At 36.2% G+C, this 72,089-nt stretch overlaps 1 protein-coding gene across 1 annotated transcript; it reads right to left on the reverse strand.

Annotated features, from left to right (window-relative positions):
- Nucleotides 1-47,938: 47,938 nt before the first annotated feature.
- On the reverse strand, nt 47,939-48,535 carry LOC113782391 (uncharacterized protein K02A2.6-like). The gene has a single exon (XM_027328284.1). The coding sequence runs from the start codon at nt 48,533-48,535 to the stop codon at nt 47,939-47,941; it is 597 nt and encodes a 198-aa protein (XP_027184085.1).
- Between the last annotated feature and the right edge of the window lie 23,554 nt (nt 48,536-72,089).

A 72,089-nucleotide genomic window follows, 5' to 3' on the forward strand; every position in this document is an offset into this window, starting at 1 on the left:
CTTTCATATTTATCACCAAATTCACTTCTTTTGCTCTTCATTTCTGCCATCCCAGCCGAGACTTAAGGAAAGAAAACAAGAGAGAAAGCTCACTTCATTCCATCTTGATTCCTAGCTTAGTGGAGAGAAAACCGAAAATCTAAACCGATTAACTTCTAAATTGGGAGCTTAGGAAGCTTGGGGTGCTAAAGTTTGGAAAGGAAAGGTGAAGGATTTCTTTTGCAAGCATCTTAGAGAGGTACATGGTTGCCTTTCCTTTATCTCTTCCTTAAACTTGATTAAGTTTGGATAACAACTCATACTTGTGGTAAATGATAGTTCTTTTGGTAGTTTTGATGGATACAGTGGATTTTGAGTTAGGGTTTGAGTTGTTCAGTTGTATTCCTTGTTGTTTAGAGAGCATATGATGTCTTTAATCTTGTATAGGAAGTTGAAGTAGTGGTTCAAGCTAGAAATGTGAAGTTTATACCTTGAATGCATTAAATTCCAGATTTAAGGATTGAAACTGCTCTGTTCTGAACAGCTTTATTCGTGTATGTTAGAGGCTGAATTAGGCTCAGGTTAAAACATGAAAGTTGTAAAAGATGATGTTATATAGTTTCCTGTAAACTTTCAGCTCGATCAAAGTACTGTAGCATGTGAAATAATTGAAATACCCCTGACTGCCAAAAGCCTCATTTTGTGGACAGTTTTGAGATTTCACAAGTTTGGCTTCGTTTTTCACCTTGATCCGTATCAAATCAGCCTTTTCCCAAAACACAAAATGTTTAGCCCTATGTTTCATTTTTCCAACGCATCTGGAAATGCCTCAAACAGAATTGTGTATCTTGAGTTATTGCCGTTTCAATTCAGTACTAACAACCAGACTGACCATGAACTTCTGGTTCTGTAATTTGCAAATTCGACCTAGATCAGCTATGAACTGGGTTAAGTTATCTTCATGAAAGTTACAACCCTTGGTCTTAGTGTCGAAACGGTATAAGGTGCACCACAATCTGATAAACGTAACTCTAGTTGTGACCAAAATGCTATAAGATGCCAAATATGTTGTTTAGCTTTTTGTCTTCAAAACTGATTTCTGATTGTATTATTAGACTTGTGTTGTAATTGGATGATTTTGGAGCATAATTGAAGGGCTATGTTAGTAACATTAATTGTTTGTGATTGTGGGGCTGAATTGAGAAAAATAATGAAGCCATAAATGGCTAGAAATAGGTAAACCCAAAGGGCGTGCTGCCCAAATTTTCGCTTGAGGGCTAGGTAGAGATACTCGCGACTTAAGTAAGGATTTGAGGATGAATCTAACTTGAATTGTCTAGGTTATTCGAGTCCCCTTTTGTGGAGGTATATAAGTTAGAATTCGACCGAAACTTGTACCCCTGGAAAAATGAAATTTACGACTAATAGAAATACGTTTTCCTCGTTTCTTCGACTCAAATGGTATTTCAAAATATAATTGCTTCAAAGTTTCACCATTTGAAGAGCGAGCAAGAGTTTTACAAATATTTTCTAAATGAGTTTCAATTACTTGATTCTCGTTAAACGAAACGTTTAAGGTTCGAACCTTAGTTACTTTTTAAAGCTCTTAAACATTGTTTTATCGCAGATTTGGACTCCAAATACGGAGTAATACCCGAACGTGACTCGTAAAGGCACTGCATCTTTTGGTGAGTGCTTCCAAATACTTGATTGCACTTGACACGTGTTTAATACTTGAATAATGTGATTACATGATATATGAGTGGATTAATAGGGCAAGCGTGTACTTTATCGCACTTGCCTTAATGTGATTTGTTCTTGGTCATTGATTTCAGTTGAATTGATATACATGAATATGAATTATATCTTGTCTGGAATTCCAGAAACCCTGTGGCTAGTTAATTGAGTCGAGCCGGCAAGGGCCTGGTCGATTAGATAACGAACCCTGGGTAGTTAGTGATGTCGAGTGGAGTGTTATCTCCTCGACTAATCGGTATACTCGAGTATTACCACCAGTGTTTATCTCAGAGTTCGGGCTCGAAAAGGGTTTGGTTGGTGGATGGAGATTGGAGTTAAGTGGTGTACTATTGGACTAATTCCCTTACTTGAAAGTTGACAGAGTGTCAACTACTATTTGATCAAGCTATGGTGGAATTGGTTTACCAAGGCAACTGTATCCTTTTACGTGAAATATTGATTATGAAATGTTGGCTGTACATGTGTATTGCTCATTTTCTTGACTTGTTATGCTCACTATTTCACTACTATGTTACATTTACTATTAATTAATTAATAGACAATTTGCTATTTGGAACATCACTGAGCTATAACTCACTCCGTAGTTTTGTTTTCCTTACAAGGGGTACGAGCGAGGCGTGAGACGTGTACAGAATAGCGTAGTCTAGTTATTTTGAATTTTGAAATTGTACTCACGCTAGCACTCGACTAGGGTTGTTTGTACTTGGATTGTAAACTCGTTAATGTATTTGGGCATGTATGAGCCTTGTAGTTGGATTTGAACATCAATGTATATATATTAAGTTTGAATTTGTTGTGTTATTTAGTTTCTATGGATGTAAGTTATTTTCTCGAGTTACGAGTGAGTGAGTCCTGGCGAGAGTTGGGCAGGCGACTCGCTAAACCCTAGTGTATGCCCTAGGGGGAGGTGGGGTCATCACAAGGAGAACTTCTAGAATTTTGCTTGAGATCCGACACAGTTTTAGTGGTACCAAAAGATGATGGAATAAAAAGGAAAATTTTAGAAAAAACTCACCGCTCAAAGTATTTAATACATTCTAGAAGTAATAAAATGTACAGATACTTGAAACAACTATATTGGTGGGATAATATGAAGAGGGAAATAGCACGGTTCGTTCAGACCTGCCTTATTTGTCAGCAGGTGAAGGCAGAACATCAACGTTGGGGTTACCTGAGTGGAAATGGGAGCACATTACCATAAATTTCGTGTTGGAGTTACCAAGGATTAAAAAGGGTTTTGATGCAATTTGGGTGATAGTCGACCGTTTAACTAAGACTGATAATTTCTTGCCGATTAACATGAAATATTCTTTGAAAAAATTAGTTAATCTCTACTTAGATGAGATTGTGAGGTTACATGGGGTGCCAATAAGTATAGTGTCAGATAGAGATCTCAGATTTGTATCTCGATTCTGGCAAAAGGTACAAGAAGCTTTGGGGACTGAGTTGAATTTTAGCACCACTTATCACCCTTAGACCGATGGACAATCAGAAAGGACTATTCAAACCCTTGAGAATATGTTGAGGACTTGCGTTTTGGATTTTAGAGAAAGTTGGGGGCAATACCTAACCTTGGTAAAGTTTGCCTATAATAATAGCTATCACTCAACTATTCAAATGGCTCCATCTGAATCTCTTTATGGGAGAAAATGCCGTTTCCCAATTTATTGGGAAGAAGTAGGGGAAAGGAAAATCGTGGATCCAACAACATTACCATGGATTGAAGATGCTTATGAAAAAGTAAAAATTATACTTTAAAAGATTCAAGCAGTTCAGAGTCGGCAGAAAAGCTATGCAGATAATCGGAGAAAAGACTTAGAATTTGAAGTTGGTGATAGGATTTACCTTAAGATTACACCATTGAAAGCTAGTATCATGACAGGAAAGGGGAAGAAGCTCAAGCCAAGGTATGTGGGACCGTTTAAGATTTTACAAAGAGTGGGAAGCGTAGCATATCGCTTGGAGTTGCCTTTAAGTCTTTCTAGAATCCATGATATTTTTCATGTCTCCCTGCTTAAGAAGTACCACCCAGATTCAAATCATGTACTCTAACTTGAAGATTTAGAGATTGACGAGTCATTGACTTATGAGGAACAACCAGCACAACTTTTGGATCGGGAAGTGAAAGAGTTAAGAAGGAAGAAAATCCCTTTGGTGAAAGTCCTGTGGAGAAACCATGGAGTAGAAGAAGCAATTTGGGAGATGGAGGAGGAAATACAGAAGAACTATCCAGATCTGTTCGCCAGGTCAGGTGAGAATTTCGAGACGAAATTCTTTTAAGAGGAGAGGATGTGATGACCTTGAAAAAAAATTTTAAAATTAATTATTTTCTCACTTCCCAACTAGTTACATTTCTATTTAAATTATATTTATATAAAATTTGCATTCATTTAGTGATTTACTTGTTAAGTGATAAATGAGTTTCTCTTGTTTGTTTATTTTAACCTTCGAGTGTTTAATTTCTTAAAATTATTGATTTCGCGAGTGAATTTGGCCAAAACCCCAGAAGAATATAAGTTAAGATATTAGTGAAGTTAAGAAAGATTTTGGGAGTTAAAAGAAGGTTAGAAAAGCTAAAGGATTAATAGCAAGAAACTTAAGTGAAAGACACTATTTGGACACTAGTCAAAGTTGACTTTAAAAACCTTTCTTGTGGCTTATATATTAGCTAAAAGGCAACCCAAAAAGCCTTCATTTGAGAGAGAGAGAGAGAGAGAGAGAGAGAGAGAGAAATTTCACTCTTCTTGAAAATTCTGGAAGACCCAAACTTCCCTTTCACCAAACTACTTGAACCCTTGGAAGATCTTGAAGGAAAAGGCTCGTAGGAGTGGATCTTGCCATTTTCTTGGGTTAATTTTGCTAAAGATTGGAGCTTTGAAGAGGTAAGTGGCTAATCTACTTCATCCTTTTGCTTTTCAAGCAATTTTGGACTAGATCTTGGTAGATCTATAGTAATTATGGAAAATCCATGGTGGGTTTGAAGGTTTTATGAGAATTTGATACTAGGTTCTTTAATGATCTTGGTATGTTTAGATTTTGATATATTTGGCTAGAATTTGATGGATTCTTGTCTCTTGAGATTCTAGGGTTAATGATTGATGAAACCCATGAGGATTTGAATGTGATTTATGGTGGATTGTTGGTGAAAATTGGAGTATATATATGCTGAAATTTCTGTTTAGATGGCCAATTATCATGGGCAAATTTTCATCTTTACCTTCCTTGAATTTGTGGCTTGTTTGTACACTTGTGCTGGATTTTTTTTGGGAAATTTGATGCTACTTGACTCTATGTACGCTGGTTGGATTATGTTGAAAAATTTGTAAGAAAATGAAGCAGTGATGTGGGTTATCTAGTTGGAAAAAGTAAAGTTGCAAAAGTTGAAAAAATGGCCTAAGTTGGCCAAATTTGTGAGCCAAAAACTCCAACTTTAATTTTCTATTTTAAAAACTGTTTTGGGTGGAATTTAGCTCAAAAGGTTCTATTGGACTTTGATTTTGGTATGCATAATGATTTTAGATCCAAATTTTGAAGTTAAAAAGAGAGGAAAATAAGATTTCCTCCAAAGTTTAGTGGTTGACAACTTTATGGATTGATTTGATTTTGGATCCTTGTTTTAATGAAGTTTTGGTCGGTTTAATTCAAGAAACCTTATTAAACTTTGAACCTTGTTTTTAAGATGATTTTGGGACAAAAGCTACGATGTAAGCAATTGAAAAGTGGACTTTTGTTATGATTTGCTTGCTAGAAAACTTGTAGGAGTGAAAAGCCTTGTTCAAACTCTTGAAATGCTTTTGCCCTAATGGGAAGTTGTATTTTACTTAAATTGTCGATTTGAAAGCCTGAATGGGTTGAAGTGTCTAGGACACTAAAGTTGACTAATTTGAAAACAAAGTTTTCGTACTTAAGTGAATTGATTTGGTGAACACTAAGGGTTCACTTATATGTTGTAATTGTTTGCCAGGGTTGCAATCTGAGCGTGCAGGCGATCCTTCTGTGGACACTTAAGTGCTATTGAGTAAGTGTTCTAAGTGCATGGTAGCACTATACAAATGCTTGATATGTTAATGAGTTTGAGAAAATGATATGACTATGAACTGTCATTCTTTTGAACTCGTTTATGAACGGGCGAGTGTGTACTTTATCGCACTCAACCCTACTAAATTGTTATTGCTATAAGTGAATGTGACATGATATTATTGATATATGGGGCCCCAAAACTCAATGGCTAGTTATTCGAGGTTGAGCCAGCAAGGGCTTGGTCAACTCGATTAGCGAACCTTGGATAATGTATATGTGTTGGATCAATACTGTTATGGGTATACTCAAGTAATACCAATTTTGAAATTTTGTTGGTGTGCGGGCCTGATAGGGGATGAAAGGTGGACAGAGTGGTGTGAAGTGATGATTCTACATGGACATGAAAGTTGACGGAGTGTCAACTACTTGAATTATTGATTGATCAAGTGTTTGCCAGTGCTTAGTATCCTTAATGATTGACATATTGATTTTAATGATGTGCTTATATGATACCTCTTGTTTATGCTTCTTGTTGACTTAAAATGGAAAGTTATTGCTTTCTTAAATTGCATGTCTTTCTTAGACCTCACCGGGCGCAAGCTAATACCTTTCCTTTTGTTTTCCTTAGCAGGGTTGGTTCGTTATTCGGGGAATTACCACTTAGTTTTTATTTTAGTTAGACTAAGTGATTAGAATACTATATTATTTTGAATGCTAATTGTAAGTTTAAACTCTCTCTTGTATTTTAAGTTGCCTCGACAGACAACTGTATGTATTAGTTGTATTTAGCGAATGTTATGGTAAGGTTGGGTATTGAATTTGATTTTGTGGTTTGTTAAGGAGTCCCGGTGAGAGTTGGGCAGGCGGCCCGCTGATACCTTAGGGTATGCCCTTGAGAGTGGTGGGGTTGTCACAGGAGTTGACTGCTTTTGATGTGAATCAATATCCACTCTACATCACTTTTCCAACTTTAGATGAAAACATTGCTTTCGAATTAAAATCCGAACTAATACATCTTTTACCTTTTTTCATGGTCTTCTAGGTGAGGAGTCGCATAAACACTTTCAAGAATTCTATGTAGTTTGTTTGAGTATGAAACCTCCTAGTGTTACCGAGGAACTGATTAAGATGAGAATTTTCCCATTCTCTTTGAAGGATGCAACAAAGGACTGGTTATACTACCTACCTATAAGAAGTATTACGACATGGACTAAAATGAAGAAGAAATTTTTGAAGATATATTCTCCTGCATCTTGAGCTGCTAATTTAAAGAAAGAAATTTGTGGAATCAAACAACTATATGGAGAGGCCTTATACGAATACTAGGAGAGATTTAAGAAACTATGAATAAGGTGTCTCCAACATCAAATTAGTGGCCAATTGTTGATTCAATATTCCTCTAAAGGAAAGGCCTCCTTCTAACAGACAAAAACATTATTAATGCTATAACTGGGGGAGCATTGGTGAACAAAACTCCTAGAGAGGCATGGGAATTGATTGAAAGGATGGCAGCAAATTCACAGTAATTTGACACTCATGATGATGTCCCAATTCGCAGAATAAATGAGGTAAATGTTCCAACTATTCAACAACAATTATTTGAACTAACCTCTTTTGTTTGACAATTGGCTAAAGGAAATATGAAACATACCAAAACTTGTGAAGTTTGCCATGTCCTAGGTTATCCAACTGATATGTGCCCTACAATTTAAGATGATTTGAATGCACATGCAAATACAGCTGGAGGATTCTTAGGTTTGCCACTAAGGTAGTATGATTCCTACTCCAATACCTATAATTTGGGTTGAAGGATCATTCAAACCTTAGTTATAATGGGAATAGGCAACAGAATTTGTTTTCCAATGGACAACAAGGGTTTCAGCCGTAATACCAACCTCAGCCTCAACCTTTCTCCTCTAATTCAAATATATCTTTAGAAGACATTGTTAAAATGTTGGCTTCTAATACTGTGCAATTTTAACAAGAAACAAGGTCAAGTATACAAAACTTGGAAAATCAAGTTAATCAATTGGCGACTATAGTCAATCGTGTGGAAGCCAAGTTGGAGGAAAGATTGCCATCACAACCTTAGGTGAATCTAAAGAATGTGAGTGTTATAACCCTCAAGAATGGCAGGAATTGCCATCACAACCTTAGGTGAATCTAAAGTGGTTGTTCGATGGATAGGAGTGAATATCAGATTGTGAAGACAATTGAAGAAAAAGGGTGGAGCAATATAGATCCAAAGGTAATTTCTGATTCTCTGGTTCAAGTTAAATCTAATCCACTGTCTTTTCCTAGCAGATTAGAGAAGCCAAAAAAGTAAGATAAGGATTAGGAGATCTTAGACTTATTTCACAAGGTGGAGATAAACAGCTCTTTATTGGCCGTGATCAATCAAGTACTCAAGTATGCCAAATTTTTGAAGGACTTGTACTCCAATAAAAGAAGGTTAAGAGGAGATGAGAAAATTATGTTAGGAAAGAATATATCGACAGTATTACAAAGGAAGCTTCTACCTAAGTGTGGATCCCATGTAAAATTGGAATTCCAGAATTAGAGGTGCAATGTTGGATTTAGGGTCTTCTATTAATGTGATGCCCAAGACTATATATGCTTCCTTAAATCTAGGACCATTGAAAGAAACAGTGGTAATAATTCAACTGACTGATCGTACTAATGCTTATCCTGACGGGTTGATTGAGGATATTTTGGTTCAGGTTGATGGATTAGTATTTCCAATTGATTTTTATGTTCTTGATATGGATAATGAAAACTTTGTAAATCCATCTCCTATTCTATTAAGTTGACCATTTTTTAGTATTGCACAAGTAAGAATTAATGTTAGTAAATGAACTCTTACAATGGAATTTGGTGAAAAAGTTGTTTATTTTAATAATTTTGATGCAATGAAGTACCCTTTTGAATCTAATTCTATGTTTGCTGCCAATGTAATTAACCCTATGGTGCAGAAAGATTTTGAATTTGATGAAAAGTATAAGCTAGGGATTGTGGTGATCAAACATCTTAGGTTGGTAATTGCTAATGATGTAGAGTTAAGTGACAAATTCAAGCCATTGTCCATCCACTTAAAGTCGTCCCCCAGTCAAAAGAGTAGCATGGTTCGTATGGTTAAGGATTACTCCATTTATGAAAGTTATCAGGAGCACATGATGGAAGCAAAGAAAAAAGTTGAAAGATTTCATCCTCGTTAAGCAACTATGGCTATATCTAGCCAAAAACATTAAAAAAGGCACTTATTGGACAACAACCCAATTAATTTTGAATTTGTTTTATGTTTATATTTTTTTAGTTTAGGTTTTAGTGTTTCTTATTTCATGTATGCTTTGTTAATTTTATTGTATTGGTGTATAGAAGACTACTATTAGGCAACGCATGCCCATGCTCACTTGACTGTTGAGTTCTTAGAATAGATTCAAATTTTCCAGATGATTAGAGGTTGATATGACGTGCCCGCGTCTTTAAGTCATGCTACAATTTCGCAATACTGAAATTTTTGACCAGAAGACTTCTTATAGTTTAGGCATGCCTGCATCTAATGTGATTGAAGAACTTGACTGCTTACTTTTAATCTATTGGATTTTTCCCACCTTTTGCTCTTGATCCTTAACAATGTGGTACTCTCCTTCTTGTTCAAGGAAGTTTCGTTGTCCCCTTTCTTTATCTTTTGTTCTTTCTTTTGTACATTGGGGCTGATGTACAGGTTAGGTGTGGGGGAGGTATTATGTTAAATAGGTTTTACTGTGCTTATATTTTTCTTTTCTTTTTATAGCTATGATGAATGCAATTAGGATGCAAGCGTAAGTAGTGTGATTATACTAGCTACGTATCTTATTTTCTTGACAATGGATTTAAATGACGAGTATACAAGATTTGACATATTTTTAACTACTTTGTGAGATTTTGAACCTATTCATGAGCATCTCATCCAAATTTGCTTTATTTCTATTGTTGAGTAGTTGTTGCACATGGTGTTGTTATTCTAAAACTTGCTTTGTTATGCACATCGAGAGCATATTTTGTTGAATTTGATACATGAACATGACAAGGGCACCTAGAATTAATTAACCCCTTTTTGACTTTCTTAAAAACTCACATTTAGTTTATTTACCACTAATAAGCCCTCTTGAGCCTTAACTCTTTCTTTGTTTGAAAGTCACAATTGTTAGCTGAAACTTTTTTGTTTAAACTTTCTTATTGAACTTTGTATTAAAATGATGTTCTAATCTCATTGCATGAATCTTTGAAGTATTATTGTAAAGTGATGATGGGAAAGAAAAATGCTAGCAAGTGCTTGGTTTTCAAGGTTGTTTATGCCGAGCTTGAATAGAAGGAAAAAAAAGAAGAAGAAAAATGATGAAAAAAACGTTGAAAAGAAGAACAAAAACAAAATTAAAGAAATGAGAGAAGCACCAAAAAAAGTGGTGAAGTGATTATGTAACTACTTGTTATGTTGTGATAGTTTGGCAAAAGCCATGATTGTTTTTGCACTTGCTAGGTTAGTTAAAGTTATAGTTCAAAACAAAAAAATAAGCAAAGTTGGTAGTTAAATTCATGCAATGAAATTTTTTTAGCATCCCTTTAATATAGTTACACTTAAATTTACCTTTTTATCCTACCCTTCCTCAATTCCCATTACAAACTTGTTAAATGGATTTTTGCTTTGAGTTCACTATCAGTGGTAGAGATGTGATATATATGAGCAACCCTATGGTAATATCACCTCATTGTGCTGGATTTGAGAGTTATATTATACCCTAAACACTTTTCAGTGATGAGTGTATATAAAATCCATGTGAGGATTGTTGAATCTAGCATATTCTGATCTTCATGAAATTGTTGAAGAAAAGTGATGCTTGTGTTGGTGTATTATGCTGAGAAATATTTGTTTCCTTGATTGTACTTTTGAGCTATGATATGCTTAAGGATAAGTATAGTTTAGGTGTAAGAGAAATTGATAGGATGCATAATAGTGATTAAATTTGTGAGTATTCTTTCTTTATATTGGTCAAATATTATGTTAGTTGATGGATCCTACTCATATTTTGTATTTGGTGACAATTGAAGGAATTGGAAGTGAAATTGGAACTAAAGTGGTGTTTTTCCAAAAAAAATTCTGCCCAGTTAGGCATGGGTGCGTCCAGATGTGTCTGCAAATTCTGGAACGCTCAGGATTCCACGCGTGAGAGTTCCCAAGTCATAAGAGGGGACAAACGAGATTCCTTTTCTTGTGCATGTCCTACTCATAGTAGGAAACATAGTCCAATTTTCCTTTTTTTCTAGTATCCCTTTTTCTACTATTTTTTTTCCTATAGGATATTGGTTATTATTTTTGCAGCAATAACAATAGGGAAATACATTAGAATTAGGGTTCAGATGTGTCTGCAAAGTTTGGAACGCTCAGGATTCCACGCGTGAGAGTTTCCAAGTCATAAGAGGAGACAAACGAGATTCCTTTTCTTGTGCATGTCCTACTGTTGATCTTGATCCCTATCTTTTGATGTTTACAAAACAAATGGATGATACTAATATTTCTTCAAGATATACTTTCAGTTTTGAAGTTATTTGATTCCATGAACAAGTGCAATTGAAAGGGGACAAAGTATGCTGAAACTGTCGGACGCTCCAGAAGTCAGGATCGGACGTCCGATAATCGTTCCGTCACTTCGGACGCAGAAAACCAACATACCGGACGTCCGAAAGAATTGAAGAAAATTTCTCAAACTCACTGCCTGCTGTCGGACGCATAAAACAGGGCTATCAGACGTCCGACACTCCAACGGCTAGTTGACTCTTCAGCTACTTTCTATCCGTTGGAAGCACTAATGAGGCACTTTCTTGATCCTATATAAATAGTGGTTGGTCAGATATTTCAAAAAAACTTTGGCACACTGAAGATACAAAAGATCTAGAGAGATTTTAGTGAGAAAATACTCTTCAAAGAAGATTTGTAGTCTTAGTGGTGTGAGGTTCATTGTAAGCTTTTCATTTGTGAGTGAATAGTTCATGAGTGTAGCTCTGTGAGGGTTGTCCTGAGGGATAGTAAAACGTCCTGGCTTGACCGAGGGAGTTCGGGGCAAGGAGGAGGTGAACCTTCCTTTGTACACAAGAGTGATTGTAATTCATCAATTTGAAGTAGCTTGTTTGAAGCTCAAGAGGAGCTGGGTAGTTAATTGGTTTGCAATTCTTTCCTTTTACTTATTGTTACATTTATGATCTTTAAATTGTTTATCTCTTCTACTCACAAGCACTTGTGCTTTCTTATCAACTGTTCCATTGTGTGGTCGCCTAGAAAAGGGTTGTTTTCGGGCCTTACAATTGGTATCAGAGCTTGGTCTCCTAGAGATTAAGCTCAATCGGCTTGGGAGTAAAAATGACAACCAATAATGCTATGTTTTTTGAAGGACATTCTGTTATTAGACCACCTATGTTTAATGGGTCAAATTATGTGAGTTGGAAAGAAATAATGATTATTTTTTTGCAGTCTATTGATATTGAATTGTGGTTTATTATTAGTGAAGGTCCTTATGATACCTCTCTTATAGATGAAAATACTCACAGATCTAGACAAAAAATGAGAAGTGAACTGACTGCTGCGGATAGAATTCATCTCACCTTAAATGCAAAAGCTATGAATGTGTTATATTGTGCCTTAGATTTAAATGAATCTGCTAGAGTCAAAGGTTGCAAGTCAGCCAAGGAAATTTGGGATAAATTGAGAGAATTTCATGAAGGTAGTGAGAATGTTAGAGAACAAAAGAAGTCCATTCTGGTTACCAAGTATGAATCGTTCAAGATGGAACCTCATGAAAATATAGATGAGATGTACTGTAGATTCAACGACCTCATTAAGGACTTAGAAGTGCTGGAAAAAGAATATTCTCTAGGTGAAAAAAATAGAAAAATCCTGAATGCCTTGTCCAATGATTGGGAAAATAAAGTGACTGCTATTGAGGAGGCTAAAGATTTGAATACTATGCCTATTGAATCTCTTGTTAATTCTCTAACCTCTTATGAGCTGAAACTTAAATCCAAAGTGCAAGAGGAGGAGAATGCGAAAGTAAGAAGGAGCATTGCTTTAAAGGCATCTCAAGATGAAGATGATTCTGCTTCCCTAGATGAAGAAGATGTGGAAGTTGATGACAGTGATCTTGCTCTCATCACAAGAAGTTTCAAGAGGATTCTCAACAAAAAGAGATTTAGAAGAGGAGGATCTAGCAATTCAGATTCTAATCAATTCAACAATGCAAGAAATAAAGGAAGATATGAGGCCAACAAAAAGCAAGGTGACAAGTGCTTTGAATGCGGCCAACCTGGACATTATGCAAGTGAGTGTCCAGTGAAGAAGAGAAAAGGTGAAAGAAAACCCAGATTCAATAACTTCCAGTTCACATGGAATGAATGCAACTCCGATGGTAAAATTGAAGAGGAAGAAGAATCTGCTCAATTGGCTTTCATGGCCATTGGAGATGATGAGGTAACAACTTGTAACTCTCAAGTTGAAAGTGATGATGAAACTGATGATGATCTTGAATCTTTCATTATAAAATTGCATGATAGTTTGAAAGAATCCTATGCTAGAAACAAGGAGTTAAAACAGAAAATTAGTTTTTTGCTTCGAGATAATGCAAATCTTTTTCAACAAAATAAAAAGTTGAAAGCTGAAAATGATTACTTCAAAAAGAGTGAGACTGCTTTACATTTTGAACTTGATAGAAAAATAAAACTTTGTGAATTGTTCAAAAAGGAACAAGGTGATTTGAAAAGAAGAATGAATGGTCTAAATGAGTTGCTTAAACACAAGAAACAAGTCTGTTTTCAAAAGAATATGTTGAATTCTAATTCCAACGAATTTGCTATCCATAGGAAAAGGCAAGTCAGATTTATTAAACCCGTTCATGTGAATAACTCTTTGGTTATGTGTAATTTCTGTTGTCAAAAAGGTCACATGAAAAGTGATTGCTATGTGAAAAAGAATATAAAAAAAGGCATGAAATGCATGTGGATAGTTAGACATGATGCTAACTCTAACAAGTAGGAGATTTTGTTAATCATTGCAATGATTCTTGTTCATAATGTTTCTTTTTTGATATTTCTGATACTTTGATATGAGTTTTTGAATTTTACTGAATCTGTATGATATCAAAAGGGAAAGAAAAGAACAATTCTGATCTAAAGATGGTTTGCTTTGTCAAAACTCTCTGTCATATGTTGATACTTCTTTTGATATCAAATTCTCTGTGATATGTTGGTGATTGCTGTCATTTTTCTATTTTTGTACTCTGTTATTGTTGCTGGATTATGATAGCTGATTTTTTACTCTCATCTTATGATGACAAAAAGGGGGAGAGATGGATGCTATGTGTAAGGGGGAGTTTTTCTGAAATTATAAGTTTTGGATGCGATGATTGAGGGGGAGTTTATACTTATTTTTGTTTCTTTCCATCCATTGTTTTGTCATCATCAAAAAGGGGGAGAATGTTGATCTTGATCCTTATCTTTTGATGTTTACAAAACAAATGGATGATACTAATATTTCTTCAAGATATACTTTCAGTTTTGAAGTTATTTGATTCCATGAACAAGTGCAATTGAAAGGGGACAAAGTATGCTGAAACTGTCGGACGCTCCAGAAGTCAGGATCGGACGTCCGATAATCGTTCCGTCACTTCGGACGCAGAAAACCAACATACCGGACGTCCGAAAGAATTGAAGAAAATTTCTCAAACTCACTGCCTGCTGTCGGACGCATAAAACAGGGCTATCGGACGTCCGACACTCCAACGGCTAGTTGACTCTTCAGCTACTTTCTATCCGTTGGAAGCACTAATGAGGCACTTTCTTGATCCTATATAAATAGTGGTTGGTCAGATATTTCAAAAAAACTTTGGCACACTGAAGATACAAAAGATCTAGAGAGATTTTAGTGAGAAAATACTCTTCAAAGAAGATTTGTAGTCTTAGTGGTGTGAGGTTCATTGTAAGCTTTTCATTTGTGAGTGAATAGTTCATGAGTGTAGCTCTGTGAGGGTTGTCCTGAGGGATAGTAAAACGTCCTGGCTTGACCGAGGGAGTTCGGGGCAAGGAGGAGGTGAACCTTCCTTTGTACACAAGAGTGATTGTAATTCATCAATTTGAAGTAGCTTGTTTGAAGCTCAAGAGGAGCTGGGTAGTTAATTGGTTTGCAATTCTTTCCTTTTACTTATTGTTACATTTATGATCTTTAAATTGTTTATCTCTTCTACTCACAAGCACTTGTGCTTTCTTATCAACTGCTCCATTGTGTGGTCGCCTAGAAAAGGGTTGTTTTCGGGCCTTACACCTACTCATAGTAGGAAACATAGTCCAATTTTCCTTTTTTCTAGTTTCCCTTTTTCTACTATTTTTTTCCCTATAGGATATTGGTTATTATTTTTGCAGCAATAACAATAGGGAAATACATTAGAATTAGGGTTCAGATTTTTCTTTTTTTTCTCTGACTGTACATAGACTTTTTGTTGGGGTTTTCTCCATGAGGTGTAACTAAGTTCTTTTTCTAACTAGAGGATAAATTAAAGATTGAATTCTGCAAACATCTGGGGGATTGAATTTATTTTAACTATTTCTATCATTCATTGGTATTTGTATGTTTTCTGAATTTCATGTCTTATGCTTATTGTGTGTTATTAAATAGGCGTGTGATATTTGATTATTCACAATAGTTTACTACCAATTAAAATAGTTAAATCTGTAATTGTTTGGATATTTTAATCCTTGTGGTGACTGATATGATTTAATTTGTGTCAAGAAAACATACAATCTAATTTGAATAAACATTCGTAGTGTATTTGTTGGTTAGAACTAGGTTTTTTCTAGTTTTTATTGCAATTGAGAGATTGAATCTTATGGTCATACCTAGAGTTATCTCTGAGATTAGGAAAGTAATTAATAGTCATACCTTAACTATTGATAGAGTAAGGAAAAGTTGACTATTTAAGTTTGTTGATGACTATAATTAGTTTATCAATGAATGAATGAATTTATTATTACGTCAAGGATCAGTTATGTGAATTATCTCCAAAAGTTACTCCTTTGGTTAGAGCTTTACTTATTATTGATTTAATTTTAGTTTAATTCCATTTAATTAATTTTGTGTGAATTAATTATTTATTTTAATTCTTCAAAATCCCCCATTAACTCTTGCTTGAAAGAAACACTCAATCCCAGTGGAGACGATCCTACTCAGTACTATATACAAGTTTTACATTCTTTTAAGTAGGTAATTGATTATTAAACAGATTCGACACCTGTTAGTATTGCACATTGTATTGATCTTATATTGGAAGATATAGGAATATGAAAGTTAAAAATACTACCCCTGCAAAAGCAAGACAGGTGGTCAAGTTCATTTATGGACATAGTTGGGCGTTGAGTTTGACAAGATCTTTTACCGAGGATTATGAACTTCTACGACCCGCAATTACATGATTTGCTGCTACTTATATTATCCTTAAAGGTGCTTATGGCAAAGAAAAAGTTCAATTTATGTTCACTTCAAAGGTTTGAAATACTTTTTAGGCAAAACATGTTGAAGGTACAGAAGCTAAAAGTACATTTATATATGATTCTACAATTTTGGTCTTAACTTGCTTATTGTATTAGAACTGTAGTTCCATTGGTGGCTATTTTGAGGGAAGTTGATTCACAAGAAAGATCGGCTATGGGATTTATGTATCATTTAATGAAATTTTGCTAAGAAACAAATTACTTTGAATTGTGGGATGAACAAACCAAAGTATGGGCCTGTTTTGAACAAAATTGCTGCAAGATGGATACCAAAACTTGATTAGTTATTGCATGTTACGAATATTATTTGAATCCTCAATTGAGTTTTCAAAATGATTTTTCATGTATTGAGCATGTAAGGTAACATTTGCAAGAATGCATGAATCGAGTACTTGATTATGACACTCTCAAAATTGATATCCAACTTGATCAATATGATTATGCTAGAAGGGATTTTGATTTTCGATTTGCAATTCGCTCAAGAATATTAGAAGCACCAGGTCGGTATTAATTCGTCCATAAGAATATTTAATTATTTTTAACTATTATATTGATTAATTGTCTAATGATTATTTTTTCCTATTTTTCAATTTGCAAAACTCTAGAGTTAACCAAATTTGTCATTCATGTGCTTAGTTTGACTTATAGCTCAGGTTGTGAAAAGAATTGGAGCACTTTTTAATCAGTGATTTACTTCAATTCTATTTTTATTACTTTTTATAGTCATGCCTTGTCTTGTTAACATTAAATATAACTCTTATTTTTCTTGTTTAGATTCATATTAACTATAGAAATAGGTTTGAGCACAAGAAATTGAATGTTGTTGTGTACGTTATGTGTCATACTAGTTTAAGGGAGAGAAGTAAGTTTTGAAATCCAGACTTTTCATTGAACCAAAAAAATGTGTGAGGACCCGTACTTTTCTTAATTGCACGTTTTCTGCATTTTCTTATTAGAAAATTTTTCTAGATCAATTTTATGAGTAAATATAGTTTTTAAATGATTTTTCTAGTATCGGTTAGTTTTAGAGAAATTAAGAGTGTATACCGGATGTGGGACCCACTAGGGCGAAAAGTTCGGAAAAATTCGACCAATTAGGTTAAGTTCCGGATATTGGGTGAAATTTATCGGGTGTTAAGAGATAAGTAGAGGATGAGATGTGATTGATGTGAGAGGAAACAAAAGGATAGAAATGCATTTAATGGAGTGACAAGTGTCACACTTCCATTGGTTGAAGCCTAAGACAACTATTCACCTTTTTGACCTTTCTTTACCATTTGATTAAATATCTCAAAATTGACCAAATATTCACTCTTTCTTTCTCCATGTTGGCCGGCCATCTTGAGCTTAAGAGGGAAGAAAACTCTTCAAACTTTTAGCTACCATCTAGTGCAAATCATCCAAACCAATTGCTGAAATTTGTTTCTACTCCATAAAATCCCTCCATTTGGTGCTAGTAAGTGATTTTGTGAAAGTGTTCAAGGAAGCTAAGGTTTCCTTCAACTCCTTCTCTCTTGTTTACTAGGTAAGTGGTGATTGAACTTCCTCCTACACTTAATGAAGCTTAAGATGTGCTTAGTGGTAGCTAACGTGCTGAAATTTGTGGTTTATTTCTTGGTTTGAGATGAATTGGTGAAGTTTTTATTTTATTGATGAATTTTCTGGTTTAATATGATCATGATGTTGTGGTTATCTATGATGGTTGGTAATGCAGGCTAATGACTCTAGTAGGTGTATATGATAGATAATTGCAACCAATTTTGGATTTGGAAGGAAATGTGAAAAGTTAGGGTTTCATATCCCCTTTTCTGTCCGGTTTTGTATCATATGGTTACAGGCCGAATTGGCCTTGTCTTAAAACATTAAAGTTGTAGGTATTGATGTGTTTGAAGTGCCTGTAAAATTTCAGGTCATTTGGAGTAGTGTAGAGTGAGAAATGTCGATTTTACTGTTGCTGTTCTGGGTTCTTCAGGATGGCCGAACAGCGTTTGTAATTGGCTGTTTTGACTGGAATTACTTTGGATTTGGTGGTTGAGGTCTTCTGATGTAATGTAGCTTGATGTCCTAGCTACCATATGCCTTTGGAATTTCTTCATTTGGACCTGTTTAGACTGAGTTGTACTGATTACAGCATAGTGTAATTTGTAAACCTGCAATTACGGTTCTGGTTTGTTATTTGGCATATTTGGCTTAGTTGTGCTGGGATTTGGACTGAGTGACCTTCTACATTGTTGTATCCCTGGTTCTTAGCTTCGAAATGGTGGGTCTTACACCCTAATCCGATAATCGTAGCGCCAATGGTGCCAAAACCGCAAAATGGTGTCACAAACTGTTTTTATCCGGAAATGTTTCTAGCTTGATTTTTGTATTTATATGACTTTAAGCCTAGTGAACGGCTTTTGGACATGAGATTATTCTATATGAGATGTTGGGACTGTTTTCTGGAAAATAGGTAAACACAAGGGACATGCCGTCCGTTCATCTTCTTATAATGTAAGCAAGTTAAAGTGATTTTGCGAATGTATTTTGTGACGAATTGGACGTATTTACTGAAAATGTTACCGGCTCTTTCAAAAGGTGGCCGAGGGCTAAATTTCTATTTGAACCTGTATATTTCCGCTTGGCAAATAAAATGATCATTTTACCATTCTAAAAACCTAATACCTCTTTAGGTTGGTTTATGAACCCTAGTAATTCCCGTCCACGGATCCATATGCTCTATTGACACTTTAAAAGTCATTTTATACGTTTGCTCGCGAGTAGTCGGGTAATTCTTGATTTCATCCAAATCATGCTAGATGGATTGTAATGTGTTCTTTGTTTACTTTTAGGTTTCATTGGTGATTGAGAAGTGGACGTTATTTTGCGTGTATAGGTGAGTGTTCCCTGTTTGATATGTTTCCTGATTATATGGCTGGTATGAATGATTGATAACATGTTATATGCTTTCAATGATTGTTAAAATGAGTTTTCTAGGCAAGTGTGTACTTTATCGCACTCGGCCTAAACGATTGTGAAATTTTCAATGATTGAATGATTGAAATGTTATTTGTGCATGAATGTAAGCCTTTTGGCTGAACTGGCCATTGCCCCTTGTTACCGGTCGTCTCGAGCCAGAAGCGGACTCGGTCGGGCGATTAGGGACCTGGGTGAACGTTTTGGTATACTCGAGTATTACCTTGTAGGTTGGTGGAGGTTGGTGGAGCCTGGTGAATGAATGAATGAACGAATGAATGAATGAGGGTTTTACTTATATACAAATGCATTTTCAAATGATTGAAGGTATAAGGGAACGAAAGGAGAATGAATGAACGAATGACTCCTTGTGAGCACGTATCCTTTTAATGACGGTGTTTATCGCTTTCTTTTGTATTTGAATGATTGGTAACATGTAATGAATGCATTGAACTTCTTGTTTGCCTATGTGTTAGGAACCTCACTGAGCTTTCCAGCCCATCCCTTTAGTTTTGTTTTCCTTAACAGGGAAAGGCGTGCAAGGACGAGAGCCTGTATAGACTAGCTGGGTCTAGCCTTGGTTTTCTTTTGTCATGGTTTTCGCCCTAGTGCTTGGCACGGGCTGGTTGTATAGTGATTTGAGAACCTCTGTATATTTGACGGTTGTACTTCTTCTTGAGATATTATTGTATATACGTTTTGTTTTAAGTTGGATCGTGGTTAGATGTTCTTATGGTTGCTTGAAGTGATCGACTGAGTCCCGGCGAGAGCTGGGCAGGTAGTCCGCCGAACCCTTTGGTTCGCCTTAGGGGAAAGTGGGGCTGTTACAAAATGACTAGGTCAAGGGTCACTAATTCAACCATTAGGCTAACCGTTATCAACCCTTGACGTCATAATTATGTTATAAATATATTTAATATATAAAAATATGCAAATATTTATATAAGTTTTGGCCTTGTGCTTTAATATGTATTCTAATCTTCTAAGTATTGATTATTTGAGATATAAGTATTGCATAGCATTATTTCTAACATTTTTAGCATTTTACATTTTAAGCTTTCTTAAATTATATGAATAGAAATTTGAAAAATAGGTATTAAAGGCAATGACAAAAAATGCATTAAAGTTAAAAAATCAATCCTATGTCTTATAAATGTTAGAAAAATGTTAAAATATAATTACAAGAGAGAGTGAGAGAGTGTGTGTGTGTGTGTGAGAGAGACAGAGAAAGAAGGAAAAGAATAAGGCAATACTTATTACTATCTTATTGATTAGAAACAATTATGCATCCATTATTGATAAGACTAGTGTTAAGATAAAATTATGAAAGAAGAGAAATGGAAAGGATTAAGGCAATATTTATTATGTCAAATTAAATGGAGATAATTAGGCGTCCATAATTGGTAGATTTGAACTTAGAATATTAATTAATGGCATTAATTAGCCACTTTCAAAATTTTTGTGCTTGCTTAAAGGAAGACATTGAATTGGTTGATTCGCTTAAAATCATCTCAGTTCAACGGGTCAATGGTTAAATTAGACGGTTTCTCCGGCTTTGCTCAAAATGAGCATTTTTTACACAACTAGTTGTTTAATGAATCAAATTCTAATGATGTGTGGATCACTAAAAAAGATCTTGAATTTCCTAAAGAAATTAATTGACTTGATGGTGATTATATATTTAAATTTGGTGTCATTAGAACTATACCAATTACTGAGATTTTTGTGAAAACATCTACAATTGACATGAATAGAAATGCTTCATCCCAGTCGGGATCACAAAGTAGGAAAAGGAACCGCAATGGGAGTTCAACTTCATCAAGTAAAAATTAATTTTTTTAATTTCCAATTTGATTGTGTTCCTATTTTTGCTCTATTGCATAAAATTGTAAATATGATATAAGTATATTTAAAAAAATGTTACCTATTTAGATAAGAGTAAAGGCAAAGAAAAAGATATTATCATTCCAAGATTCGATAATATTAAAGAAGTTGAGGAGGTGATGAGATTTCAGAACTGCCTAGGATCATTGGAACAACAATGCCTAGTTGAGATACTTTTGATGAAGTGATGATATGGATGATATTGATTTTTATGACAGTTTCATTTTTTAATTTATTGACTTTATGTTATTTCTTTTCAAGTTTTACCTTGGATATGATGTTAATTTGATAATTATGTTGGTACTTATGAATTAAATTTATTGGATATGATGTTAATTGGATATAAATTTTTTTCATTTTATCTTTTGTTTTTTCATTTATAGTATTTTATACATATATTTTTACAAATTAATAATTTTTATATTTTTATATTTAAAATATTTAAAAAATAAAAATTTGTGGGGCATAATGTTTTGGAGCTTTTGACTTTTCTGGGAGGACACAAAATGCCCTACTGAGCATCTTTACCTTTTAAAATATTGATAACGTATCTCATGAAATCATTGGTATTATAGTAATCATTTCATGAATTTTATCATTAGTGTCAATAAATTTTGGAATAATCATTTGTAAGGACCAATTTAAACGTTTGAACTCTACTATTATGATGTATTCTTTAGTGAGGAAGTCCTTGTAAATTTGATTTTTGATGCTACAGAATACAAACTTTAGCACCTTAATTTGGAAATTATGTTTGATGAAAGACTCATGTTGTCAACTACTACGATTCTTATTTGTGAGTCACTTATGATATTGAAACTAATTAAATATTTTGTATTCAATATTTTGTCTAAGGTGTCATTAACAGGACTTAAAACGCTTACTTTTTGTTCAATTGTATATGAAGAGGAATTAATTTAACATTGATACATTGATACATTCGTGGATGTCCTTAAGGAAATATATATATATATATATATAGGTTTTTTAGTAACGGTTATAGGAACTTTTTAATGTCTAATCAATATTAGTAAGAATGACTATAAGCTTTACAACATAACAGGCATTGATAGGTCATGAAGTAGGGGATCAATGCAAATTATCAATTAATGCTTTAAGTATATGGTATCAGAGTTTTCCTAATTTTATATCTAACAGCAAATATATATTCATTATGCTAAATATTTGTGACATTTTAATTCATGTTGATGAGTTTCTAAGTGAAATTTTCTGCATCATATCCAATGTGAAATATTTAAAGCTGAAAGGTGGCACTATAAATTCTTTCAATAAGACATTTTGAGTTGGGAGATTATCCTTATTTTAAAGTTTAGTCGTTCTAGATTTGACAATCACTTGGCAAGAGTGGGATGACCCAATGATGGCACTAGCTTTTCTTGAGCTGTGTCATAAACTATAAATCTTCAAATTAGTTTATGTGATCATTTTCACTTGGAACCTAACAACAATAAGAGAGAATTGTCATTGGCATTCTCCAGGAGATATACCTCATTGCTTGCTTTTTACCTTGAAAATATTGATTTTAAAATTTTTTTGCAACCAAATAATAGAAAATGGATGCTATTAAAGTAATTTATGATGAATGTAAAAGTTTTCATAGAAATAAGTATCAGATATCATGAAAATTGCACTAGTGCTAGCTATGTTATTTAAAAAATGTGATAACTATACCAACGGGTCAACACGTAGTTAAATTAATCTACTGACCTCTCAAGCATGTTGAAGAAATATGTATTTTTTAGAAGTATTATGTACTAGTATAATTTGTATAGAATAGTTTGCAATATTTTAGGTAGTTTTGGTTGAAGGTTATGCTCTTGTTTGCATCTCTACCAATTATGGATTACTTTTCTAAAAGTTACATATATTGTTTTATACACAAATAACTCTTTAATTTTTTTTGATGAGCAACAATTAGCAAATCCAAATTTCTTGTAGAAAAATACATGATAACTTCATCAATCATCTCTACACTTGCTTTCAACAAAGTTTCTAAATTATTGTAGCATTCAATAGTACGAGGAAAACAAAATCCTCCTCTCAAATCATCATCTTGTTAAAAGATATCTTGCAAGGGCAATGATAGGGTGCAAAATTCCTATTCAATTTACGATTATTTTCCCCTTGATTTTAGCCAAATATTATTTTAATTGATAGATTCTATTTATATTTGATTAATTGTGCTAAGTGTAGGAAAGTGAGCAAAACGTGATTAAAAGAGATAATTTTTCAGCACATTAAGAAGTAATTTGGTAGTGGCGCATTCGGGACCCGTGTCCAAGTCCAGGGAGCTCAGGAATTTGCTACGCGTGGAATTTCCTAGTTTGAATCAACTATGGACGACTTTTGGTTGAAGATTTGGAAGACTTTGATTATATTTATTAGTAGTAGTATTGGATTAGGAAATATGAAATATTATCTTTTGTAGTTTCTTTTTTTTCTATTTAGGAAAATATTTTATTATTAGTAGTAGATATCAAGTAGGAAACTAAGGGAAAGTGGGACGACCAAACTTGATTAGTACTTTGGAAAGACAATTGCATGGGGACTCTTTGGCCTTGAAGAAAAGCAGCCGCTTGGCTTTCTTTTCTTCTTGGTTGTTTTCTTTTGTCGAACACTTATGCGCATGACTTCAATGAAATTGTGCGAATTATTTCTGATGATGCACAACTAAATTTCTCTTTTCTAACAAAGGAATAACAAGAATTTGATTCATCTAGATCTGTGAGATCTAATTATTTTTATTAATTTCTTTATTCGTTAGTATTCGTTTGTTTTTTAATTTAATTTCTTATGATTGTTTTGTTGTTTGAATATCAAGGGCCCGATATTTAATTTAACTTAACAAACTAATGCCAGTTATGACAATTAAATCCGTAATTGTTTAATTATTTTGAATTAGTGGCAACTAGTGTGATTGGTTTCATGTTAGGGAGATATATGATCTAATTTAAATAAACTTGGTAGTGTATTTATTAATTAGAACAGGACTTTTCTGGTTTCTAATGCAATCAGGAAATTAAATTCTATGGACGTACCTAGAGTTGTTTCTTGATTAAAAAAGTAGTTAACGGAGATATCTTAACTATTGAGATGGTAAGGAAAAGTTGTTTATCATCGTGTGTTTGGCAACTATAATTTGTTTATTAATAAATAGTTGAAATAATTACTACATTGATGAACAGCTATATGAACCACTTCCGAAGTTATATCCTTGGTTAGAACTTGTCAATTCTTAATTTTAATTTAGTTCACTTTCGATTAATTAATTTTATTTCCGTCAAGTATTTTATTTTAATTTTAATTTTTCCAAAAGCCCCTTTTAGTTCTTACTTGGAAAGAAATGAATTTTTCCCGACCCCTATGGAGACGACCTTACTCACCACTATATGCAAATTTTCATTTTTCTTGAACAAATTTTTATTATTACACAGGTTCAACACCTGCCAATTTTTGGCATCGTTACCGGGGACTAGTGTCTGATTAATTTGTTTCTTTTTTAATCCATCTTATTTTTATATTTATTTTTCTTTTTTTTTTTTGCTAATTTATGGCTGCTAACATTCCGTATTTTGATGATAGACTGAAATTTGTTCTTAGAAGGGATAATGGGGTTCGTGTTTTTTTTTTTTTTCTAGTGATCAATATTTAGATATCTCTCATATAGAAAAATTGACTGTTATGACCTGTGAAATTTGTTATGTCTCGAATCATTCAACCGACATGTGCCTTGCATTTCAAGATGACTTGAGTACCCCAATCAATACTTTTGGAGGTTTTTCACCCCGGTCTCAAACGTGATATGACCCTTATTCAAATGGGTATGATCAAGGATGGTGAGATAACTCCAACTTTAATTATGCAGTAGGGCCAATAGGTCTTCAACATCAATATCAACAGCAACAACCATCATCCACGTCGGGTAGGTATGTTGAAGAAATTATGAAATTACTAACAATTAATACATAACAGGAGATGCAAATGAGAATTAAAAGGATGGAGGATGGAATGTATCAATTGGCATGTACAATGAGCCAATTGATTTCTCCATGAAGAATTGACCTCACAGAGCATTATTGACCTTAAAGAAAATGAGAGTGCAATTATCCTGACAAGTGACATAGAACTGTAAGAGTCTCAAGAAGAAGAATCTAAAGATACAGTTGAAAAGGAAGTTAAAGAGGAAGAAATAAGACCACAACCTCGAGTCACTCTAGTGAACGAATCCAGTGAACAATTCCCAACTGTGGTGACATCCCCCTCCATTCCCTAGCCAACATTCCCCTAATTATTACTCTGTACTTTCTATTAGTAAGATTGATTTTGTTATATCAGAAGTTTCTGAATTTCATGATAGGAATAAGTTAGGAGTTGCTGCGGCCAAATATCTTGAGTTGGTAATTGCTCATGATGGAGGAGTGAATAAAAAATTTAGGTCATTGCTTATTTGTTTGGCACCATCTACTTGTCAATGGAAGAAAGTGACTCATGTGCTTAATGATCACTTTATTTATGAAGGTTATCAAGATTATATAGAGGATGAAGCACTGAAACGAGCTATGAGATTTTATCTTCCATGAACAAACATGGCAATGTCTAGTCAAAAACATTAAAAAAGACGCATATTTGGAGGCAACCCAATTCACTTTTTAATTAGTTCATTTTTATTATTAGTTTCTTTATGTTTACCTTAGATTTTTAATATTTTGTGTGTTTAATTTTTCGGTTTTGATGTTTTAGTGGTCAAAAGACTTCCACCCGACAAGGCGTGCCCATGCCTAATTGACTAGAGTGCTCGTGCTTCAATTCCATAAATTTTGGCGGATGACTAAGCAACAAGACTTGCCCACGTCTTGAGAGCACACTGAAACTCGTGACGACTTAACATCCACCATCAAAAAACTATGGACCTACAAGACGTGCCCTCGTCCTGTTCCAACAAGGGGAAAGCAAAAAAAAAAGACAAAAAGATTTTTTTGTCCTTATTTTTTCCCCTTTTCTTTTTCTCTTTCCTTTTCTTTCTTTTTCCTTTCTTTCTTTCTTTCTTTCTTCTTCTTTTTCTCTCCTTTTTCTTTCTTTCTATCTTTTCCCCTTTTTCCTTCTCTGGTGAAACGATAGACGGCTCCCCAATCGTAACTAGGGTCTTCTCCGCTGTTGTCTACCACTGCGAAGACGCCGTCGCCATCATCGATCATCACCCATCACATCGCCCTATATTGCAATTCCCATCCGAACTTTGCTCGATTCAGTTGTCGTTGATCCCCTTTCCATTTGGAGTCCACATACGGTCTGTCGCGCCCCATTTTTCGTGATAAAAAAAAAGATGTAGTTTTTTCATTTAAAAATAAGTGAAAAGGACCTAAAATAGGACTTTGAAGAATGCGACAGTTTGGCTCCAAAATTTAGTCTAAAAAGGGCTTTTAAGAAAAATAAGAGTCGCCACTTGGTATTGAGTTTAGATGTACCAAGTCACCCAAAAATATTTTTAACAAAAATAAAATAGAATAAAACTCTTTTCGACAACTTCAGGTCTTTGAAAACATGAGAAAATGAGTTCGGGAGTCATGATTGAAGAAAGGAAAGGCAAAGGTTCGATTGACTCGAACGTAACGTATCCTTTCAACCTAGTCTAAGCTAGTTGCGAGATTTAGTCAAAATTTTCCTAATCTAACCCTTAAATTTATTATGTATAGATGTTTTTCACATGGATGCAAATCTAAATTTATAGAAAATATCGAAAGGGACAAAATGTCCATTTAAGGGTTTAATTAATACCAATCGCATTAATTGCGAAATCCAGAATAATCCCTTGAAAGGGGTCACGAGCATGCATAAATTAAATTCAAAAGAAAAGAGAATTAAATTATATATAAGTGATCAAGGAAAAAGGGATGCATCATAATAGGTACAGAAGGCAAAAACTAGTGACATAATTTTCTTATACAGGGATTAATGGGATATTTAAACTAAAGAGTTATAATCGCCCATTTCCCATATTCAAAGAGTAATTCTCCTAATCTGGACAAGCAAATGAACTAACTTATTTTATAATTTCTCAAATGAGATGCAATCCTAACTGATATGATTAACACATGTAAAGGGTAGAGGATAGGGGATAATATAATAGGAAAAATCATGCAAATGAGAAAAAAATCTTTAAAAAAAATTAAAAAAGGCATGAAAATGTAATGAATGTCACACAAAAGATGAATCTAACATATAAGCAACTTAAGGGTCTAGCATTGGATTAGACCATTTCTAGAAATCTTAACTAGCGTTGGACTAGCAAGTAAGCGGAGGGAGAAGCCACAACTAGCGTTGGACTAGTGTGGTGACATCATGCATTCATGATACATAGTAAAATGAATAAAGCATAAATTAAAACAAATAAACACGTAAGAGTACGTAGCACGTAACACATAAGCATAATATCTAAATGTAAAAATCATACGAAAAGCGGATAAAACATATAAACATATAATCCACATAAACACACAAAACCTATCTATTGTAGCGGGGAATCTAACTACAATCTGAAAAGGGAAAATATAATAAAAATAAGCTATCTATTCTATCTATTACAATAGGGGACCTAAATACAATCTAAAATGGAAAAATATAATGAAATAAAACTATTTATCTTATCTATTATATTTGTCTATCTAATTACAATTCTTCAAAAATATTACCCATCTATTACATCTTGAAGAATTTAAATATCTGCCAAATAATTATAAAATTAACTAAACAAACATAAGGAAATTTGAATGAACATTCGAATTAAATAAATAATAAAGCATGTAAAAACATATAAACATATAAGAGCATGTAGGAGCAAATAAGAGCACATAATTGAAATTTTAATGATAATAGGGGTACTGCCCTTTTGAAGTGGTGACTAAATGTAGTCAAATTGCCCCTATTTATATTCAAAATGAACAAAAGGATTAGGGCACCAATTTAATTGGAAATAATAATGATAATAAAACTACTAAATTCATATTAATATATCAAACATAAAGAAACTTAAGAACATCTAAAAATTACAAGTTGAATACATTCAAAAGTAACATAATTAACTATTAAAGAAAAGAAACAATTATAATAGAGAGTCAAAAAGTCACAAGGGACAAACTGCAAAAAGAAAATTTTGGGGTCAAAAATATAATTTTTCAAAAGTTTAGGGATCAAAATTAAATTAAGATAAAATTCAAGGACCAAATTATAATTAAATTAAGGACCTAATTGAAAAACATAGAAATTTTTAGGGTTACAACGAAATTACTCAAAAGATTAGGGGCTAGATTGTAAAAATTCGATTTCTGATTTGGAACAAGACACAACCAAACGAAATCGGGCCATTAATTTTTGCTTGGGCTGGATGCCTTTGACCCAAAAGAAAAATGCGGGCTATTTTTGTGACGGCCCCACCTCCCCCTAGGGCGTACCCCAAGGTTCGGCTGGTCGCCTGCCCAACTCTCGCCGGGACTCAGTCGTTCACTACAGTCCTCAAACAAATACAATTTACATCTCAAATATTACATCAAATGTTCCTCAAATGAATTACATATCAAAAGCGAAGCGGAAACAATTCCAAATAAGCCATCCAGTCACGTGAATAAGTACTACAAGCCCTTCCTTCGCCTTGAACCCTGTGGAGGGGAATAAAATAGTTTCGGGGTGAGCTAGAAGCTCAGCGAGTAACCAAAAAAAAAACAGTCATCAAATATATTTCACAATAATGCATTTCAATGATGTCATGATTCCAAGATCAAATGTACGTTTATTGCTCTCGTGAGCCAGTGAAATCATTGCACTTGAACACCCAACGCTCAAATAGATCATTTAACATTAACAGTGAGAGGGAGCCCCTTTTTGAGCTCCAGATAACATGAACATGAACCATAAACAGGGTGGAGACGTTGGTGTCCAGCACAAGACTTTCCCAGAACTCATTGAAGCCAAAATCATATCATGAATTCACATGCAAGCACGCATGAGATGCCGTCGAGTAAATAATGCAAGAAACATTTCAAAACTTTGGAAACAGTTTAGGGTCACTCACCAACCACGGCTCTTAATCCTCATCCATCATAGATAGTTTTCCTCGATCAAGTCCAAGCTCTTCATTCTACCAAGAATTAACTCAAACTCACAGCGATTAAACGTTTTCAAAGATTGGACACAGCACTTCCCCTTAAATTTGCTAACTTTTCCATCCATCATGGCTTTATGATTTTTCTCATTCAAACCCAAAGGTACAAACACAACAATAAGTTCATTCAATAGCCATTCAGCAAGCTCCCAGTAGTACAAGTACAAGTCAAGCTAGGAAAAAGTCCGGAAATGAAAGTTAAGCTCAAAACCAGAAAAATAGTTTTTGACATCATTTTACGGTAATGATGCCAAAAGCACTACGATGGTCGGATGAAGGTGCAAGACCCACCGTTTCGAAGCTAAGAGATAGGGCTACAATATTGTAGAAGGTCACTCAACCCAGTTTCGAGTGTAACCAGGTCAAAAATGCAAGATACTATACCAGAATCACAAAAACAGATTCACAGAACGCATTCTAGCGGAAACATCATAACTCAGGCTCTCCAAGTCCAAATCCAGAAATTCAAAAACCAGCTGAAAGGTAAGAAACAGGGATAAATTTCATCAGAAGGCCTCAACAACCAATTCGGAAGCAATTCCAGCCAAAACAACCAATTACAGTCGCAAATCCCAATTTCGGGTAAACCAGAACAGCAATAGTAATTTTGACTTTTCTCACTCTACGATACTCCGATTGACCTGAAGTTTTGTAGAAACCTTTAAAATGTCATTTCCTACAACTTTCATGTTTTAAGAAAAGGCCAATTAGGCCTCTATCTAGGACCTAAAATTTCGGACAGAATGAAGAACCAAGAACCCTAATTTTCCAGATTTCTTCCAAAACAGAATTTACTTGCAATCTTCCACTTTTTCCACCTTCTAGAATCATTAAACATCATTTCCAATCATCATACATAACCACATAATCATACTCATATTAAAACAGAAAAATCCCCAAAAATAATAAAAGTTCATCCATCCAACCACAACTCAAAATATAATCCATCAAACCATCTCTTTAGCCATCACAAGTCTCTAATTTAGCATAATCAAGAACAAAGAAAGGATGGCTAGACATGATACCTTCAAATATCAAGAAAGGTGATGACTTAGGGATTTTTCTTCCAAAACAACTCCACCAAGAGCTTCAATCTTCCTTAGCTAGCAAGTTTTATGGAGTGATTTGCAATTTAATCGGTTGGAACTCAAGATTTGGACAAGAAATTGAAGTGCAAGATGATGGATTTTCTCTCTCTTTTTCTCTCAAAATTTCGTCCAAGACAAGCTAAAATGGAGAGAAATTGGGTCCAAATTGGTTTTAGTAAAGTTAGAAAAGTCTTGGTCAAAAGTCAAGGTCCAATGGTTTTGTGACAAATGGTCCTTTAGGGTTTTAATCTTATCTTTTTGTCTCTCCAATACAAATATCTTAACACATTGTAAAATAATATCACTTAATACAAAATTCCAACAAGTTGTCAAAAATATAATGCATTTACCGCACTTGCGGGTCCACGTCCAAAAGACGCTTTTAATTTCTCAAAAACTAACCGATACTAGAAAAATCATTTTAAAACTATCTTTGCTCATAACTTTATCCGGGGAATTTTTCTAATCAAGAAAATGTAGAAAAGGCGGGCGTTTAAAAAAATAAACCCTAGAAAATTAGAAAATTTCCGGGTTCTCAAACTCATTTTTTTTCGGGGCGTCACAAATTCGGCTTCTAACTATGAGCTACAAAACCGGGCAGAATGTAAATCCAAGAAACCCTAATTTTCCAGATTTCTTCCAAAACAGAAATTGCTTGCAATTTACCACTTTTTCCACCTTCTAGCTTCCTTAAATATCATTTCCAATCATCATACATAACCACATAATCATATCCATATGAAAACAGAAAAATCACCAATAATTATAAAACTTCACCAATTCAACCAAAATCAAGATGTAATCCATAAAAGTGCATCTTATACCACCACCAATCATGAATTGAACATCATTAGAGGAAGGAGAGGGGTCCTTCACAACTCACCTTAGCAATACAAGAGATAGAGCAACTAGTCACCTTAGCTTTCCAAACAACTCCACAAAACACCTCAAGACCACTTAGCAAAGAGATTTTATGGAATGATTTGGAGTTTTATTGGTTGGATTTGAAGTTTGAGCAAGAAATAGAAGGAAGAAATTGATAGCTTTTCTTTCTTTTGCTCTCCAATAAATTCGGCCAAGAGAGGAGAAATAAGAGGATGTTTTGGCCAATTTTTGGTATTTATTTGGTAAAGGTAAAGGTAAAGTTAAATGGTCAAAGTCAAGAGTGAATTAAATGGTGACACTTGTCACCTCATTTAATACATGGTTATCCTTTTGTCTCTCCACTCTCATCCATAACAACCTCTAATTATCTCTTAGCACCTGGTAAAATAAATCCGGTATCCAAAACTTAACCTAACTGGCCGAATTTTACCGAACTTTCCGCACTAGTGGGTCCCACGTCCGATATATGTTCTTAATTTCTCAAAAACTAACTGATACTAGAAAAATCATCTAAAAACTATATTTACTCAATAAAATTATCTGGGAAATTTTCTAATAAAGAAAATGTCGAAAAGGCGGGCGAACAATACAATAAACCCTAGAAACTTAGAAAATTTTCGGGTTCTCGCACTCATTCTTTCGGGGCGTCACAATCTCCCCTCCTCAAAAGAATGTCGTCCTCGACATTCCATCTTGTACCAATCAAGTCAAGACATCCCGCAAGAATCACTAATATTTCAAACCAAACCCACAGTCCGGCATCCTAAACATCAAGCCTAGGATACAGTACAGGAATCTGAAGCCTAAGCTCTGATACCAACTGTGACGGCCCCACCTCCCCCTAGGGCGTACCCCAAGGTTCGGCGGGTCGCCTGCCCAACTCTCGCCGGGACTCAGTCGTTCACTACAGTCCTCAAACAAATACAATGTACATCTCAAATATTACATCAAATGTTCCTCAAATGAATTACATATCAAAAGTGAAGCGTAAACAATTCCAAATAAGCCATCCAGTCACGTGAATAAGTACTACAAGCCCTTCCTTCGCCTTGAACCCTGTGGAGGGGAATAAAATAGTTTCGGGGTGAGCTAGAAGCTCAGCGAGTAACCAAAAAAAAACAGTCATCAAATATATTTCACAATAATGCATTTCAATGATGTCATGATTCCAAGATCAAATGTACGTTTATTGCTCTCGTGAGCCAGTGAAATCATTGCACTTGAACACCCAACGCTCAAATAGATCATTTAACATTAACAGTGAGAGGGAGCCCCTTTTTGAGCTCCAGATAACATGAACATGAACCATAAACAGGGTGGAGACGTTGGTGTCTAGCACAAGACTTTCCCAGAACTCATTGAAGCCAAAATCATATCATGAATTCACATGCAAGCACGCATGAGATGCCGTCGAGTAAATAATGCAAGAAACATTTCAAAACTTTGGAAACAGTTTAGGGTCACTCACCAACCACGGCTCTTAATCCTCATCCATCATAGACAGTTTTCCTCGATCAAGTCCAAGCTCTTCATTCTACCAAGAATTAACTCAAACTCACAGCGATTAAACGTTTTCAAAGATTGGACACAGCACTTCCCCTTAAATTTGCTAACTTTTCCAGCCATCATGGCTTCATGATTTTTCTCATTCAAACCCAAAGGTACACACACAACAATAAGTTCATTCAATAGCCATTCAGCAAGCTCCCAGTAGTACAAGTACAAGTCAAGCTAGGAAAAAGTCCGGAAATGAAAGTTAAGCTCAAAACCAGAAAAATAGTTTTTGACATCATTTTGCGGTTTTGGTACCAATGGCACTACGATTATCGGATGGAGGTGTAAGATACACCGTTTTGAAGCTAAGAGATAAGGCTACAATGTTACAGAAGGTCACTCAACCCAGTTTCGAGTGTAACCAGGTCAAAAATGCAATCTACTACACCAGAACCGCAAAAATGGATTCACAAATCGCATTCTGGTGTAAACATCATATAACAGCCTACCTAAGTCCAAATCCAGAAATTCCAAAGCCATCTGAAAGATAAGAAACAGGGATACATTTCATCAGAAGACCTCAACAACCAATTCTGAAGCATTCCCAACCAAAATAACCCATTACAGAAGCAATTCTCAAATTCGGGTAGAACCAGGGCAGCAAGGGTAATTCCGTCTTTTCTAAAGCTACGCTGCTCCGATTGACCTGAAATTTTGCAGGAACCTCTAAAATATCATTACCTACAACTTTCATGTTTTAACCCAAGGCCAATTCTGTGACAGCCCCACCTCCCCCTAAGGCGAACCAGAGGGTTCGGCGGGCCGCCTGCCCAGCTCTCGCCGGGACTCAGTCGTTCACTACATTCCTCAAACAGATTACAAGATAAAACTCAAATATTACATCAAATTCTCCAATAATTACATGTCATAAATGCAGCGGAAACAAATTCCCAACTATACATCAAATGATTCCAAAACCATACGGTACAAGATATAAGCCATCCAGTCACGTGAATAAGCACTACAAGTCCTTCCTTCGCCTTGAGTCCTGTGGAGGGGAATAAAATATTTTTGGGGTGAGTTAGAAGCTCAGCGAGTAACCAGAAAATCAGTAATCCAATCGGTTTAACAATATTTCTTTTCAATGATGTCATAAATCACATGATAAGTCCAGAAACGATTACAGCATTTACAAAACATTAAATATGGAGTATCAATAATTCAAGAAACATGTACAATGGAAAGCGATAGTAACATTCATGAAAAGGATACGTTCATTTTTTATAAATAATCCCTCGTTCATCTTTTTATTCGTTCATCTTTTTTTTTTTCCGGACGTTGGCCGGTCTCCACCCATCCGGACGTAGCCGGACTCCACCCATCCGGACGTAGCCGGACTACAAGGTAATACTCGAGTATACCAAATTCACCCAGGGTCACCATATCGCCCGACCGAGTCCGCTTCTGGCTCGAGTCGATCGGTAACGAAGGGCAGTGGCCAGTTCAGCCAAACGGCTTACATTCATGCGCAACTAGCATTTAATCATTAATCATTGAAAGTTTCATATTTATTTAGGTCGAGTGCGATAAAGTACACACTCGCCTAGAAAACTTGTTTTAACAATCATTGAAAGCACTTAACACATTATCAATCAATAATAACAAGCCAATAAGTCAAGGAAATATAGCAAACAAGGAACACTCACATGTAAGCACGCATGATATGCAAGAAAACAGTTCAAAAGTAACTTTGGAAACAGTTCAAAAGTAAATAAGACAAGAAAACAGTTCAAAAGTAACTTTGGAAACAGTTCAAAAGTAAATAATGCAGGAAACAGTTCATAAATAACTTTAGAAATAGTTTGAGGTCACTCACCTCCATGGCTCAGAAATCATCCATCATATAACATTGCCTTACTCAAATCCAAGTTTTAGATCACAAACTCAATGCAAACAAATCCTTTAAAAGTTCGGACAGCACTTCCCCTAAATTTGCTTACTTTTCCAGCCGTCATGGCTTCATGATTTCCTCATTCCAACCCAAAGGTACACACACAACAACAAGTTCATCCAATAGCCATTCAGCAAGCTCCAAGTAGTACTAGTACCAGTCAAGCCAGGGAAAAGTCCGGAAATGAAAGTTAAACTCAAAACCAGAAAAATAGTTTTGACGTCATTTTGCGGTAATGGTGCCAAAAGCACTACGATGGTCGGATGAAGGTGCAAGACCCACCGTTTCAAAGCTAAGAGACAGGGCTACAATATTGTAGAAGGTCACTCAACCCAGTTTCGAGTGTAACCAGGTCAAAAATGCAAGATACTATACCAGAATCACAAAAACAGATTCACAGAACGCATTCTAGCGGAAACATCATAACTCAGGCTCTCCAAGTCCAAATCCAGAAATTCCAAAACCATCTGAAAGGTAAGAAACAGGGATAAATTTCATCAGAAGGCCTCAACAACCAATTCGAAGCAATTCCAGCCAAAACAACCAATTACAGTCGCAAATCCTAATTTCGGGTAAACCAGAACAGCAATAGTAATTTCGACTTTTCTCACTCTACGGTACTCCGATTGACCTGAAATTTTGTAGGCACCTTTAAAATGTCATTCCCTACAACTTTCATGTTTTAAGAAAAGGCCAATTTGGCCTCTATCTAGGACCTAAAATTTCGGACAGAATGAAGAACCAAGAACCCTAATTTTCCAGATTTCTTCCAAAACAGAATTTACTTGCAATCTTCCACTTTTTCCACCTTCTAGAATCATTAAACATCATTTCCAATCATCATACATAACCACATAATCATACACATATTAAAACAGAAAAATCCCCAGAAATAATAAAAGTTCATCCATCCAACCACAACTCAAAATATAATCCATCAAACCATCTCTTTAGCCATCACAAGTCTCTAATTTAGCATAATCAAGAACAAAGAAAGGATGGATAGACATGATACCTTCAAATATCAAGAAAGGTGATGACTTAGGGATTTTTCTTCCAAAACAACTCCACCAAGAGCTTCAATCTTCCTTAGCTAGCAAGTTTTATGGAGTGATTTGCAATTTAATCGGTTGGAACTCAAGATTTGGACAAGAAATTGAAGTGCAAGATGATGGATTTTCTCTCTCTTTTTCTCTCAAAATTTCGTCCAAGACAAGCTAAAATGGAGAGAAATTGGGTCCAAATTGGTTTTAGTAAAGTTAGAAAAGTCTTGGTCAAAAGTCAATGTCCAATGGTTTTGTGACAAATGGTCCTTTAGGGTTTTAATCTTATCTTTTTGTCTCTCCAATACAAATATCTTAACACATTGTAAAATAATATCACTTAATACAAAATTACAACAAGTTGTCAAAAATATAATGCATTTACCGCACTTGCGGGTCCCACGTCCAAAATACGCTTTTAATTTCTCAAAAACTAACCGATACTAGAAAAATCATTTTAAAACTATCTTTGCTCATAACTTTATCTGGGGAATTTTTCTAATCAAGAAAATGTAGAAAAGGCGGGCGTTTAAAAGAATAAACCCTAGAAAATTAGAAAATTTCCGGGTTCTCAAACTCATTTTTTTTCGGGGCGTCACAAATTCGGCTTCTAACTATGAGCTACAAAACCGGGCAGAATGTAAATCCAAGAAACCCTAATTTTCCAGATTTCTTCCAAAACAGAAATTGCTTGCAATTTACCACTTTTTCCACCTTCTAGCTTCCTTAAATATCATTTCCAATCATCATACATAACCACATAATCATATCCATATGAAAACAGAAAAATCACCAATAATTATAAAACTTCACCAATTCAACCAAAATCAAGATGTAATCCATAAAAGTGCATCTTATACCACCACCAATCATGAATTGAACATCATTAGAGGAAGGAGAGGGGTCCTTCACAACTCACCTTAGCAATACAAGAGATAGAGCAACTAGTCACTTTAGCTTTCCAAACAACTCCACAAAACACCTCAAGACCACTTAGCAAAGAGATTTTATGGAATGATTTGGAGTTTTATTGGTTGGATTTGAAGTTTGAGCAAGAAATAGAAGGAAGAAATTGATAGCTTTTCTTTCTTTTGCTCTCCAATAAATTCGGCCAAGAGAGGAGAAATAAGAGGATGTTTTGGCCAATTTTTGGTATTTATTTGGTAAAGGTAAAGGTAAAGTTAAATGGTCAAAGTCAAGAGTGAATTAAATGGTGACACTTGTCACCTCATTTAATACATGGTTATCCTTTTGTCTCTCCACTCTCATCCATAACAACCTCTAATTATCTCTTAGCACCTGGTAAAATAAATCCGGTATCCAAAACTTAACCTAACTGGCCGAATTTTACCGAACTTTCCGCACTAGTGGGTCCCACGTCCGATATATGTTCTTAATTTCTCAAAAACTAACTGATACTAGAAAAATCATCTAAAAACTATATTTACTCAATAAAATTATCTGGGAAATTTTCTAATAAAGAAAATGTCGAAAAGGCGGGCGAACAATACAATAAACCCTAGAAACTTAGAAAATTTTCGGGTTCTCGCACTCATTCTTTCGGGGCGTCACAATCTCCCCTCCTCAAAAGAATGTCGTCCTCGACATTCCATCTTGTACCAATCAAGTCAAGACATCCCGCAAGAATCACTAATATTTCAAACCAAACCCACAGTCCGGCATCCTAAACATCAAGCCTAGGATACAGTACAGGAATCTGAAGCCTAAGCTCTGATACCAACTGTGACGGCCCCACCTCCCCCTAGGGCGTACCCCAAGGTTCGGCGGGTCGCCTGCCCAACTCTCGCCGGGACTCAGTCGTTCACTACAGTCCTCAAACAAATACAATGTACATCTCAAATATTACATCAAATGTTCCTCAAATGAATTACATATCAAAAGTGAAGCGTAAACAATTCCAAATAAGCCATCCAGTCACGTGAATAAGTACTACAAGCCCTTCCTTCGCCTTGAACCTTGTGGAGGGGAATAAAATAGTTTCGGGGTGAGCTAGAAGCTTAGCGAGTAACCAAAAAAAAACAGTCATCAAATATATTTCACAATAATGCATTTCATGATGTCATGATTCCAAGATCAAATGTACGTTTATTGCTCTCGTGAGCCAGTGAAATCATTGCACTTGAACACCCAACGCTCAAATAGATCATTTAACATTAACAGTGAGAGGGAGCCCCTTTTTGAGCTCCAGATAACATGAACATGAACCATAAACAGGGTGGAGACGTTGGTGTCCAGCACAAGACTTTCCCAGAACTCATTGAAGCCAAAATCATATCATGAATTCACATGCAAGCACGCATGAGATGCCGTCGAGTAAATAATGCAAGAAACATTTCAAAACTTTGGAAACAGTTTAGGGTCACTCACCAACCACGGCTCTTAATCCTCATCCATCATAGACAGTTTTCCTCGATCAAGTCCAAGCTCTTCATTCTACCAAGAATTAACTCAAACTCACAGCGATTAAACGTTTTCAAAGATTGGACACAGCACTTCCCCTTAAATTTGCTAACTTTTCCAGCCATCATGGCTTCATGATTTTTCTCATTCAAACCCAAAGGTACACACACAACAATAAGTTCATTCAATAGCCATTCAGCAAGCTCCCAGTAGTACAAGTACAAGTCAAGCTAGGAAAAAGTCCGGAAACGAAAGTTAAGCTCAAAACCAGAAAAATAGTTTTTGACATCATTTTGCGGTTTTGGTACCAATGGCACTACGATTATCGGATGGAGGTGTAAGATACACCGTTTTGAAGCTAAGAGATAAGGCTACAATGTTACAGAAGGTCACTCAACCCAGTTTCGAGTGTAACCAGGTCAAAAATTCAATCTACTACACCAGAACCGCAAAAACAGGTCAAATGCGCGTAACCAGGTCAAAATGTCAAAATAAAAAAAATGAAACCGGAGTCGGTCATGAATAGTAACCGACACGTCAAAACCCAACCAAACATCAAGCAAATATTTACATGTTAAAATTTAGCAGATACAATCCAAAGTGGCATACCAAAGTGATTCAAAAGTGGATACAAGTATGGTTTGCCAAATCAAAAGAGAAACGGACCCAAAAATACATTTAGGGTTTCAATCAATGAGCTATACAAAAGATATGTCCAACTAGCTCAATTCAGTAACCAATTGTCAAATCCAGTCCAAAAGTATTTATTTTCCTGTAAGGAAAACAAAAAGGAACGGAAAGGGGTGAGCTTGCGCTCAATGAGGTACCAGACATATAGCGGTAAGAAACATGGAACTTCATATTCAATTAATCACATATGTGCATCAAATAAAGAAGTGAACAAACACCATAGACAGAAAGGATACGGGTGGCTCTCAGGAGCCAAATTCCCATTCGCTTCACCGAAACTTGATCGAAATAATAGTTGACACTCCGTCAACGTTACAGAAGTAACCAATACCGTAGACTCCACTTTCTTCGACTCCTTCCACCTCACATACCCCCACCGGGCCCGAAATCCAATCAGATCAGAATTGGTAATACTCGAGTATACCGGAATCAAGGGTCTCAATACCAAAAGATCCCAAAACAGACTACTGTGGTTCGTTATCTAATCGACCAGGCCCTTGCAGGCCCGACTCGAGTTACTGGCCACAGGTGTTGAGTTCAGAGGTCCCAGAAAGGTCGTTGGATACAAGCTTCCAAACGACGTCGGAACAGATACAGATCCAGATACAGATAACAGATACAGATACAGATAGCAGATTCAGATACGCGTTCAAAATTGGCATATGAACAGACAAGAGAACGAGTGTGATAAAGTACACCCTCGCCTCCCTTTTATCAAAACAGTATTTGGCTCCAACAGTCATAAATCAAGTATTTCAGATATTCAGATATTTCACATAACGGGTAGCAGGTAGTGGAACACTCACCGGGGTCAGTACAGATACCTCCCAAAAGAGAGCTTTAATCACCAAGAAACCCTAAAATAATCCAAGGAAAACAATTGAAGGTTCCACTTTCAAAATTCAAGTATATGTGAGGCTCGACTACCAGTCGTATGCCTCGCCAAATAATTACAAAAGCAAGGGTGCAAAACATGATTTTTGGAAACGAAAAGGTAACATGAAGACCTAGGCTCAAACAACCCAAAAGCCCTTCGCTCAAATCACAAGTAAATCCAACTAGCCTTCAAGTAAAATTTCGGCAGCATATCCCTTGTGTTTACCTATTTTCCAGCCATCATGGCTTCATTATTTCCTCAAATCAGTCCCAACATCTCGTACAAAAATAATCTCATTCCCAAAAGCCGTTCACTAGGCTTAATGGCATTCAAGTACAAAATTTAGCTAGGAAATGACCGGATATGAAAGTCAAGCCCTAAACTATTCAAATAAACACAATAAGACTCGATTACAAGTCACAAACCAATGCCAAATACTACCAAAATAGGGTTCCATAAGCATACATAGGCATTAGAGGAAACCAGAAAATCCGGAAATGGCATTAGCTTTAGCCCTGAATAAAATAGTTTTTGACCTCATTTTGCGGTAATGGAACCAAAGGCACTACAATTATCGGATGAAGGTCCAAGACCCACCGTTTTGAAGCTAAGAGATAGGGATACAATATTGCAGAAGGTCACTCAACCCAGTTTCGAGTGTAACCAGGTCAAAAATGCAATCTACTATACCAGAACCGCAACAACAGATTCACAGAACGTATTCTAGTGCAAACATCATAAAACAGCCTACATAAGTCCAAATCCAGAAATTCCAAAGCCATCTGAAATCTAAGAAACAGGGTTACATTTCATCAGAAGGCCTCAACAACCAATTCGGAAGCATTCCTAACCAAAATAACCAATTACAGAAGCAATTCCCAAATTCAGGTAAAACCAGGACAGCAAGGGTAATTTCGACTTTTCTCAAGTTACGCTACTCCGATTGACCTGAAATTTTGCAGGAACCTCTAAAATATTATTCCCTACAACTTTTATGTTTTAACCCAAGGTCAATTCACCCTCTAACTATGAGCTATAAAATCGGGCAGAATGTAATTCATTAGAACCCTAACTTTTCAATTTTCTTCCAAAACAGAAATTGCTTGCAATTATCCACTTTTTCCACCTCCTATATCCCTTACATACCATTTCCAATCATCATACATAGCCACACAATCATATTCATATTAAAACAGAAAAATCCCCAATAATTACAAAACTTCATCAATTCAACCAAAAATCACAATATAATCCATAAAGTTGCATCTTATACCACCACTAAGCATAAATTAAGCATCATTAGAGGGAGGAGAGTGGTTCTTCATAACTCACCTTAGAAACAAGAGAGAGAGAGCAACAAGTCCTCTTAGCTTTCCAAACAACTCCACCAAACCCCACACAAACACTCACTTAAGGTTTTCTATGGAACAAAAGTAAGATTAAGTGGTTGTTTTGATGATTTGGAGCAAGATGGAATCAAGAACTTGGAGAGTTTCCTTCTTTCTTCTTGAGAGAGAGGGCCGGCCAAGATGAAGAGAAAAATGGTGATTTTTTGGTGATTTTTGGGATTTATTTGGTCAATTGGACAAAAGGTGAATAGTGGTCTTACTTAAGACCAAATCCCATGGTGACACTTGTCACCTTCATTAATGCTTGCCTAACTTTTGTCTCTCTTATACCAATCCACTTAGCATCCTCTACTTATCTCTTAACACCCGGTAAATTAAATCCAGCATCCAAAACTTAACCTAGTTGGCCGAATTTTTCCGAACTTTTCGCACTAGTGGGTCCCACGTCCGGTATACGCTCTTAATTTCTCAAAACCTAACCGATACTAGAAAACTCATCTAAAAACTCTATTTACTCATAAAAATTATCTAGAAAATTTTTCGGATACAGAAAGTGCAGAAAACAAGCCATTGAATATAATAAAACCCTAAAATGGAAAAATTACGGGCTCTCACAACAAGTACAAGTCAAGCTAGGGAAAAGTCCGGAAATGAAAGTTAAGCTCAAAACCAGAAAAATAGTTTTTGACATCATTTTACGGTTTTGGCACCAATGGCACTACGATTATCGGATGGAGGTGCAAGATACACCGTTTTGAAGCTAAGAGATAAGGCTACAATGTTACAGAAGGTCACTCAACCCAGTTTCGAGTGTAACCAGGTCAAAAATGCAATCTACTACACCAGAACCGCAAAAACAGATTCACAAATCGCATTCTGGTGTAAACATCATAAAACAGCCTACCTAAGTCCAAATCCAGAAATTCCAAAGCCATCTGAAAGCTAAGAAACAGGGATACATTTCATCAGAAGACCTCAACAACCAATTCCGAAGCATTCCCAACCAAAATAACCCATTACAGAAGCAATTCTCAAATTCGGGTAGAACCAGGGCAGCAAGGGTAATTCCGTCTTTTCTCAAGCTACGCTGCTCCGATTGACCTGCAATTTTGTAGGCACCTCTAGAATATCATTCCCTACAACTTTCATGTTTTAACCCAAGGCCAATTTGGCCTCTAACTATGAGCTACAAAACCGGGCAGAATGTAAATCCAAGAAACCCTAATTTTCCAGATTTCTTCCAAAACAGATATTGCTTGCAATTTACCACTTTTTCCACCTTCTAGCTTCCTTAAATATCATTTCCAATCATCATACATAACCACATAATCATATCCATATGAAAACAGAAAAAGCACCAATAATTATAAAATTTCACCAATTCAACCAAAATCAAGATGTAATCCATAAAAGTGCATCTTATACCACCACCAATCATGAATTGAACATCATTAGAAGAAGGAGAGGGGTCCTTCACAACTCACCTTAGCAATACAAGAGATAGAGCAACTAGTCACCTTAGCTTTCCAAACAACTCCACAAAACACCTCAAGACCACTTAGCAAAGAGATTTTATGGAATGATTTGGAGTTTTATTGGTTGGATTTGAAGATTGAGCAAGAAATAGAAGGAAGAAATTGATAGCTTTTCTTTCTTTTGCTCTCCAATAAATTCGGCCAAGAGAGGAGAAATAAGAGGATGTTTTGGCCAATTTTTGGTATTTATTTGGTAAAGGTAAAGGTAAAGTTAAATGGTCAAAGTCAAGAGTGAATTAGATGGTGACACTTGTCACCTCATTTAATACATGGTTATCCTTTTGTCTCTCCACTCTCATCCATAACAACCTCTAATTATCTCTTAGCACCTGGTAAAATAAATCCGGTATCCAAAACTTAACCTAACTGGCCGAATTTTACCGAACTTTCCGCACTAGTGGGTCCCACGTCCGATATATGTTCTTAATTTCTCAAAAACTAACTGATACTAGAAAAATCATCTAAAAACTATATTTACTCAATAAAATTATCTGGGGAATTTTCTAATAAAGAAAATGTCGAAAAGGCGGGCGAACAATACAATAAACCCTAGAAACTTAGAAAATTTTCGGGTTCTCGCACTCATTCTTTCGGGCGTCACAATTTTCATTAAAAAAAAAAACCCAAGTGTAAAACAATCCTAGAGCCCAGACGAAAGCCCCCGAAAAAAAAACTTTAACCCAAATAAAAATCAAGAAACAAATCCTCCAAAAAATAAAAACCAGCCCAACATTTCTTTTCTTTTTCTTCTTCTTCCTCTTCTTTCCTTCTTTCTCCCTGGTGAAGCTGAAGCATCCTTAGCCAGCGGCCATGGCAATCGCCAGTGGCGCCGTCGCCACCAATCGCCGGCAACCTCTTCAGTCATGAAAAATCACCAAACTACACACTTCAACTCGATTTTTTGTGTAGAATCCATTTTTGAACTTAGTTTTTACAAAAAATAAACCGAAAGTGGCAAAATGGCCAAAAAAAGTCTAGTTTTCATTTTTTCTAAGTCACTATAATTATCGCTAAATTTCATAAAATTTATACCAATACACTCCTTATGAATTCTATAGTGCAACTATAACCTTAGTTTGGCAAAAACAACAACAACAAAATGATACATTAAATCAAAATAGCCCAAAAATGAAGAAAAACATTTCAATGCTTTTAAGGCTCAAAAACTCCCAAATTTTGGATAACCAAAAATTTTCAGACCTTGTGCTAGCTATAATCATCTGTTTTGATGAAAAATATGCACAAAAGATTCACCAATTTGATTCATTTTTCGTTTTGGCATTTCTACAAACACTTAATATGCATTCACAAAAATCATCCTTCTTTCCTTAATCTAGTCTATGGCTTGTCCCAAATCTTCCACAACATAACAATAACAACAAAACCAGCGAAAGAGAGAGACACACAAGCAGCAAAACATGCATTTAATCTAATTAATTAAGAAAAAGGAAAAGCTGGAAAAAAATTAAAAAAAAACCTCAATGAAGGTTGTAGTCCCTTGGCCAAAGTTTTGATGAAATTCCAAGCTTCAATTGTCCAAACAGTTGCTGCCCTCTTTTTTTTTATGTTGTGTGTGAGTGTGTTGGAAGAAAAGAGAGGGAGCCGAGTGTGAGTTGGGGAGTTTTTTTTTTTTTTTTGTGTTTGTGTAGTGGAAGGGAGATGGCCGAGAGTCCGTGAGGAGTTTCAGTGGTTTGGTTCTTGTGAGGAACAGAAAACGAGGGAGCCGAGAGAGTGAATTGAGGGAGTGTTTTGTGTGTGGAGTTGTATTGGAAATTTTTGGGAGAGAGGAGTGCCGAGGGAGAGATGGAGATTGAGGGAAAGTGGAGAGTTTTTTTTTCTATTGTTTTTTGAAGAAAAAAAGAAGAAAGGCCGAGAGTGGATCCAAAAGAATTAGGTAGAGTTTTGGTTATTAAAATGATATTTTTCTTACCAAATAAAAAGAAAGATGCCTGGAACATTGAGTGCAAAAATGGATCGATAGTGTATTTGGTGAAAGAGAAATAATTAGAGGGAGATTTTTATCTTCTCTTTTTCTTTTTTCTTTTTTTTTCTTTTTTTTTCTTTATTTTCTTTCTATTCAATTTTCTTTTTCTTAAAACAAACCTACAAAATGAGAAAATACACATTAAAATGGAAGAAAATAAACAACTCATTAAATAGATAAAAATCAAGAAAATATTAAAATTGACAAAATTTTGGTGTCTACAGTTTACCCCTCTTTGTCTAGAGTTTGGAAGAAATTCAAGACAAAAACATAGACACTAAAATGCTCACCTGTTTCTTCTAACTGCACCTGAGCTAAATTAGACAAGCCAACACTTGGCTAAAATATTGAACAAAAGTTGCAATGAAATTACAAAAAATGTGACCGAACTCATGTAGAGTTGCCTAATCCCATCATGGAAATTAGGTCAAACGTAGTTCGAATACAAGTAAATCACAATGAAACAAGTGCATTGACCATCTGCGATTTTTGTAGAGTCGAAGAAGTTTGAACTCTCAGAACTTCTAAATATGAAATATAAAATGAATGAGAAAGCACAAATGTTAAACAAAGCAGTCAAGAAAAGTAAGTTGTCACAATAGGAAAAAAATGCGGGGAGGGACGCGGTTTCGTTCCAAGAAGGGAGATAGAAGGGTGCACGGCGGACGCAGAGACTCGCCAATAGGGAATTAAATTTGATCTGCCAAGAAGGGAGATAGGAGGGTGCGCGGCGGACACTGAAACTCACCAACAAGAAATTAAATTTAATCTGTCAAGAAGGAAAATAGAAGGGTATGCGGTTGACGCTGAGGCTCGCTAATAGAAAATTAAATTTGATTGTCAAGAAGGGGAGTAGAAGGATGCGCGGTAGACGCTGAGACTCGCCAATAGGAAATTAAATATGATTGTCAAGAAGGAAGGTAGAAGGGTGCGTGACGGATGCTGCGACTCGCCAACAGGAAATTCAATGTGATTGTCAAGAAGGGAGGTAGAGGGGTGCGTGGCGGACGCTGAAACTCGCCAACAGGAAATTAAATGTGATTTGTCAAAAAGAGGGGTAGAAGAATGCGCGGTGGACGCTGAGACTCACCAATAGGAAATTAAATTTGATTGTCAAGAAGGGGAATAGAAGGGTGCGCGGCAGACGTTGAGACTTACCAACAGTAAATTAAATGTGATTTGTCAAGAAGGGTGGTAGAAGGGTGCGCGGCAGATGCAGAGACTCGCCAACAGGAAATTCAATTTAATTTTCAAGAAGGGAGGTAGAGGGGCACGTAGCAGACGCTGAGACTCACCAACAAAAAATTAAATTTAATTGTCAAGAAAGGGGATAGAAGGGTGCACAGTAGACACTGAAACTCACCAACAGTAAATTAAATGTGATTTGTCAAGAAGGGTGGCAGAAGGATGTGCGGCGGACGCTGAAACTCACTAACAGGAAATTAAATTTGATTGTCAAGAAAGGGAATAGAAAGGTGCGCGGCGGACGCAGAGACTTGCCAACAGAAAATCAAATATGATTGTTCAAAAATTTAGACTGTTTAGTGGAACTGAATCCAAACCCAAATGCCTAACAAGAAAATGAGAATATGTTTGAAACCTAGATAATTTGTGGGATTAAACTCGAGCCTAAATATCTAACAAAAGAAATGGAAAAACAAGTTCTATACTATCAAACTGGAAGACTAAGATGCATGTTGCTCAAACATAATAAACATAAAATGCATACAACGACAAACTTATTCAGTGGATTTGCAATTTTTTGATTTTTCAAACTCTAGAAGAAGAAGAAATGAAAGAAACACTTTTTTTAAAAAAAAAAAATCAAAAGTGATGAGTTTTGAAACTTGAAAAATACCAGTGACAACTTTCCCTTCAAGGGATTTGAGAGACATATACTTATGTTACTATCCTCTCGATTTTCAAAGACTTTTTCTTTTTTTTTTCTTACAAAGCCAATTTGGAATGCATTGCCGAAATTGGAGCTCACTTCTTTTAATATGTGTCCCAGTGTAAATCATGCTTAACAAGGGCCACATTTTTCATGCTTTCGAGAAGGCAGAAAGAGTCATCACATAATCTTACCTGCAAAAGAGAGGAAACAATTGTGATGAAAACTTTACCACTACCGTGTAATTCCTTTGCCATGAGAAACATGTAGACATGATCTTTCAATGTCAAAAACTGCCCTCCAAGAATTGTGCGGCAACTTGTCTTGAATCTTCTCAATTTTCTAGCATCAGTCAGCCATACTTCACTTTGTATCACAGATCAACTTTTTCTAATGACCAGATTTGAATGAATGGCCTTTGAAAAAGAAAGATGTCACATTTTATCCCTTTTGATGTCGTCCATATTTCAAGTTTCGGCATCTTGTTTTTCGTTCATGGTTCTCTTGTGCTCCAAAATCTTACCTTGATGATTTTAGCTTTTCGGATTTTCACTAAGGTCACCCCCTTTTTCTTTTCCTTTTTTTTCTTTTTGTTTCTTTTTTCTTTTTGTTTCTTTTTTTTTTCACTTTTTTCTTGCTTTTTCCTTTCTTCTCTTTTTTTTTCAGGTACCCTTTCGAGTTTTCACCTTGAAATAGGGATAAGATCATGGAACGAAATAAACAAATTTAACTCCAATTGTATTAATCCAGTCATGTTCTTCGACAATTAATGGCATCAGCGAGACTGTTTTTCTTGGCAAGTTTCAGAAAAAATGTATTTGCCTTAAGGGAGAGGTTGATAATGTTTTGCCTTTTGTAATGAGCTGCGATGGGGTGTAAAGAAAAGGTTAAGGGTTGAAAATTCATCATGAAATAGGTTGAATATAATCCTGAGATCGCAATCTTTCAAAATTTGCCCCAATATAGACCTAATAAGAACTAAAAATTTGCCCCAATTTAATTCTAATTGGGTTTTTCTTTTTTTCTCTTCTTTTTTTTCATGTCTTTTTTCTTGCTCCTTTTTTTCTCTCTTTTTTTTTGAAAAAAAAACAAAGAAATAAAATTGCCCCAATGTGGGGTTTGCGATCTTAAGGGACTGCCAAGCAAAAAAGGATAAGTTATTCTGAAAAGTCAAAAGGGAAAAACTAAGGATAAGATATCGAAATGGAAAAAGGAAAGAAAGTCTGCCTTAAACCCGTCTCTTGCAGTAATTTTAAAGAAAATTTTTTATAATCAAATGAAAAACTTTTTGCACCTGTGTGCATTGATTGGTTGAGAAAAAACTTGTCCGTCCATTTTCATAAGGATAAACGCTCCCTCGGGTAGCACCTTTTTAACAGTGAATGGTCCTTGTCAATTTGGAGCAAACTTTCCTTTAGCCTCCTCTTGCATTGGAAGAATCCGTTTTAAGACTTTATCTCCGACTTCAAACAAACGAGACTTAACTTTTTTGTTGTAAGCACGAGCCGTTCTTTGCTGATAACATTGTCCATGACAGACGGCATTCAACATTTTTTCATCAATTAGAGACAACCGCTCATGGCATTCTTTGATCCATTCAGTTTCTTCTATTTGAGCTTCCATTAGAATGCGTAAGGAAGGAATTTTAACTTCTGCAGGCAATACTGCTTCCATTCCATACATAAGAGAGTAAGGAGTTGCTCCAATAGAAGTCATGATCGTAGTTTTGTATGCCATCAATGCATAAGACGGTTTCTCATGCCAATCCCGTTGTGGTTCAGTCATCTTAAGAATGATTTTCTTATTTGTGGCTTCCACCGCTCCATTCATCTGAGGTCTATAAATAGTGGAATTTCTATGCCTGACCTTAAACTGTTCACATAATCCATCCACCATGTCATTATTGAGATTCTTTGCATTATCAGTGATTAGTGTTTTCAGTACCCCAAAATGACAAATGATATTATTTCTCAAAAAATTTGACACCATTTCTTAGTCACATGCTTATAGGATGTGGCCATCGAATTCCAAAATGATGACATCCAAAGGGTCAAAGGATTTTATTTGTGGCCATCTGAAAATAGAATAAAACATACATAATAAATAAATAGGAAATAATTTTAAAATGCAAGAGAAGTCCTCAATTCCATTGAGTTCAAAGTTCATCAAAACTTCACAAAATGACAAATATACAGATATGATTGCTATTTAAAGATATATTTAGCCCAAACCTTGATTTCTATTTCAGCAATTTCCTTGAATGAGACAAGTTATATTAATTGAAACGAAGATAAAGGTCCAAAAAATAAAAGAAATTTCTTTTTAACAAAAGATCCAGACTATAGTCCTAATTGGATATGAATCTATACCAAAAAATAATCCCCTAAAATTTATCGAAATTCCCTTCGAGAGGGAAGATAATCAGCAATCAAATTTTGAAGGACTCCTTCGAAAATTGGCAGAATCCTTCGATGACCCTTTTTTGCAAGTAGTCCCAATGGACAATTGAGATAAATCTATTTCAATCTCTTCAAGAATATTCTCCTTCTCTGATATGATTACCTCTTTTTCAAGCACAAGAGATTTTGACTTTTCCTCAAAAATATCATCTATATTTTTAATCATGGATTCTCCAGCAGACAGCAGCTTTCTCATTCTCACATGATCAGCTTCTATTATGCCAAATAGCTCAATTTCATCTATGATGAACTGTGTGGGGTTGACAAAATCTTCATCAACAATGATAGTCCCTACAGTGCTCCCATGTTCAGGTAAAGGATTTTTATTGACATCCGGTCCTTATTCTCCTTTTGTCTTAAGGATGATGTCTCTAGCGTCAATCATATCTTGAATTTTGTGCTTTAGGACCCAACAGTTGGCAATTGTGTTGCCTGGACTTTCGGAATGATAAACGCAAATAACTTGTGGATCATAGCCAGTAGGAACGCCTTTGGAGTAGATTTTGGGGGGGTACAATACCTATCTTACCTGCTGCTTTAAGTTGCTCATACAATTGATCAATAGGTTGGTCCAAATCTGTGAAAGTTCGGAATGGCTTTTGGGTTTGATTAGTATTGGATTGGAATGGATTTTGAATGGGAATGTTGTTTTGCAAGGTTGGTCTGGGACGATAAATAGGACGAGAGTGATTTCGAAAGGTAAGTTATGAGGTTGGAGGTAACGGTGGGGGTATTCAAGTGACTTGGTCGGGAATGATGAAATTGGGAAGTAGTGTGATAAATCGGTTGAAGGTTAGAGTAATGTGGGTAAGGGACAGCATGGATAGGATGATTTTGAACTCTGGGTCTGAAGGACGGGTCTTGATCCCATATAAAAGCAGTTTCTCCTTTTTTCTTGTTGAACAGGGGTTTTTTCCCATTGTTGCTTTGATTCTGTAGGGCCTCCAACTGCAACTTCAATGCTGAAACATTAACAATCTTCCCTGCCTTGACAAATTCATCATACTTCTCTAACTTATTAATGATAGTAGCAAACGAACTTCCAGTCATTCGAAAAAGCTCTTCAAAGTAGGGTGGGTTATGAGCCTTGATGAAAGTTCGAACGATCTCCTCCTCAGTCATAAGAGGCTTCACTTTGGCAGCTAACTTTCTCCACCGCTTTGCATAGGTCTTGTGATCTTTCGATGGCTTTTTTTGGTACCCTCCAGTGTTGTTCATGTCGGTGCCAACTTAGTTAAATTCATATTGCTTTACAAAAGCTGTTGACAGATCCAACCGGGTCTTGACCTCGCCAGACTTCAAATTTGAGTACCAATCTAAAGCATCTCTCTCCAAACTTTTCGAAAATAGATGCATAGGTAAATTTTTATCATCCACGGGTTTATCTAACTTGTTGGCAAATATTTTCAAATGTGTTTTAGGATTTTCAGTTCCTTCATACTTACTAAATTTAGGAGTTTTGAATCCCAACGGCAGCTGAATATCTGGAAAAAGACACAATTCATCGTAGTCCAACCCACCATGCCTGCTCAATCCTTGATTCTTTTTCATAAATTCATTGAATCAATTCAACCTTCTCAACAGGTCTTTGTCAATAGGTGCGAGTTGTTCCTCCATCACTGCCTTCTCTTGAGAGGCAATATCAAACACAAAAGGCTCTGTAATGTGGTGGTGGGATCCCTGAGGGTTGGGGGAATGTTCAGATTGATTTGTGGATGGGTTTGAGGGATTTGACTAGTGGTTGGGTTTATCAATGCGTAATTCAGATGCACCTAGGAAAGGTCTGGATTCAGTCGGGTAAAGGTATTTTCAAGAGGATTAGTGAAAGGTGGAAGAAAGTCATTTGGATATTGGATGTGTGGGGTGGTTGATAGTCTTGTGCAGGTGGGTGTGTGATGCCCCCACTTCTTCCTAAGGCGAACCAAAGGGTATCGGCGGGACGCCTGCCCAGCTCTCATCAGGAGTCAGTACAATTCCAGTTCAAACTTAAAATACAATACTAACGATGAAATCAGAATAAAGACATGAAGTCATTTCCATACATAAATATTCAATCTTACATCACCAGTTCAAGATACATCCCCTTTCCAAAATATACAACTTCCCAAAAGGATGTCTAGACAAAAATACATTCCAAAATTCAAGTCCAAAGAGCCATCAAGTAGGCTTTTCCATAACTCCTTCCATTTCGGTTCTTGTTAAGGAAAACAAATCTAATGGGGTGAGCGGATGCTCTTGAGGCCAAGAAACACACATGCAGACACGTAGTTCAAGTAACAATCACGATTACACAGTAGATATACAGTACAATTCAATTAATTGACATTCCAAGAAGGAAAAGTAAATAGAAACAATTCAAAGATATTGAAGCTCTCAGGAACTAAGTTCCACTTGTTTCGCCAAACCTCGATCAAATACCTTCCCACGATAACACTCCGTCAACCGGGTCGGCATTTTAAGTCCGTAGAACTCTACTTACTTCACAGTTCCGTCCACCATACACCGTACCGGGCCCGAACTTCTATAAAAGGCACTACTACGCGAGTGGGTCAAGCAAGATCTCTCAATAGATCAAGTTTACAGTTATCTCATGGTTCACCAAGCTCCTCGACCAAGCCCTTGCTGGCTTGAGTCGCAAGGTCGACCAAGCCCTTGCTAGCTTGAGTCACAAGGTCGACCAATTGAGATTTAGGCGTCCCCACAGTTCAGTTATAAGTCGAGGAGATTCACTCCAACGACATCCAGTCATCCAAATACAATTCAGTTCAGTTATACAGTTCAGTTAAAAGAGAACGAGTGTGATAAAGTATACACTCGACTCAACAGTTATCAATTATTCAGTCCATAAAAAGCAATTCACAGAATTGCAACAAAACATGCACTTGACACTCACCAATCAAAAATAAGGGAGTAGTGCTCAATCAAGTGTTTAGACATCCGCTGTGAGGTCCCTTTGAGTGCTTGAGCAAATCATAATTGGCTATCACACATTATCGCTTATAAATCCCTTGTTAACAAGGAAGATTGTATACTTGTACAATCTAAGAAAATATCATGAAAGAGAGCCTTAATTACTCGTAAATCGAGACTCAAAAGTGGGGTTTAATAATACAAGGAAAATTGATTTTTCTTTTTGAAATCAAGTGTAAAACAGTCAATCAATATCGAAGGTAGTGAAGAGTTTCTAAATCTCTTTTCCCGACAAGTTGGAAAAATTCAGTTTTAAGTGTCAACTTTGAAAAATCATATCTTGTACTCAATAGGTCCAAAATTGGAAAACTTTATACCGTTGGAAACTAGTTTCAAAGTACTAAAAGTTCTTAGAAGACACTTTTCAAAGATTCTAAATGGAAGACATTCAAATTTCAGCTCAAAGTGGCTGATTTGAATCTATAAGACAGTTTCAGTCTTAGTTTTCGGCAACTTTGGAAATTCGGCAAAATTCACAGAAAGTGAACTAGCCTCCAAAATTCGTAACACAACAAGAAATCCAATCAAGGTTTCAAACACAACAAACAGAACTAAATTTGAAGTTTTGAACGTCAAAATATAGCAGCTCAAAATTGGTAAATTTTCACTATAAAATAGTGAATTTTTCAGATTTGAAAGTAAACTTTGGGACATCATTTGGGTATCAAAATGGTCTTAGAATAATACCAAATTTGGTACAATTTGACTTCCATATGAGGGATATTCCTCTATCAAATTTCATTTGAAAACTCGTACGGGAAGGTAGTTAACAAAACTACCAAAGTTCAAGGAATTTCCAAGACAAATCTGCCTTCTTGCTTCCATTTCCTATTTCAAACATTTTGCCCAATTTGGTTCATTGAAGACACTAAGGTCCAGGAAACATCTAATATACATTTGGTAGGTGTTTGACACCAAAATTTTCAAAACAACATGTCCCAAGTCAAACTAGACAAATCGGCTAGCAAAAATCAAGGTTTTCCAGCTTTGGTACAGTTCGGGAATTGGACTATATCTCAATCTATACAACTCAAAATTGAGAATGGTCGGTGGAGTTTGAAACTAGATTCAAAAGGATACATTTCATCAGAACAAATTGTTTTGAAATTCAGCTTGCAAATGAGAGAAAATAGAGCCACAAGTTGCAGCTTCTACTCTGCTCTCGGTTGAACAGTCATACAGGATAGCCGACTTTGATCAATCACTACAGATGACTCAATTCAAATTAGAAGGTGCATTATACATCATTAGAAAACTACGGATGTCTAGTTTTGAATGCCACTAACAGAACTCAATTCTAAGGTCCGGACAGAGAGATACGTTCGTTCAAAGAACATTGCCAATGGACCACTGCTACACGAATTTTCCAGATTTGTTCTTGCCAAAATTCAATTTTTATCCAACCAATTCAAATGATTTTTGGTAGAAACTTTCTACAAACCATACACAACATATATACATCAGTTTCAAAGTCATTTGAGTATCAAAATTTTGAACTAAAGCCACAGCAAAAATAGGATAGATTTCGGTCAGCTTTCCTACGAAATTTTCCTTCAACTTTCCTTCGATTCTATATCCATAATCATCTTAACCAACACTTAAACAACTCAAATCAAGCATTATATCATCATATCAGTCCATAAAACCAGGGTGAAAATTCATAGAGCCCACTTCAACCAATCCAATTAAGTACTAACAACAATAATGAAGCTACAAGCTTCAAAGCTATGAATAAAACCCATTAAAGCCAAGTATAAAAGGTTAGATGATTACCTCCTAGCTTCAAGAGAAAAACCAGAAATTTTTGTCCCAAAAACTCCTAAGAAAACCGGCAAGATGAAGTCCCTCTTCTAACTTAAGTGAATTTTCAAGTGGTTTAGAAGTTGTGTGATGATTTGTGAAGATTTTGGTGCAAGAATGGAAGTGAAATTTGTGAGGAGCTTTTCTTCTTCTTCCCTTGAAAGTTCGGCCAGCCTTGAGGCTGAGGAGAGAGAGAAAGAGTTGATGAATGAAGCTTCACTTGGAAGCTTAAGTGTTTGTGGTTAAAATTTGAGCAAAAGTCAACTATGAATAGTACTCGCGCGCGCATTTCCTGTCCGTTTTCTCTCGGGTTTGTTTCACTTGTACACTAAATCTCTAATGTACTTCCTTTAACATTATAATTATTCACTTTTAATAGTTTAGAATAAATTTCTTAAATCTTCATTGGGTCAATTTGACGCGAAAAACGCAAACTTCCAATTCGCGCGCGATAAAGCGAAACTTAAAAGAAATTCTTGTAACGATAATATAAGTAATTAATACTATGGTAAATAATCATAAAAATAACTATTTTAAGACTAAAGCATGAATCCTCAAATCTCCATGTTCATTGCACTCTCAGATCGAATATTGCCTCGAAACGTGTATTCGCTATTTCTTACTATACGAGCTTTCGAAAATTAAATTTACTAACGGGACGTTTTAAAAATATAAATAAGGCATAGTTCCATGTAAATGGATTTAAAATGGCTGAAATAAATTATTCGAGGAAAATGGGTGAATAAATATTTAAATAAGCCAGTAATATAAGATAAAATAAGAAAATTTTTGGGTCCTCACATCCTCTCCCCCTTAAAAAAATTTCGTCCTCGAAATTATACCTTGATTTGAAAATAGGTCTGGATATTTTTCTCAAATTTTTTTTCAACCTCCCAGGTTGATTCTTCCAGTCCGTGGTTCCTCCATAGAACTTTCACCAACGGAATCCGCTTATTTCTCAATTCTTTCACCTTTCGATCTAGAAGGTTTATCGGTTTCTCCTCATAGGTCAGTGTCTCATCAATTTCAATATTCTCTGATTGCAAAATGTGAGACGGATCCGGATGGTATTTCTTAAGCATCAATACGTGGAAAACATTGTGGATCCGAGATAGATTTGGTGGCAATTCCAACTTATAGGCCACACTTCCTACACGTTAGATAATCTTATAAGGTCCTACAAATTTTGGTTGCAACTTCTTTCCCTTTCCTGCCAACAAACTTGCTTTTAGAGGGGTAATCTTAAGAAAAACTTGATCTCCAATTGCAAATTCTAAGTCCTTCCTCCGGTTATCGGCATAAGTCTTTTGACAACTTTGTGCGGTTTGAATCCTCTGGCGAATCAACTTCACCTTTTCGTTCGCTTCCTCAATCCAAGGCTCTGTAGTCGGGTCTAAAATTTTTCGTTCACCTACTTCATCCCAACAAATAGGAGACCTACACTTCCGACCATAAAGTGCTTCGTACGGAACCATTTGAATGGAAGAATGAAAACCTTTATTATAGGCAAATTCTACCAAAGTCAAATACTTACTCTAACTCTCTCTAAAATCCAAAGTACAAGTTCTTAACATGTCCTCGAGTGTCTGAATCGTCCTTTCAGACTGTCCATCTGTCTGGGGATGGTAAGTAGTGCTAAAATTCAATTTAGTTCCCAACACCTCTTGCATCGTTTGCCAGAATCGCGAGACAAATCTAGGGTCTCAATCGGACACAATACTTACAGGTATCCCGTGTAGCCTTATAATCTCATCTAGGTATAACTTAGCTAACTTCTCCAACGGATATTTCATACTAATCGGCAGAAAGTGAGTTGATTTGGTCAACCTATCCACTATTACCCAGATGGCATCATGACTCCTTTGTGTCCTAGGTAATCCCGATACAAAATCCATGGTGATATTTTTCTATTTCCACTCGAGTATTTCTAAAGGTTGCAAAACACCTGATGGTTTCTAATATTCGGCTTTAACCTGTTGACAAATCAAACAGGTCTGGACAAATTGAGCAATTTCCTTCTTCATGCTCTCCCACCAGTACAAACTCTTCAAATCTTGGTACATTTTATTCCCTCAAGGATGTACCGTGTACTTAGATCGGTGTGCTTCTTCCAAAATTTCCTTCTTAAACTCTTCGTTCTTTGGCACTACTATCCGATCTCGAAACCTCAACACACCATTCACTCCCAAGTTAAAATCCGACTTTTCTCCCTTTTTGACTTTTTTCAACCACTTTTGCACTTCAGGGTCCCTTCCCTGAGTCTCCTTGATAGGTTCCAACAAAGTGGATTTCACGATAATATTCCCCAGAATTACTTTTCTCGGTTCAAGTCGGGGATTCCATATACTAACCTCTTTCAACAAGTGCATCTCTTTAATCATCAATCCTGCCACTTGCACTTGACGACTTAAAGTATCAGCCACTACATTGGCTTTTCCTGGATGGTACTTTATCGAGCAATCATAATCTTTCCAGAATTCCATCCAACAGCGTTGTCTTAAGTTCAGCTCCTTTTGAGAAAACAAATACTTAATGCTCTTATGGTCGGTAAAAACCTCAAACGTCACTCCATAAAGGTAATGCCTCCACTTCTTCAATGCAAACACTATAGCCGCTAACTCCAAATCACAAGTCGAATAATTTTTTCTCGTGCGGCTTTAATTTCCTAGAGGCATACGCTACCACTTTCTGATTTTGCATTAATACACATCCCAAACCTTCTTTAGAAGCATCTGTATACACCACAAAACTATCTTTCCCATTCGGTAGAGCTAATACAGGTGCTCTCGTCAAACGTCTCTTCAACTCTTGAAAACTTTCTTCACACTTTGGACTCCATATAAACTTCCCATTTTTCTTAGTTAATTCTGTTATGGATCCAGCAATTTTAGAAAAATTCTTGATAAATTTCCGGTAATACCCTGCTAACCCTATAAAACTCCGAATTTCAGTAGGGTTTTCCGGTTGCTTTCATTTAGAGACTGCTTCAACTTTGGCTGGATCCACTTTAATCTCGTCCTTAGAAATTATATGACCTAAAAATCTCACTTCCTTCAACCAAAATTCACACTTGCTAAACTTAGCGTACAACTGATGTTCTCTCAAAGTTTGTAAAACAATTTTCAAATGTTTCCCATGGTCCTCCAATGTCTTAGAGTACACCAGTATATCATCGATGAACACCACTACAAACTGATCCAAATAAGGCTTAAAGACTCGATGCATTAAATCCATAAAAGCCACAGGTGCATTGGTTAATCCAAACGGTATTATTGCGAACTCGAAATGTCCATACCTCGAGTTAAAAGCAGTTTTGGGTATATCCTTCTCCAAAATTCTCAATTGATAGTAACCCTGTCTCAGATCTAACTTCGAGAATAATACCGCCCCTTACAATTTGTTAAACAATTCATCAATGTGGGGCAAAGAGTACTTATTCTTAATGATAACATCGTTCAAACCTCAGTAATCTATGCACAGTCTTAAACTCCCATCTTTCTTCTTAACAAATAAGACCGGGGCTCCCCACGATGAATCACTTTCCTTTATAAAATCCCGCTCTAGTAAATCCTGTAACAATAATTTCAACTCTTTCAATTCAGCTGAAGCCATCCTATACGGCGTTTTAGAGATAGGTTCTACTCCCGGAGTCACATCAATCTTAAAAACTATTTTCCTTTCCGGGGGTAAAGACTCTAACTCTTCAGAAAAGACATCCGGATACCCTTCACTATAGGCATGTCCTCTAATCTCACTTTATTACTAGGAGTATTTATAAGAAAAGCCAAATATCCTTGATCTCCCTTACTTAACATTTTCCTAACTCGAATCCCTGAGATAAGTGCAGATGAGGCTAATCTACCCCTTACATCCAATTTTAGGGTTGCTTCTCCTGGAATGCATAATTCTACTGTTTTCGTTTTATAGTTCAACTGAGGATTGTAACGGGCTAACCAGTCCATTTCTAGGATCGCATCATACCTCTTAATCATTAAGTCCATCAAATCGGCCAATAATTTCCGTTCACCAACCCAGATCTCACAATCTTTATACACCAAATTAGCTAGTAAACTTTGATCCCCAGTAGGCGTTCTAACCTCTAAATCATAAGGTGACTTAATTGGTTTTAGATCTGTTCCACTCATGAAGTTAGGGTTTACAAAGGAATGTGTTACACCCGGATCAATTAAAACCTTAGCTAAATGGTGAAATATAGGGATTGTACCTTCAACCACTTCAGTAGCATCGGGGATCTGTTGGTAGTCCAATGCGTAAACCCTAGGAGGTACCTTTGGTCGACTCCCTCCAACACTAGTCTGCTTAGAAGTTGACTTTTCGGGTCTTTGAGTGTTACCTCCTACCTTCAACTTGAACAATTCGTTAGTTGGTGCTCGGCACTACCACAGACCAAGCACTTTCCCGACTTCCTCCAACAATCATTCTCCGAATGATTTGACTTGCCACAGTAACCACAATTAACTTAAGGGGTTATGCCCGGACCACTAGAAGGCACTCATCTCAATTGAACCGGCCTACCACGACCTCCTCTAGGTAGAGCTCCCCTTGAAACTCCTGCGGTCCTAACTCCTCCCATTCCTCTTCCCATCTTGGAAGGTGGGGCATTCTTACTAGCCTGACCAGAAGTATAACCAGAAATACTGTGACAGCCCCACCTCCCCCTAAGGCGAACCAGAGGGTTCGGCGGGCCGCCCGCCCAACTCTCGCCGGGACTCAGTCGTTCACTACATTCCTCAAACAGATTACAAGAATAAACCTCAAATATTACATCAAAAATCTCCAATAATTACAAGAATAAGCGAAGCGGAAACGATTCCAACTATACATAAAATGATGCCACATCCAAACGGTACAAAATATAACAATTCCAACTAAGCCATCCAATCACGTGAATAAGCACAACAAGTCCTTCCTTCGCCTTGAGCCCTGTGGAGGGGAATAAGATATTTTTGGGGTGAGCTAGAAGCTCAGCGAGTAACCAGGAAAATCATTAAACAAATATATTTCACAATGTTGCATTTCGATCATTTCGATGATGTCATGATTCAGAGATCAAATGTACGTTTAGTGCTCTCGTGAGACGGTAAAATCACAGCACTTGAACACCCAACGCTCAAATAGATCATTTAACATTAACATTAACATTAGGAGGGAGCCCCTTTTTGAGCTCCGGAGCCATTTGCTCCAACATGTCACGAACTCACGAAAATGGTGGAGACGTTGGTGTCCAGCACAAGACTTTCCCAGAACTCATTGAAGCCAAATCATGTCATGAATTCACATGCAAGCACGCATGATATGCAATCGAGTACATAATGCAAGAAACATTTCACAAGTACTTTGGAAATAGTTTAGGGTCACTCACCTCCACGGCTCAGAAATCATCCAGCATATAACATTGCCTTGCTCAAATCCAAGTCTTAGATCACAAACTCAATGCAAACAAATCCCTTCAAAGTTCGGACAGCACTTCCCCTGAATTTGCTAACTTTTCCAGCCATCATTGGCTTCATTATTTCCTCATTCCATCCCAAAGGTACACACACAACAACAAGTTCATCCAATAGCCATTCAGCAAGCTCCAAGTAGTACTAGTACAAGTCAAGCTAGGGAAAAGTCCGGAAATGAAAGTTAAGCTCAAAACCAGAAAAATAGTTTTGACGTCATTTTGCGGTAATGGTACCAAAGGCGCTACGATTGTCGGATGAAGGTGCAAGACCCACCGTTTCGAAGCTAAGAGACAGGTCTACAATATTACAGAAGGTCACTCAACCCAGTTTCGAGTGTAACCAGGTCAAAAATGCAAGATACCATACCAGAATCACAAAAACAGATTCACAGAACGCGTTCTAGCGGAAACATCATAAAGCAGGCTATCCAAGTCCAAATCCAGAAATTCCAAAACCAGATGAAATCTAAGACACAGGGCTAAATTTCATCAGAAGACCTCAACAACCAATTCGGAAGCAATTCCAGCCAAAACAACCAATTACAGGCGCAATTCTTGCATTCGGGTAAAACCAGAACAACAATAGTAAAACCCAAGAATTTGGATAGAAAAACACAAAAAGACAACACCCAAATAGATTTTTTTTTTGACTCGGGTGAACAGTAACGTGAACAGTACGATAAATAGTAATCACTACAGTATATATATATATATATTTTTTTTTTGAAAAAAAAACACAAACTAACAAGTTATGAACAACTTCAATTAAAAGAAAATTAACCTGATGCTCTGATTACCAACTGATGAGTAACCCTAGGGGAAGACCCTCCTAGAACCTCCCAACCTTGTAATTATCAGAGTTGGATCTTTTCTCCCAACAGAAATTGAACTCGATTGTTCTCATGAACTCAAGACCTCTGACACACAAACGTAATCAGCAACCTTAAGCAAATAAGGATGGATGAAGCGACACCATGATTAGGGAACAAACTAATCGATAAAGTCTGATTTGAATCCTAAGCTATAAAGTCAAGAATTGAAGAGTAAGTTCCATTAAGAACTTGAAGGAAAATTCCTCACGATTTCTGGTTGTAATAATCTGTCCTTTCGCTCATACAATAGGTGACTTTTATAGGCTAAAACTAGGGCAAATCCGGCCTACATAAACCTGGAATAGGAATTCGGTCCGCATAAAGAGCCAGCTCTTTAAGGCTTCCCAATAAGGTCCAATAAGTAATAAAATAGCCAGCTCTTTAAGGCTTCCCGATAAGGCCCAATAAATAATAAAATACTCAACGACTAACAACTACTAAACTAGGAAGTCTTAAGACAACTACCAACTAAGCTAACAAGTATGAGATCATTCTTTCACTTCAAACGTACAAGTGAACAAGGTAACTTCATGGTCCATCAAATCTTCAAACTTAGCTTGCTCCTTGCTTGTATGGTGAATGATCAAGACTTGTAAAGCTTCCTTCACCTTCTTGGATTTTGATCTTGTCATCGGACCACCAATGTTGACCAAAGGATCCTTGACCCAAGATTGAAGTTGTTGCACACCCGTATCCGCAATTGATCATTCACCATACAAGCAAGGAGCAAGCTAAGTTTGAAGATTTGATGGACCATGAAGTTACCTTGTTCACTTGTACGTTTGAAGTGAAAGAATGATCTCATACTTGTTAACTTAGTTGGTAGTTGTCTTAAGACTGCCTAGTTTAGTAGTTGTTAGTCGTTGAGTATTTTATTACTTATTGGGCCTTATCGGGAAGCCTTAAAGAGCTGGCTATTTTATTACTTATTGGGCCTTATCGGGAAGCCTTAAAGAGTTGGCTCTTTATGCGAACCGAATTCCTATTCCAGGTTTATGTGGGCCAGATTTTCCCTAGTTTTAGCCTATAAAAGGCACCTATTGTATGAGCGAAAGGACAGATTATTACAACCAGAAATCATGAGGAATTTTCCTTCAAGTTCTTAATGGAACTTACTCTTGAATTCTTGAGTTTATAGCTTAGGATTCAAATCAGACTTTATCGATTAGTTTGTTCCCTAATCGTGGTATCGCTTCATCCATCCTTATTTGCTTAAGGTTGCTGATTATGTGATAGCCCCACCTCCCCCTAAGGCGAACTAGAGGGTTCGGCGGGCCGCCTGCCCAGCTCTCGCCGGGACTCAGTCGTTCACTACAATCCTCAAATGAATTACAAGAATAAACCTCAAATATTACAATATAAATCTCCAATATACATCAAATTCTCCAAATCCAAACTAATTCCCAACTATACATCAAATGATTCCAAATCCAAACTGTACAAGATATAAGCCATCCAGCCACGTGAATAAGTACTACCAGCCTTCCTTTGCCATGAGCCCTGTGGAGGGGAATAAAAATATTTTTGGGGTGAGCTAAAAGCTCAGTGAGTAACCAGTAAAATCAGTAATCAAATCGGTTTAACAATAGTTCATTTCAATGATGTCATTGATTCATAAATCAAGTGATAAATCCAGAAACAATTACGACATTTACAAAACATTACATATGGAGTATCAAGAATTCAAGAAACATTTACAATGGAAAGCGATAGTAACATTCATTAAAAGGATACGGGTGGCTCCCAAGCCAATTCTTTTGTCGAGTTTGATCACTGGTTGACCCATAAGATCCTGAGCTACACAGCTCACTTCTCTTGCCCAAGTCACGAGCAATAAATGCTCTAGTTCAAGCAATAGATGCTCTCAAGCAATAAATGCTCTGGTTCAAGCAATAAATGCTCTCAAGCAATAAATGCTCTGCAAATATTCACAAGCCATGAATGCTCTATAACAAATCATAAAAATCATATTTCACAGGTATTAATAGCAACTAATGGGGTTTAGATCGAGTGCGATAAAGTACACCCTCGCCTAAGTGCCCATTCATAGTAAACTCATTTTTGTATTGAGTTACACAGAAATTCTGATCACTCACATACAAGCACGCATGATATGCAAGAAAACAGTTCAAAAGTAACTTTGGAAACAGGTCAAAAGTAACTTTGGAAACAGTTCAAAAGTAAATAATGCAGGAAACGGTTTATAATTAACTTTGGAAATAGTTTGAAGTCACTTACCTCCATGGCTCAGAAATAATCCATCATATATCATTGCCTTGCTCAAATCCAAGTCTTAGATCACAAACCCTATGCAAACAGGTCCCTTCAAAGTTCGGACAGCACTTCCCTTGAATTTACTAACTTTTCCATCCATCATGGCTTCATTATTTTTCTCATTCAAACCCAAAGGTACACACACAACAACAAGTTCATCCAATAGCCATTCAGCAAGCTCCAAGTAGTACTAGTACAAGTCAAGCTAGGGAAAAGTCCGGAAATGAAAGTTAAGCTCAAAACCAGAAAAACAGTTTTGACGTCATTTCGCGGTAATGGTACCAAAGGCACTACGATGGTCGGATGAAGGTACAAGACCCACCGTTTCGAAGCTAAGAGACAGGGCTACAATAGTACAGAAGGTCACTCAACCCATTTTCGAGTGTAACCAGGTTAAAAATGCAAGATACCATACCAGAATCACAAAAACAGGTTCACAAAACACATTCTAGAGGAAACATCATAAATCAGGCTCTCCAAGTCCAAATCCAGAAATTCCAAAACCAGCTGAAAGCTAAGAAACAGGGATAAATTTCATCAGAAGGCCTCAACAACCAATTCGGAATCAATTCCAGCCAAAACAACCAATTACAGGCGCAATTCTTACATTCGGGTAAAACCAGAACAGCAATAGTAATTTCGACTTTTCTCATTCTACACTACTCCGATTGACCTGAAATTTTGTATGCACCTTTAAAATATCATTCCATACAACTTTCATGTTTTAAGCCAAGGCCAATTCGGCCTCTATCTATGAGCTATAAATTCGGACAGAATGAAGAACATTGAAACCTAGTTTTCCACTTTTCCTTTCAAAACAGAAATTGATTGCAATTGTCCACTTTTTCCACCTCATAGAGTCCTTAAACATCATTTCCAATCATCATACATGACCACATAATCATGTTCATATGAAAACAGAAAAATCCCCAATAATTATAAAACTTCACCAATTCAACCAAAACCAAGATATAATCCATCAAACCATCTCTTTAGCCATCACAAGTCACTAATTTAGCATAATCAAGAACAAAGAAAGGATTGCTAGACATGAACCTTGAAATATCAAGAAAGTTGATGGCTTAGTCCTTTGCCTTCTCTAATCACTCCACCACTACCTTCAATCTTCCTAAACAAGTGACTTTTGTGGAGGAATTTGAAAGTTTAACGGTTGATTCACAAGATTGAGCAAGAAATGGAGTTGGAGTTGAAGGCTTTCTTCTTGTATTTGTGCTCCAAGAGGTTCGGCCAAGCTTGCAGAAATTTAGGTGCTTTTTGGGTTAAAATTGAGTATTAGTAAAGGTAAGAAATAATGGTCAAAGTCAAGGTTGAATAGGAAGGTGACACTTGTCACCCTTTAGGTTTAAAACTTATCTTTTTATCTCTCCAATACAAATATCTTAACACTTTGTAAAATAATATCACTTAATACAAAATGCCAACAAGTTGTCAAAAATATAATGCATTTACCGCACTAGCGGGTCCCACGTCCAAAATACGCTCTTAATTTCTCAAAAACTAACCGATACTAGAAAAATCATTTTAAAACTATCTTTGCTCATAAACTTTATCTGGGGAAATTTTCTAATAAAGAAAATGTAGAAAAGGCGGGCGATTAAAAAAAATAAACCCTAGAAAATTAGAAAATTTCCGGGTTCTCACACTTATACTTTTCGGGGCGTCACAGATTACGTTTGTGTGTCAGAGGTCTTGAGTTCATGAGAACAATCAAGTTCAATTTCTGTTGGGAGAAAAGATCCAACTCTGATAATTACAAGGTTAGGAGGTTCTAGGAGGGTCTTCCCCTAGGGTTGCTCATCATCACATCTATGCTCCGATCCGATCCTTGCATAACAGACTCTTTTAACCCAGTAAAATGAAAAAACTCGATCCTACCGAGGCAACAGGAAATATTGCAGCTGTGCCTTTTACTGGCAAATTTAGAAGATCGGCTACCTCTTCAATTGTCAGAGTCATCTCTTTGTTTCCTATTCTAAATGTTGAACAGTTGGGATCCCACAGTTGAATCAAAACCTATGACGATCCCACCTCTCCCTAGGGCGTACCCCAGGGTTTAGCAGACCGCCTGCCCAACTCTCGCCAGGACTCGCTCACTTATCTCAAATAACATAAGTTACAATCCCAAGAGTAAATGAAATAACAGTTCCCAAATTTGGAACGTATATTTACATTCATTTCTATTCCAAACATTCATACAATCCCAAATATAACAAAAGATATGAATTCCAGATACATTCAACCCTAATCGAGCGCTAGCGCGAGTACAATCGCAAAATTCAAAAGCTAGACTATGCTAGCCTGTACCAGCCTCACGTCCTTGTTCGTACCCCCTGTAAGGAAAACAAATCTAATAGAGTGAGCTAAACTCAGTGAGGTTCCAAATAGCAAGTTGACTATTATTTAAAGGTGAAAGTATCAAAATAGCAAAGTAGCGAGTATAAAAGTTAAGAAAATGGGTAATAATACTTCGTAAAGCCAATCACTTGATATTTAACATGTCAAGTAAAAGGATACAGCGGCTATTACAAAATAGCTCCGCATAGCTTGATCATGTAGTAGTTGACACTCCGTCAACTTTCAAGTAAAGTAACCAGTCCAGTAGTGCCCCACTTAACTCTAATCTCCGTCCACCATTCCAACCCCTTACCATGCCCGAACTCCAAGATAAACACTGGTGGTAATACTCGAGTATACCGATTAGTCAAGGAGATATCACTCCACTCGACAAAACTAAAGACCCAGGGTTCGTTATCTAATCGACCAGACCCTTGTCGGCTCGACTCAATTAACTAGCCACAGGGTTTCTGAAATTCCAGACAGGATGCAAGTCATATGCATGTATATCAAGTCAATTGCAAACAAGGAACGAGAATATATCACATTTGGGTAAGTGCGATAAAGTACACCCTTGCCTGACCAAACCTATCAAATATCATCCGACCACGTTGGTCAAGCATTTAAAACAAGTATCAAGTTCAATCATGTATTTGGAAGCACTCACCAAAGACTTAGTGCTTGTCAAAATCATGCTCAGGTACAACTCCTTGGTTGGAGTCCAAATTTGCGATAAAATATCATTTAAGAGTTTAAAATCCACTAGGGTTCGAAACATAGGGTTTCGCTTCAACAAAATCAAGTAAATGAAACTTGTTTAAGTAGTAGTCATATGGCTTATCAAACTCTAGAAAATTCATGCTCACTCTTTTAGTTTCGATAAAGAAGCGATTAAAACTTTTGAATTCACTCTTGGTATGAAAGATTGAGAAAATCGTATTTTTTAAGGGTCGCTACTTTCACTTTTTAAAGGGTATGAGTTTTGGCCAAAAATTTCAGCTTATGTATCTCTCACTAAAGAAAACTCGAATACCATAAATAATCGAAGTTCGCTTCAACCTCGAGTCGCTGCTCGAGTCTCGAGTTCACTCGCCTAATTCTCGAGCAAAAATTTGGGCAGCATGCCCTTTGTATTTTAGCTATTTTTCCATCCAAGTACAACTTGGATTCACAAGCCAACAAACCTCCAATCCAACCACAAGTGATAACCAACAACATACATCTAGTCAAGGCCTCAAAACCAACCAAATAAACCAAATAATAAACTTATCCCATGGATATCAAAGCTAGAAACCAGTTTAAAGAAGAAATTATAAGCGGCAGATTTGTTATCGTTCGGTGTTTTGGTTACAACTGAAGGTACACTTATCGGATTGACAAAAATTTTATGGCGTTTCGAAGCTAAGACATTGGCCTACAACTTTGATGAAGGCGTCAAACCCCAGTTCAAACATTATCAGGGTCGAAATTGGAAAAAAATAGAGACATAAAAATTCTGTCGGAGCCAAAACAGGTTAACTGAACAGTTTTGTTAAAATGGCCATAACTTGGTATAGAAAAATCGAAATTGAGCTCCGTCAGCGGCGTTTAAAACTAGATTCATAGAGGTTTCCAACAGTATAAAAATCAGGTTCTAGTTCATCTCCTATAACTACCAGAAAGCTCAGGAACTTGACTGAAATTCACCACCAAATGCTAGAAATTCAACTTTCAACTCTAAAAGTAATGAACATGCCACTAATCACTTCACAAGTTCCATTTCCAAGCTCAATAACAACATTTGCTAGTTAAACAACATAATCATGGCTGGAAAATATAAAACCCTAACTGAAATTTTCACTACACCACCAAAACTAGAAAATCATCCATCATATGCCAAGATTAAAAGCTTCTATAGCATATTTAGCTAGATTAAGAAAGATAAAAGGGAGTTCTAGACTTATACCTTACAAAACCTTCTTGAAAGTGAGGAACCAAACAATTTCTCCCAAAACTTTCACCACACCAAGATGAAGGTTTAATCGGTTTAGTTTTTCGATTCAACTCAAATAAGGCAAAATTCAAGGTAGGAATTGAAGCTCTCTACTCTTTTTTTTCTCTCCAAACTCACAGTCAACCAAGCAAGAAATGAAGCCAATTTGGTCCAAGGGAAAGATAAAGAGAAAGAAAGTTATCTTTGTCAACCAACCCTTGGATCTTTGACACTTGTCAAAGCCAAGTTTTCTCTTTTTTTTTTTTTCTTTTCTTTCCTTTTCCTTAGTCAATAATGGTGGCTGACTTAAGAGTTAATTTAGGGTACTTAGCTGAAATAAAAACAAGAAGATTAGGGTAAGAAAGTATTGGTCAAGTGGTGTACTCAATCGGTAACAAACGGTGCACGTCGGTTCAAGCCTATTTTCCTTAACTCTCTTGTACTTGTGTTTTAACTTATGATTCACTAACTTATTATTAGAACTTCTAATCACACACTTTCTATTATCTAATACTCACTCTTATCCACCAAATTTAGTACACACACCTCACCAATTAATCACACTACCAAAATACGTAAAAATCCTATTTTACCCTAACTATAAAACTAAGGGCAAAACTCTTAGTTCTATTGTTTATTACAACTATTGAGGGAGTAAATGAGTAGTAAAGATATTATAAAGTAATTTAATCAAAATAAAAGGGAATTATAAGAAAATATAAGCACATTTTCGAGTCGTCACAAAACCTCTACCAAATACCCATCGGATTCAATATCTTTGAAGTCTCCAATTGGCCCGAGATAGGAGGCAACTTGATTGATTCACTAAATGAGAGAAACCCCGACCATTTTCAAACCTCCAATGGAACCGCTAATAGATGACTGATTCGTTGAGGTCTGTCCATCTGAAACATGTAACCCCGATTAAATACCTTACCTACAGGCCTCACTTCTCCAGTTTCACAAAAATTTAAACATGAATATACCATAGAGGGTTAGTTATCCAGGAAAAACAAGGTTGGTATATTCCTAAAATGGGATTCCCTCTAAGATTAATGCATGATGACAGTCTATTAAACAAATAAATATACAATACGATAATTGAAACATGACCTAAGAGTGCCCCATGTAGATGCTGGGATAAAGCCTAAAAATGACATGTATACATATACATAGTATTAATGCGATAGCATGAAATTTAAACGTGTTATTTATAAAAGGCGGTCTGTCTTAAGTGAGTACCATGTCAGGACTCTTATTTCTAGGGCTTATGAATGCAATATAAGAGAATAAAAAAATAGTTAGTTTATTTTATAAACAACACATAGCAGATTGGAGCAACAAAATAATACAGAAATATAAGATAAAGAAAAAGAAAGAGGGTAGAATACCTCCTCTCATGTCTAATGTTCTTAATAGGGTAGATGAAGGCTCTATCGTAGGTGATTTCTAAATGAATACATGAGGTTTAGCTCACTAAAGCATCTAGAGTCGATAAAATTTTAGATCTCCAAGCCTTCAAACAAAAAAGGCTAAGGGTCATCAATCCCAAAACCCTTAGTTGGTGGCTCGAGTGATCTCTCAGACATTGCTGCGTGCACGTTGCGCTACGGTCATGTGTCCAAGTGAATCGATCCTAATCTTAATATGGAGGAGTGGTGTGACAACTACTAAAAGAAAATAAGATAAAGGGTTAAAAGGAATAACGTATGCACGTATGAAGTGCTCTTTTAAGGGGAGGGAGTAATACCATTAAACATGCTTTGAAGACTCTAAGGTAATATTGCTCCCCATCTCCAAAATGCAAAACGCGATACGAGTAAGTAAATATAAATAGATAAAAGTAAATAGACAAACCATTCATCACATATACGAAAAAAAAGGAACGAATACGAGTGTGAAATGCAAAACATCCTAAAAGAGGAAAATGCAACCTAAGACATCCAAATGTGATAAGTAAAAGGGTTAAAAAGAGAAAAGATAACTAAACCAAGTGTTTGGACTCACTAGATCCTCAATGGAGTCGCCAAGTTGTTACGCCTCATTTTTCGTGATGAAAAAAAGGTGTTTACAAAAGATGTAGTTTTTTCATTTAAAAATAAGTGAAAAGGACCTAAAATAGGACTTTGAAAAATGTGACAGTTTGACCCCAAAATTTAGTCTAAAAAAGGTTTTTAAAAAAAATAGGAGTCGCCATTTGGCATTGAGTTTAGGTATACCAATTCACCCAAAAATATTTTTAACAAAAATAAAATAGAATAAAACCCTTTTTGATAACTCCAAATCTCATATTCAGCAACACTCATCGTCTCCTATCGAAGCCTTATAAACTCGTCCTCCCTTCTTTTCTAGATTGTTGGGGGTATAAATTTTTGTTCAATTCTCTGGTAAAATTCATCCAAGTCCAAGGTACTCTCTCTCGTACCCACTTAGCTTGAAAAACATTCCGCCAAAATCTAGCCGCTCCCTCAAATTAGAATACTGTGACAGCCCCACCTTCCCCTAAGGCGAACCAAAGGGGTTAGCGGACTGCCTGCCCAGCTCTCGCCAGGACTAACGGTGCAGTTTAGGGCGATCGATCGCGTTCCGGAAATTATAAACGCGCGAAAACAAGTCAAAATGGCAAAATAACCCAAAATAAAAAAAAAATTCCGGAGTCGGCCATGAATAGTAACCGACCCGTCAGAACCCAACCAAATAACAAGCAAACATTCACATCTTGAAATTTAGCATTTACAAGCCAAAGTGGCATACAAAAGTATTCAAAAGTGGATATATACACGGTTTGCCAAATCAAAAGAGAAAACGCCCCAAAAGTACATTTAGGGTTTCAATCAATGAGCTATACAAAAGATATGTCCAACTAGCTCAATTCGGCAATCAACTATCAATTGCAGTCCAAAAGTATTTATTTTCCTGTAAGGAAAACAAAAGGAATAGAGTGAGCTAATTGCCCAGTGAGATAATACTACTCAAGCAACCAAGTTCATATAAGCATCAAGCTTTTCATTTCAATACATCAAAAGTAGACAAAGGCACACATTAATGGTGGTGATAAAAGGATACGGGCGGCTCTCAAGAGCCCTTTTCCTCGTTTGCATTCTTGATCGGATCTCATTGACTCTCCGTCAATGTTTACAAGTAACCAACCGTAGACTTCACTTTACTTCCATTCCTTCCACCTAACATCCCCCTACCGGGCCCGAACTCCAAACACTTGCACTGTGGTATTACTCGAGTATACCGGAATCGAGAGTCTCTCATACTACAAGATTCCATATAACATTTCCCCAAGGATCATTAATTGGCACGACCAAGCCCTCACCGGCTCGATTCAATCAACTACCAATGGGGTTGAGCTCAATGATAACCATTGTAGTCGTTGGATACTCGTCCAATCGACACCAAGTCAAGTACTTTCATTTCATGTAACATTTCATGTAACATTCCAATAACATGATAAACAATAAGTGAGAGTGAGAAAGTACGCTCTCACTTCAATCAATTAACATTCAATGCGTCAAGTTCAAGTATCAAAGCCATATTGTAACACACAAGTGAGTAGTACACTCACCAAGCTTGCAAATGGTGTTTCATGCACTTCCGTCAAAAGAACGTCATGAACCACCGTCACGCCCTAAAACATGCAAACAAGTACAATGAGACTCGATAACGAGTCATAAACCAATGCCAAACACGACCCCAATAGGGTTCCATAAGCATATACAAGCATTAGGGGAAACCAGAAAATCCGGAAATGGCATTAGCTTTAGCCTTGAAAAAAACATTTTTTGACCTCATTTTACGGTAATGGCACCAAAGGCACTACAATTATCGGATGAAGGTCCAAGACCCACCTTTTCGAAGCTAAGAGATAGGGATACAATATTTCAGAAGGTTACTCAACCCCGTTTCGAGTGTAACCAGGTCAAAAATGCAATCTACTATACCAGAACCGCAAAAACAGATTCACAGAACGCATTTTAGTGTAAACATCATAAAACAGCCTAAATAAGTCCAAATCCAGAAATTCCAAAGCCATCTGAAAGCTAAGAAACAGGTATACATTTCATCAGAAGGCCTCAACAACCAATTCGGAAGCATTCCTAACCAAAATAACCAATTACAAAAGAAATTCCCAAATTCGGGTAAAACCAGGACAGCAAGGGTAATTTCTACTTTTCTCAAGCTACGCTACTCCGATTGACCTGAAATTTTGTAGGCACCTCTAAAATATCATTCCCTACAACTTTAATGTTTTAAGACAAGGCCAATTCGGCCTCTAACTATGAGCTACAAAACCGGGCAGAATGTAATTTCATAAACCCTAACTTTCCAAAATTTCTTCCAAAACAGAAATTGCTTGCAATTATCCACTTTTTCCACCTCCTAGGTCCCTTACACACCATTTCCAATCATCATACATAGTCACACAATCATATTCATATTAAAACAGAAAAATCCCCAATAATTACAAAACTTCATCAATTCAACCAAAAATCACAATATAATCCATAAAGTTGCATCTTATACCACCACTAAGCATAAATTAAGCATCATTAGAGGGAGGAGAGTGGTTCTTCATAACTCACCTTAGAAACAAGAGAGAGAGAGCAACAAGTCCTCTTAGCTTTCCAAACAACTCCACCAAACCCCACACAAACACTCACTTAAGGTTTTCTATGGAACAAAAGTAAGATTAAGTGGTTGTTTTGATGATTTGGAGCAAGATGGAATCAAGAACTTGGAGAGTTTCCTTCTTTCTTCTTGAGAGAGAGGGCCGGCCAAGATGAAGAGAAAAATGGTGAATTTTTAGTGATTTATTTGGTCAATTGGACAAAAGGTGAATAGTGGTCTTACTTAAGACCAAATCCCATGGTGACACTTGTCACCTTCATTAATGCTTGCCTAACTTTTGTTTCTCTTATACCAATCCACTTAGCATCCTCTACTTATCTCTTAACACCCGGTAATTAAATCCAGTATCCAAAACTTAACCTAGTTGGCCGAATTTTACCGAACTTTCCGTACTAGTGGGTCCCACGTCCGATATACATTCTTATTTTCTAAAAATCTAACCGATACTACAAAAATCATCTAAAAACTATATTTACTCATAAAAATTATTTTCACAATTTTTGAATAAATAAAATGTGGAAAAACGTGTAATCAATATTAGCAATTAAGAAAAGTACGGGTTCTCACACTCTCTGCCCCTTAAAAGAATTTCGTCCTCGAAATTCTCTCTTTTGCTCACAAAAATTGATTCCACCGTGAATTCTTCTATCTTACAAGAGCTTCTCCTCATTCATGCCCTAATCAAGTCTGGATAGTTCTCGAAAGTCACTCAGGCACTAAGGATCACTCTAATCGA

The sequence above is a fragment of the Coffea eugenioides genome, chromosome 9 (genome assembly GCF_003713205.1).
Source record: "Coffea eugenioides isolate CCC68of chromosome 9, Ceug_1.0, whole genome shotgun sequence".
NCBI lineage: Eukaryota > Viridiplantae > Streptophyta > Magnoliopsida > Gentianales > Rubiaceae > Coffea > Coffea eugenioides.

What these genes read in the sequence shown, in the direction of transcription:
- LOC113782391 (XM_027328284.1), bottom strand. Translation starts at nt 48,535, where the DNA reads ATGGTGTCAAATTTTTTGAGAAATAATATCATTTGTCATTTTGGGGTA.